The sequence below is a fragment of the Lepidochelys kempii genome, chromosome 7, assembly GCF_965140285.1.
Source record: "Lepidochelys kempii isolate rLepKem1 chromosome 7, rLepKem1.hap1, whole genome shotgun sequence".
NCBI lineage: Eukaryota > Metazoa > Chordata > Testudines > Cheloniidae > Lepidochelys > Lepidochelys kempii.
Window position 1 is genome coordinate 19590261 of NC_136386.1, and position 60948 is coordinate 19651208.

The 60948-nt window shown below is 42.9% G+C and overlaps 2 protein-coding genes across 3 annotated transcripts; both read left to right on the forward strand.

The window, feature by feature from the left end:
* The first annotated feature begins 9037 nt into the window (after nucleotides 1-9037).
* On the forward strand, nucleotides 9038-13635 carry TRH (thyrotropin releasing hormone). The gene is made up of 3 exons (XM_073354819.2): nucleotides 9038-9168; nucleotides 10257-10468; nucleotides 11737-13635. Exons 2-3 carry the CDS (start codon nucleotides 10279-10281, stop codon nucleotides 12324-12326), a joined length of 780 nt encoding a protein of 259 aa, XP_073210920.1. The 5' UTR covers nucleotides 9038-9168; nucleotides 10257-10278; the 3' UTR covers nucleotides 12327-13635.
* Nucleotides 13636-37643: 24008 nt separating this feature from the next.
* On the forward strand, nucleotides 37644-60524 carry RBSN (rabenosyn, RAB effector). Of its 2 annotated transcripts, XM_073351277.2 has the most exons (12): nucleotides 37644-37758; nucleotides 39941-40256; nucleotides 46169-46312; nucleotides 47723-47823; nucleotides 48568-48613; nucleotides 48727-48888; nucleotides 50097-50338; nucleotides 51361-51431; nucleotides 52253-52339; nucleotides 54592-54694; nucleotides 55334-55438; nucleotides 56973-60524. In XM_073351277.2, exons 2-12 carry the CDS (start codon nucleotides 40094-40096, stop codon nucleotides 58119-58121), a joined length of 2373 nt encoding a protein of 790 aa, XP_073207378.2. In that variant the 5' UTR covers nucleotides 37644-37758; nucleotides 39941-40093; the 3' UTR covers nucleotides 58122-60524. The 2 variants fall into 2 exon arrangements, with proteins under 2 accessions (XP_073207378.2, XP_073207379.2); XM_073351278.2 differs by lacking the exons at nucleotides 37644-37758; nucleotides 39941-40256; nucleotides 46169-46312 and having other exon boundaries at nucleotides 47731-47813; nucleotides 48727-48907.
* The last annotated feature ends 424 nt before the right edge of the window (nucleotides 60525-60948 follow it).

Here is a 60948-nt window from a genome sequence, read left to right on the forward strand (position 1 = left end):
ATTAGCTTGTACCTGCCTAGCCAGGGGCACGAGGGAAGGGCTCCTGCTGTCTTCTCCTCAGCGTTCCATTTGTCACGCTGCACACTCTAACCATATGTGGTACATGGGTGCTACACTGTGGTCTGAACACATTAAATCACAGCCCCTCCTTGCTGGGTGTTGTGATGGGAGCTCTGAGAGTGAGCCTGGAACGGCAGCTCACCCGGGGTGGGGGACATCTGACCTGTCAAGGAATCCATGCGCTTGGCCGGGGAGGAGGGGAGCAGTGTTGCCTATGCAGCTATATAGCACTTTCTGCTGGTAACTTTGTAGATTACAGTTAACTTCTGACAGACGGACACAGATCCCATTGCCCGAGCCAGGAGGAAGGGCGACATGATAGATACCATTAGGAAGGTAGGATCACATTAAAACATCAGGGAAATGAAGTCTAGGAATGAAGGGCTGGGCTGTGGCCTAATGCCACAAGTGCTGAAAAAATACAATCAATACATTGTTCAGCAATGTTTATGGTACAAATAAATGTTTACACAGAACTAAAGGCTCCTAGGCCAGGTCCTCAGATGGGGTAAATCATTGTAGCTCCACTGACTTCAACTTGGTGCTTTGTGATTCAGCAGCTAACTACTACTTTGAAATGTTATAATCTAGTTGCTTTTGAAGGCCTTAAAGGACTTGATAACTAGACTAATATGATTGAGAAAAGGTGATGAACTGAAGGGGGGAAAAAAGCTATACCAATGTGAGATTAGGAATCCATTCAGAATTACTGAAGCCTTCAGACACATGACAAAAACGTCCTCATCTTTTTAATTTGGAAGGCATGCTTGGCTTCAATGGCTTATCAGGACAGCATTGCTGGAAGCCAGCAGCTCAGCTGAATTTTTAATAATATGGCTGTTGTGTTTTACTTTTATAAAGGCCTGTATGAAACAAATGCAATTCTTCCTCCCTCTTCCCCTCCAGTCCCCTGTTTAATTTACTAATTAGTAAAATTACTTCTTTAATTCCATGGTGGTATCACAGGACATCTTGTCGCTTTGGCCAGCAAACAAATGGGAGATAGGGTATAAAAACATTAGGGCCCGATTCGCCATTGACCTGCACCTTATGTAGTCATTTACCCCTGTACAAAGTGAGTGTAAGGCATGGCCATTTGCATTTGGTGGTGTTTTACACCCACTGTGCATTCATTTTGTGCTAATGCAAATGACTGTACAAGGAGCATAACAATGGAGAGAATCTGTCCTGTTAATCTTTCCAGGGGCCATCCACTTTTGATTAAAGTTGATGTAGTCTGATACACAGACGAAGGAACCAGAAGTATAGGGGACAGCACTGGATGGAGAGTGGGTGAACAGATCCTCCACAGATTCGACTGTATCAATGCCTTTAGAGCCCTGACAAGGGCTTTCTCCAAGGCCAGAGCTCCTGCTGTAACTAAGCCACAGTTACCTTGCTCATGAATGCAGAGAACACCACATTTCAGACTTGAAAGAGAAGACTGATCTGTCCCAAGAACGGAGCTCTTTTTCCAGCTGACACTTGTAATGTTTCAACACCACATGGAGATGTCTGTAGAAGACACATAGCATAATCCCAGCTGCCTGGCCATTACACCATAACATCAAAATTAAAGCCTTATGTCTTAGCCATCACATCATCTCCAGAGAGCCAAGGGACACACTATGTTGACCTGCCACATGTTAAGTGAACAAATGAGATTCTATTCAGCCCAGAATGAAATACATTCATGTGGAGAACAGATTTTTAATACCAAGTTATTAGTTTTTCCATGAGCTAATTTGGTGTGCATGTGTTCATGGAAGCTGTCTGAACTTCTTGGTTTCAGTAGAATATTGGAGTATCCTTGGCTTGATGAATCTGAAAATATTTCAAATATCCCCTCAAGGGGGAACCCCCTGTGATGCACTCTATATATAGAAAGAAAAGGAGTACTTGTGGCACCTTAGAGACTAACCAATTTATTGGAGCATGAGCTTTCGTGAGCTACAGCTCACTTCATCGGATGCATACCATGGAAACTGCAGTAGACATTATATACACACAGAGACCATGAAACAATACCCCCTTCCCACCCCACTGTCCTGCTGGTAATAGCTTATCTAAAGTGATCATCAAGTTGGGCCATTTCCAGCACAAATCCAGGTTTTCTCACCCTCCGCCCCCACCCCCACACAAACTCACTCTCCTGTTGGTAATAGCCCATCCAAAGTGACCACTCTCTTCACAATGTGTATGATAATCAAGGTGGGCCATTTCCTGCACAAATCCAGGTTCTCTCACCCCCTCACCCCCCTCCAAAAACCACACACACAAACTCAATTTCCTGCTGGTAATAGCTTATCCAAAGTGACCACTCTCCCTACAATGTGCATGATAATCAAGGTGGGCCATTTCCAGCATAAATCCAGGTTTTCTCACCCCCCCACCCCCATACACACACAAACTCACTCTCCTGCTGGTAATAGCTCATCCAAAGTGACCACTCTCCCTACAATGTGCACGGTAATCAAGGTGGGTCATTTCCAGCACAGATCCAGGCTTTCTCACCTCCAGGCTTTCCCATCTGGAAATGACTCACCTTGATTATCATACACATTGTGAAGAGAGTGGTCACTTTGGATGGGCTATTACCAGCAGGAGAGTGAGTTTGTGTGGGGGGGGGGCGGAGGGTGAGAAAACCTGGATTTGTGCTGGAAATGGCCCAACTTGATGATCACTTTAGATAAGCTATTACCAGCAGGACAGTGGGGTGGGAGGGGGTATTGTTTCATGGTCTCTGTGTGTATATAATGTCTACTGCAGTTTCCATGGTATGCATCCGATGAAGTGAGCTGTAGCTCACGAAAGCTCATGCTCAAATAAATTGGTTAGTCTCTAAGGTGCCACAAGTACTCCTTTTCTTTTTGCAAAGACAGACTAACAGGGCTGTTACTCTGAAATCTATATATAGAGTGTGAATATAATGTAACTAAAATATGCTTCATGCAAAAGGTCTCTTGTAAGGTATCATTACAAAGCTTATAATCTACTGAGTGTGGTCATCCTATTTGTATAAATGTATCACTCTTGTATCTGAAACTAGAAATATGAAATATAACTCTGAGGGCCTACTGTAGTTATGCAAAGTGTGGGCCATTAATGGTGGTTTGGAATCTTGATGGTTCCCATCAATCAGGACAATTGACTGTGGATGGCTCTGTTTGCTTTCAGGCCTTCTTGTGAGTCAGGCTGGGAGGAATGAAGGCTTGGGGTCTCACAGGGCATGTGATCATGTCACCTGAACTGGAATCCATCTTTAACCTGGTGCTTTTCCACTGAGAAGGAGGGGTGGGAACCCAGAAGGACAAAGGATTCCTGCCTTATGCAAAAGATATATAAGTGGGTGGAACAGAACAAGGGGAGCAGCCATCCTGAGGAATCCCCTAGCTACCACCTGAGCTGGAACAAGGGCTGTACCAGGGGAAAGGATTGTGCCCAGACTAGGAAGGTGTCCAGCTCCAGTCTGTGAAAGAAACTTATTGAAACATCTCTAAGGGTGAGATTTTAGCTGTATTCAGTTTTTATTACTGTACTAGACTTAGACTGGTGTGTTTTATTTTGTTTTGCTTGGGAATTCACTTTGTTCTGTCTGTTACTACTTGGAACCACTTAAATCCTACTTTCTGTATTTAATAAAATCACTTTTTACTTATTAATTAACCCAGAGTATGTATTAATACTGGGGGGGGGGCAAACAGCTGTGCATATCTCTCTATCAGCATTATAGAGGGTGAACAATTTATGAGTTTACCCTGTATAAGCTTTATACAGGGTAAAACAGATTTATTTAGGTTTTGGACCCCATTGGGAGTTGGGCATCTGAGTGTTAAAGACAGGCAAACTTCTGTAAGCTGACTTCAGTTAAGCCTACAGCTGTTAGGGGACGTGGTTCAGACCTGGGTCTGGGTTTGTAGCAGGCTAGTGGGTCTGGCTCAAACCAGGCAGGGTGCTGGAGTCCTAAGCTGGCAGGGCAGGAAAGCAGGAGCAGAAGTAGTCTTCGTGCATCAGGTGGCAGCTCCCAGGGGGTTTCTGTGATCCAACCCGTCACACCCCCCCAAAGAAAAGTGAGCTACTGTAGACCCAGGCTGTAGCTTTAAGCCACTGCTCACATTGCAAGAGGGGCTACACACTGGCAGCTGTTCCCAGAAGCATTGTGCGTGAGGCAGTTCCAATGCCAGTGGGAGCACTGGGCAAGCATGAACCGGAGCTGTCCTTGCTGCTCCCCTCACCCTTTGCCAGCTCAGCTCTGTCCAGTCCTTTCTCACCCACCTTGCCCTTAGGCAGTCTGGCTGCACTTGGGGTGTGGGGCGGGGCTAGGCACAATCTAAGCCATGGTGCATGGTTGTTAAATGAGGTCGCAGTAGTGGGGATTTGGAGGAAGTAGATGACAGGATGACGAAAGATGGTTATGAAATTTACCACACTGGGCATGGAAATGCTGCACCTCATGTTGAACATGACTGAACTATAAAATCTACACTTGATTCCACAGAGGCTGTTCTATTGATGGCTCCTGTGTTGCTGGGGGCTCACTGTCATCTGCATTGTTATTGGTCATTTGGGTTTCTGACCTTCTCTTTTCTAGAACATTCTTTCTTAATATTATTTTCATGCTTCCTTCCCCACACTTTCCAACTAGTGAATGCAGATTCCCTGCTCCCAGCCCCAGCTCATGGGACAGAAGCCCCCCCAGGTCTCTGCTCCACTGCTTTCCTTCCTTGGGTGCTAAAGCCTAGAGTTTGCTCCCTAGCTCTCTTCCCTGGCTGATTGCAGCAACAGAGAGAAAAAATAGCATAGGGCCATTGTAACTGTAGGTAGTGTTTTTTGTCTTAAAAAACAACCACAAACTTCCCCAGGGCTAAATGTTCTGTCCCAGGTCAGGGCTGCAGATGATGATCTTGAATACAGACGAATCAGTGCTGTTCTGCTGCACGTTGAGGAGCTGGATGCAGAAAAGTTATGATAGGAGCCTCCCTAACCCTGGGAACATGACCGTCTATGGTATCTATAGGGTATCCACCACAGTACCAGCTCAGGGCTGTGCTCACCAGCAGGAACCTCCACCATGGACCTACACACTGGGAGGTTTGGAGTCTGGCCAGTGGATGAATAGCTAAATGGTTCTGTTATCCTGGGCCCATGTGTAGGAGATGCATCATGGTCCACATATGCTATTGCAGCCCCTAGAAAAGGAAAGTCAGGTGCTTTGTGACCAACCTCTGAACTGAGGGAGTGGAAGGAGGAGATTTGAGAGCCAGATCTTCAGCTGGTGCAAACTGGCACAAATGTCATTGACTTCAAGGGAGCTACAACACTTTACATCTCCAACTTGTGTGGTTCCCCTCTGCACAGCTCCTGTGCTCAGGAATGGCCATATCAGATGAGATGGTCTATTTAGTCCAGTATCCTGCCTTCCAACGGTGGTCAATAATGATGCTTCAGAGAATGGTGCAATTATGGGCAATAAACTGCTCATCAGAACAGAGAGTTCTTGGGGCACCCAGGACTGAGAGTTACCTTCTTACCCCCTGCCTCCAGCATGAGGGAGACTTAGTCGTGCTTGGCTGGGTGTCAGCTCCCTACCACCAGTAGCCTTTCCACCACTGACTCAAGCCTCTCCTCGGGGCTATGCCAGCCCAACTTGGCTCTGCAGGTTAATAGGTGCATCCCAGTCCCTGCGTCCTTTTGAATCATTCCCCTGCAATATCTGGCCTCTCGCAGAAATCCCAGATCCTCTGTCCCCACAGGTGCAGTGTACCCCAGTTTACCAGTTCTACCTTAAACTACCACTCCTGTAAACCACACAGCACTTGTGGGCACTTAAATAATCCTCCTTCTGTTTTATGATAAGTCCCAATTTAACTACAAATGGTTACGATACTCGAATGAACCATCACTGAGCCATTAACGCCTTGTGACTAATTTTTATTCCATTATCATCCGTGTGTACATCTCACAATGATTATGAATCTGGACAAGTCACGAGCTTTCTGTAGATCTTTTACTGTTTCTCTTTATGGAGAAATGTCCAGAGAGACTTATTTGGTGTAGTGAGTTTGTCAGGTCTAAGTTGACAGCTGTTTGCAAGGAACAGGGGACCCTTTGCCAAGGGAACTCTGTGTCACAGAGATTGCTTCCTAACTTCACTAGAGTGGATGGTTTATACTCTGAAGCATGAGGATTTACATCCCTTATACAATTTTCACCTGTCTAGCTACCTCAAGGACCAGGATTTGGCCCTCAGTAAAAGTGGCAGAATTTTAAAAGAATCAGATCATTCAAATACATAGAAGAAAACACAACAATGGGAATACAAAGGGCTAGATTTACACCAGCTGAGGATCTATAGTCTAAAGACACGGTTGGAAGTCAGGATACTGACCACAGACTCCCATTGACTTCTATGGGCTTTGGATCAGGCCGGTGGTTGCGTAAACTTACACCTAAGCTATACATTATTAGATGTTTGTTGCTCTTCAACAAGCACCTCTCTGAAATAACTGAAGGCTCTTAAAACCCTAAATCGGCATTCTGCAGACTTCTGAAAAGCTCTAACGCTTTCTGAAAATCACTTGCCCTGTGAATTTAGTCTGTGCTAGAGTCTCTGCTGTTTTTGATGGGGTTTCTTTATTATTTATGATAAGAAGTATAACTGCTCAGTTACAGTAAAGTAGCCTGATGATACTTGAATCTAATTTCTTTGCAATATTGACCCTGTAGATCTTGGGTCATGTTGTTTGTTATACTGCAAACAATGTTGACAGATTCTTAGATTAGAGATGACAGCAGCTTTATAAAGCTGTGAATCTGTTTTGCTTATAAGGCATCTTTTTATTGCTGCTCAGACTTCTTTAAGGAAAAGGATTTTGATCCCAATAAAAAGAAAAATGCTAATTTTAAGAGAAGTTCTTTACAAAAAACTGTTTAAATAGCTTAAATCCAGAGAAACTCCATGGAATGAAGTTACTCCAGATTTATACTTGTGTCTATGAAATGGGATTTGACTCAGATTTTCACTGCTGTAACTAAGATCAGACATGACTGCATATGTTGTATCTCATTCATTCCTGAAGATAACTTTAGATAGTGAGCCGAAATTCAACCGGTGACCGCAATCCCTCATGGAAGAGTCCTTGGATGAAATTCTGGCTCCATTTGAAATTCCTAGAGAATTTAAGAGACAGTTATAATCTCTCTGTAGGTTTTTTGATCTATCATTTAGAGTTGAATAGAAAATTCTGCAAAAAAGCTACAGAAAAGTTAACTTTTTTATTATATTCAATGGGCATTATGGTAATTTCTATAGAAAGCTATTGGCTTCATCCATATTCAATTCTATAGGATTTTTCCATTAGTGATTCACATGCCAAATGCTGCCTTTTCTCTCCCAGATGCAAGGCTCAAAAGACAGTTAAACTGGTACAATTGTGCTACAAAGTCAAGGGCCAGCCCACATACCAGGGATTCCTGATCCCCAATATACACCTCAGATGATGCTCCACGTGGGCTCCATTCACAAATTAGTTGGAGTAGCAACAAATACAATTTTGTAAGGCCAGATCAGGACCAGGAGACCTGTGCACATGTCTGATATGGACTTAAGTCCAGTGTATTGTAAGAATGTCCAAAATACCTTCTGATCCTGGTTTCAGTATAGCACCCTGGAGAACAGTTAAATGCTAGTGGCACATGCAGGAAAGGGGCAACAGCATCCATGCAGATCTGGTGGCTGGTTTCTGTCAGCAACTGCTACAGAAGAAAAACAACTTTATTATTAAACTCTTTGATAACAGTAAAGAAAAGAATATACAAGGCTCAGTCTGTGTTTGTGACAATGTGTTAATAAATGGGAATTCAGAAGAATGTTAATTTCACTTGGTTCCATCCCTTCCTTTGAAAAACTCAAATTAATAACTTGGAGTCAAAGCCTGAAAACCAGTACGCCTGTGAGTAATCCTTACTCATATGAATAACCCCACTGAGGTCAACAGGACCACTACACTCAGGAAAGATTACTCACATGAATAACAATTTTGGAAGACCTAGCCCTTTATTTGCACCCTACTGGGACTTAATTAGCTGTGTGTGTTTTAGAGTCAATTGTTAATCTTCCTGTGTCTATTTGCTGGTGGTAGGGGTCAGACGAAAAACCTTAGAAAAAGATATATTCTCTCCCCCACCGCCAAATTCCTTTCTGTCTTACCTCTTTACAAAGAAGTCAGGTTCTACTAGTGATGCTTTAATTTATATTTTTCTCTGAGACGTCTTTATGTTCTTGTACTTAATTTTTAATACAGTCCATTTTTAACTTTCCAAGTTTGGCTATCTGGTATATATGTTGACTACGTATGTGGAAATAGTTTAAAATAGATTATTTAGAGGGGAATTATTACAAGTTATAAATAAATAAGTTCTTTATGTAGCATTTTGATAGCCATTGCTACGCCTTATAAATTCTAGCATATTGTTTATGAACAGCGTCTCTAAGAAAAGATGGAATTAGAAGTTAAATAGAGTTTTTGTAGCCACTCAGGATATTGTGGCAGATTCTCAGCTGGTATAAATCTAGCCCTGTGTGTTCCTTTCCCACCCCCATGGTTTTGTTTCCTTAGCATGGTAAATTGCCTTTATTCTGCACTGCTTGCTTAATATAAGGCATAGGAGCTTCTCAGGTTAAGGAGGGAAAAAAAAAATAAAAGCAGCTCCTTTCTGTGCTGCATAAGATCCAGTATAATCCCCTTAGGGGATGAAATATAGCAGCATTTGGAGTCCAGGGCTAATATGAGGGGGTTGGCAAACAACTGTCAGTTTTAAAGTGCGTCCAAAACTCAGATCTCTGACATCAATGAAAAAAAAAGAAAAAGCTACCTCAACTAAATTAGCTCAAAGCTATTTGCATAATGGGTCCAGAGGCGGCACAATATAAGTAGGAAGGCGCTAGCCATGCAAAGAGAACTTCACACCCATTCGATTGGATACTGCAAGTGTCTGTAGTAAAGAAGGAAAACTCTGAAGCTCAGATGTGCAAATACTTCTAAAGAAGGAATGAACTGAAGAGCCTCTTGGGAGAAAGATCAATCAAAACCACAAAACACAATCCAGGTAATTTATAAATTTTTAAGCTGCCTACTTTAACTTTTCTTTTTGAGATTGTACTGGCCAGCATAGCATTCCTCAGCATGCTACTGTTAGAGTCACTCTTCAAGGATTTTGTCAGAGGGTAATAGAAGCCTGCCATTAAGAGAGGTAACACCTGTTTTCTGTTTTGAAACGGATGTATTGTCTTGTAAAACTTTTAGTAGAGTGTGTATTCCTTCCACTGAACAAGTCTGCTAGGGATGTTATTTAGCTAAAAGGAACGTGTAGTGACATAGGTTTCAGAAATCAACTTCCCTGCTTGGTAAATAAAGGCTCAGAACGTAGATGAAATGTGCTAGGTGCTTCAGGAATTCCAGAGACCGATCAGAACAAATGTAGATACTATTTTTATGCATGTGGGTTGTAAAATGTGATATTATTCTTTATTACTTGACTTGACCAAAAAGTGGTAGGTGCTATCCACACGCAGACGACAATCCCTGACCTAATAGTGCCCAAATATATTGTATGTATCGCTCTCTCACACACTCACCCTATTTTGAGTGCGTGCTCACGAGAAGCAAACAACTCAGTTGCTTATTTAAAGTTGATTTCTAACTAAAGGTGGAACAGAAACAGTGCTGCAAACCCTGGGATTATTTTAAAGCAGTCCTTTAGTTTCAGAGAGGGAGTTATTTAATGAAAGCAGTCCCTGGGGCAGGTATACATGCATGTGTAAAATACAAAACAACAGGCTAACAGTTTCAAAAGGGAAGACTATTCTAGTCTGATAAAAAAAAATTAAAATGCTAAATTTATATGACATTTAAAACCCAAATAGCTGTTCTGTACAGAACGTAAACTTGCCCTCAACATTACCTACAAAGAATTTACAAATTCTTTGGAGCACTTCAAAACAAAGTGAGAGAGCGGTCAGAAAATTTAAAAAGGGACAGGAAATCATTTCCATGAGAAACTCCAGTCTCTGTGGCAGCACAGAGCGCTTGAGTGCTTTCTACTTTCCCAGGCTGCTTCCTGAGTTACCGGGAACGTTGTAATTGTTGTTGGTTTTGTTCCATTGCCCTCCCTTGTCCTTTACTTTTCCATGAAAGTTGCAGGAACTTCTCTCCCACAATGACATCCGTCCAGCTGCTGCTGCTCTCCCTAACTTTCTCCAGTGTCTGTGTCAGTCTGGGGCAGCCCATTCCAGAAGCAAACGAGAACGGAGATAGAAGCCATTTGGATGACATCCTGCAAAGGGCAGAAAGCATCATCCTTCGGTCTATCCTCAAGACAGCAGAAGAGGGGGAAGAGACTAATAAAGGTAGACGTGACATTGGTGCTTTTAGCATGTTACTTAGATGGAGATCTTTAATTTCATTGTGCTTAATTTCTGGGGTCTGTTTTTCTTTCCTGTAAATAATAAATAAAAGGGGGAAAGAGTTACGCCAGGTGTGACACAAAGAGAAATCAGGAAACGATGTTTTCTTCCCTAGGGAGCTTTACTAGCTTTTACCTGGGAACTGCTGCACCAGATCAGACTAATGCTCCACCTAGTCTGGCATCCTGTAGAAGATGCTTCAGAGGAGGATGGTAGAATCACTATGATGAAATAACCTGCCTGTAGAGAAGGTTCCTGCAGGGGCAGCTCTAAAGTTAAACCAGGGCAAGCGTACTCTCAGCTACTCCCTGTTAGCCTCCTTGCCATCTGGCCGTCAGCTGCTCCTTACCACTCACACTCCCCGTGTCTGACAGCAAGGGGTCAAATTTCCATGCAGTGCCCAGGCTGCCTCTGGCAACATCTCACAAATCCTCTGCTCCCAGCAGCCACAGCAGCCGAAGCTGGCCCTGATGGGGAGCTTGTGCAAGAAAAGGTGCAGGTAGCTGGAGATCTTGCTGCCAGAAGCAAAGGGAGAAGAGAGCTGGCCCTAGAAAGCCCACCCCCACCCTTCCTAGAAACTTACATGTTTTTTTTTTAAATGAAAGATTCTCAGGTAGTCACATGAATCCAGGAGCTGGGGCTTTAAGAAAAGGTACAAATATTGCAAGACATGCAATAAAATCATAAGAACTGGCTGCACTGAGTCCCCGAACTTTCAAGATGTCCTTTACTCCCCTGCCTCTACCTGCCACTCAGCCCTATCACTTTCCCTGGCATGCAGCTCCTGCCCAGTACCCGCCTCTGCTGGCACTGCAACTCAGCTCCTCCCCCATGCACGTATCCTGCAGCCCCTGGCCCGACTCTACAGCTTCCCCTTTCCCCAAACATCTATGGAGCAATGCACTAGAATAGCATACTGGGTCCTATCACTGGATTCCCTTCCAATTCTTTTCCAGACTGGACTTTTTTCCTTCAAACCATCCTTGCTGAAATGATCATACACCAGTCTGCACTTGGCTACCCCATTAGGAGTAACCGCATTCCAGTCTACAGAGTTGCTCTAGGTTTACAGTGGTGTGACGGGGAGTGGAATATAACCCGATGCTCCCTCCAGAGCCATAATAAATATACCCCAGGGAGCTCATAGTTCAGCTTCCAGATGATAACAATAATCACGGAAGTTCATTAACGCTGGTCATTTCCTTGGACAGAAACAAGCGCTCCTCAGCCAGACTGGTTTTCCAAAAGACAACACCCTGGGAAGAGATTCCCCAGTGACCTAGAGAAGAGGCAGCACCCTGGGAAAAGGGAAGATGACGAAGAAGTGTCTTATGGAGAAACTCAGAAGAGACAACATCCAGGGAAAAGGGAGGAAGACGACGACCTTGACAGTGACATGGAGCTGCAGAAGAGGCAGCATCCTGGCAGGAGGTCACTGTGGGACCAGTATGTTGATATCCCTCACACCCAACTGGCCTATCTGAATGAACTATCCAAAAGGCAACACCCGGGCAAGAGGTCTCTGATTTACAACAAGCGTCAGCACCCTGGCAAGAGGAGCTGGGATGACGGGCTGGATCTGGGCAACCAAGACCTGGAGAAACGCCAGCACCCTGGAAGAAGATACATGGATTCTGAAAGCCCAGATTATGATGCCCCCTGTGACCGCCCAGATTCCTTCAACTGTAGCAGCTTCTTGCTCGAGTTACTAGATAATGTCAACAAGGGCAGAGTAGAAGAGAAGCGGCAGCATCCTGGGAGGAGGTTTGCTTGGGAAAGTGAGACGGGGGCAGAGGAGTGAGAAAGGGCGATTGCATTGGCCATCATTTACATTTGATTCAGAGTGATCTGCCAGACTACTTAAAGTTCTGTTCATCCCCCCCACCCCCAGACTCTCTGCTGCTGACCTGCCATACGAGTAACTCCTTAGAAATAAAGCTAAAGTCCTCGAGGATTAAAGCCCTGATTCAGCCAGGTACTTAGGCATGTACATGGTCCCACTGAAGTCAATGCACTACTCACACATTTAAAGTTAAGGATGTGCTTAAATACCTTGCTGACGCAGGGGCAACGGGCCTAATCCTGCCAAGTGCTGAGTGCCTTCAACTCCCACCATCATGGAAATTGGGGGTGCTCAGTATCTTACAGGATCAGGCTCTAAGATGACCCCTTTATGTGCACCCACCAATTGTATCCCCTGAGGACTAGAACGGCCCCATTATATGCGTTCAGGATACTAGATGGTGAAGCAGAATAACTACATGGCTCTTATGTAAGTGAAAACAAGTTAATTTATAGAGAGGGAGAGAAAAAACATATGAAGTGATTTCAAAATGAAATTTAACAGGGTGTTACTTTTAAATGATACATTAGTGAAACATGTACGCTTATGCACTTCAGCCTATTCTGATAATAAACATTAATTCCTGGGCAGAGAGAGGCACTATGCACGAATGTAACAGATTGGCTGTTTAGCTTTACACCTTGCGTTCAAACAATTGACTCAAAACCAAACAATATTTCATTTAGGAAACTACAGAACAAGGACATTTAATGTGTCATAACAATTCAACAAGTTGAGAAGATCCCTGTGTGTGACTACATAGTAGGGTCCCCTAATCAATACAGCTACATTTCAGTCATTTGATTTGAAACCGATGTGTTCTCTTTATTAGATAGCAACATTTTGAATTGCAACAAGCAGGCATTTTCTCGATAGGAGAATTTTTGTTGTTTTCTTCTAATTAAGTTTCTCCCCTTCCCCCTAAAAAATGTTTTCAGTGGTTTACAGATTCTGCAAGGTGTTTATTTGGCATGAACAATTCAATAAATATCAATAGTCAATCCCATCGTAACTTCGGATGTCCTTTATGGTTGTGCAAATGCAATTCAATAACGTGAAAAATATCAAGTCCTCTTGAGTTTAATATGAAAAGTTATTTTTATAGGGAACATCATCTTGTGTCCTGGTGGTTACTACATGTTTGTATATAGAACTATTTTACTATTGAAGTGGAAGCTTGATTTGTACAAAAGATAGTCGAGTCCCTTTTGAAACCTTCTACTTGTGTATTATAATAAACTTATGCACCTGGAATAAACCTACAAGCATCCTTGTTACACAGCTGCACAATGAACTTTGGTTATTTAAGTCTGAGCCTTGTACACAAAAGGATGCTCTAGTCTGAGTCAGACTGGTCCTACATAACGTACAAAAGAAATAAAATTTCTTCTGTACATGTACAAGTTGAACCTTGAAACTTGGGTCAACCTGTGCAGCATGGGTAGGTGTCTATATGTAGATACCCATTCATGCCAGTGACAAGAGATGGAATAATTCACCAGTTCTTTAATGCTTGGACAACACTTAATGCTCTGTGCTTAGTAACCAGTTACACAGGTGTAAGTGAGATTGGAATCTGACCTGGTTACTGCAACTGCATGAACAGATTGTGTATTTGTACACACATGCACACAAATCTCACATTAGATATCTAAGCAGTCATTTGCACATGTAACTACAAACAGTTGTGTGTGTGTTTGTGGTGACCTGCAAATTGGCCTGCAGTACACACCATCCTAGGTTTCTATTGTTAAAAAAAAAAGTCAGACACTGTGCAACTCACCCTACTTCACACAGTGTATCAGCAGCAGAGCCAAGAACAGAAACTAGGAGTGCTGACTCCATATTTCCTGGTCTTACCTCTAGATACACTGATTTTGTTGATCAATCGACATTTATCAAGTGATGTTGATGTCACATCTTCTATGTTAAAAGTAGTAGCACGATTGTCAATATAGCCCATGGTTTAAAAAAAAAATCTGTTTTTTCAAAGCAGCTTTATCCTACTGGATTAATCTGATCAAAACATTTTAATACAAAACTTCCATCCTATAACATACTGTTTCTTTTCATAGGATTCCTAATATATAGCTTTTTTTCCCCTGGAGAACTTCTCTGCTAAGACATGTTGGTGGTGCCATATGGGTTTATTACCCCGGAGAGAAATAATTAATAATCTTAGCAAGTTTCACTGAAGTTAGAGGTTCCCAAGGCGACTCACATGCAATGTGGTCAGTCAAGCAATTTGCTTCTTTGGAGATAATTTGTCCTGTTATATGCCCGTAATGACTGGCAGGCATCAATTACTGGCAATGGCTTTCTAATTAACAACTGGCGAGTAAATCCTCAAAGCAGATAGATGGGTACATCTTGTACATTTCAACATCCATTGGCACACTTTCTGCATAAGATGCCTTTTAAAGCAGGTATTTCTCATTTTGTAACGGAAGAAAGGAATTAGTTTAAAGACATTTCCTTGTACATTATTCCATGCATCATTTCCTATTTATCAGGCTTTTTAAAACAGGGAGAACCCTAACAATATGACATGTGACCACCACCATGTGTCTTAACAGGTGCAAAATAAAGAAATGGGGGTAGAATGGTTTTCATAATTTCAGGAATGGACAAACATTCCGTAACAACAAACACAACGCAACAGAGTCCCACAAGATGGGGACCCTTGTGAATCTACTCCAAAAATGCAGAAGGAAGAACATGCAAGAAGCCAACGTTTGAAAAAAAATAAAAATAGACTGATGTACTTCTGCAGCTGTGTGGGGCCTTAGGGAAACTCTCCATCTGCTGGTCAAAGTTATTCATACGCAGCTACAAGCTAAGGTGCTAAACGCGAATGAAGATACAAGGGCACAGTCAGAAAGTCAGACATCATGAAAAATACATGACCTCTATTACTAACAGCATTGCAGATAATTAAAAAAGGTAAAGAGTTTAAAAATCCAATTTAATCTTCATTCTGGATACCTTTTGGTTTTGCACTTTTCTCTCAGAGGAGAGAATGAAAATCAGCAATTCAGTTTCACTTTTTTCTACGATTGGTTTTTATTTCAGGATTTCAGCACTGTCGGGGGATGTTTATTTGTTTAAAGAAAACCATCACCTCTGTTAGATTTCCTTTTTAAAGGAATTATTTCTGTCAGCATTAGATTTTATGAAAGCTTTTTTTTGGGGGGGGGGGGAGAAATATACATTTTAGGCCAAATCTGAGCTGACAATGTTTTACATAAACTCACGTTTAGCACGTTTTTTTTGTGACTGCAATTTTTTATAATTGGCATGAACTTGGTAATGAAGTGCGGCTAGCATTGAACTAAGCCAGGCAGAGTGTAAGCAGAATGAGATGTTAGGAAATCTTCCCTCAAATAGTTCTGCCAGCACACCTCAAGCGTAAGCCACAACTAGGCCTGGCTGGAAAATCATTCCATTTTGCAAACAGATTTTGAGGTTTCAAAATTTTGTTCTGTTCCATGGTGGCACAAAAAGAAAACCCTTAGAATTTTGTCATGAAAACCTGAGAGACCAAGACATCCCAGAATAGCGGATAGCCTGTTAGTACACTTACTTACAGATGTGGAAGACCCCATCCAAGTCCCTACTCTGCCATGAAATAGCATTTTTCAATAGGAAAAGTTTCAGGTTTTTTTGACCAGCTCTTTCCACAACACTCCAGCTGTTCCAGTGCTGTGCCCCTGAAAAGCTCTGGACCAGCTCCTGAAAAAAAGGACTCTCAAGCAGAGACCAAACCCAGCTGAACCTGCTGGTAAACAGAGGGTGTTTTAACCTGGTAGTCCAGTCAAAATGGGGTGAGTCATGGGATTCCACTCAGAAAAGTGCAGGTGTTGGGCCCGTCACTGGCAAGACGGTTGGGGTGTGTCTACACCAGTGGTTCTCAAACTGTGGGTTGGGACCCCATAGTGAGTCATGACCCAATTTTAATGGGATTGCCAGGGCTGTCTTAGACTTGCTGGGGCTCATGACCAAAGCCCAAGCCCGAGTGCTTCAGCCCTGGGGAGCGGGGCTAAGGTTACAGGCCCCTTGCTGGGGCTGAAGCCCTTGGGCTTTGGCTTTGACTCCCCTGGCCTGGGGCAGCGGGGCTTTGGCTTTGTCCCCCACTACCCGCCAGGGTGGTGGGGCTTGGGTGGGCTCATGCTTCGGTCCCCCTTCCTGGGGTCCTGTAGTAATTTTTGTTGTCAGAAGGGGGTTGCGGTGCAATGAGGTTTGAGAACCCCGATCTACACTTTGAGCTGGAGGTGTGCATTCCAGCTCAGGGAGACATACCCATGTTAGCGCAAGCTAAACAGAGCGTAGCTGTGGCAGCGTGAGGGGCTAGCCTCCCTAGTGTGGTAATGGGTACATATAGGGAAGGCTAGACCTCTGGCTGCTCCACCTTCACTCCATTTTTAGTGCACTAGCTTGATCAGAGCTAGTGTGGGTGGCTCTCCTCTCCGTAGGTTGGAATTCACACCTCCAACTTGAAGGAGAGAGATCACAGCTGTAGTTCACCCTGAACTGGAACGGTAGTACAGTCCCATTTGAAATACTCCTTCCCAATGTCTGATAGCAGCTGTGAAGTGTGCAGGTTGGATGATGAAACATGAGATAATATTAGGGAGGATCAGAGCCCTGGATCTGAAAATCCACAAACTTTGTTGGGAAGGGGGAGGTTTGGAGCCCGATCCAAACTTTGCACGTCAGTATAATTGCTAAATAGCATTTTTCAGTTATGTAGCAACCTTCATCCCATACATATACAAGCATCATTGAACCTATTACTGAACTTCAGCTACCTCTGAGGCGCAGGGTAGCAGCTACTCTGACTCTCAGCTCTTAGTGGGGGAGGAATTTGGCCAGGGCACTGGGGCAGAACCCTATTCTTATGAGATATCTAATCACCACGCACAGCAGACGGACCTAAGTTTATCGTGTCCCACCAGAAAAGACACGGAATGCAGCTTCTCAGCCTTGAAAGGCTGTAAAGCTGACTGCACCCCGATAGTCCCATCGAGTCTATGTATTTCAAATATGATACTGCAGTTAGGTTAGCACTAGGTTAGCCCTCCAGGTGACACTGTTTAATAACGTGAACAATGGAGCACGTAGGACAGGGATGGAAGAGTCAGAGAGTACCAAAGATTGTGGCAAGCCTGAGAAGAGAGCCCAGCAGGCAGAGTTGGGACACTATTAATCTCTTCCATATGCGTTTATATAATTGCAGGGTAGTGGTGAGTCAGTGAGATCTTTAACTGTCAAGCCATTGCACACGCATGATTATTTCTAAAGATGTCAGCCCTGGCTCAGTGAACCTCGTTCCCTTTCTAAAGGCTCAGAAATCCAGTCAGAACTATGGCTTTGGAAAAATAAACCCTGATCTCTAGCATCAGCTTCTCAAGAAGGCAAGAATATATCCTGATATCCACACCAGCTCTTAGTTAGGACCTAAATGTAGTGGTCATATTGGGTACTGAGCACGTCTCAAAATCTGGCGCTTGTTTAGGTGCCTAATTAAGAGCTGAGCTCTTTTGAAAATATAGCCCCAGCCAGTGCAGGGTGCTGAGCCCTTGACAATCTGACCCGGAGACATTCCTCTGCCAGTATTAACCCACTGTGCCATATGAGTACGAAGAGACTCATGGTGTGAGTGTCAGGAAATGTTCTCACCTTCTTGAGTAGTCGAGGCTAGAGATCAGGGTTTATTTTGTCAAAGCCATAGTTGATTGGATTTCTGAGTCTTTTCAAAGGAAAAGAAGTTCACTATGCCATGGCCGACATCATTAGAAATAATCATACAAGTGAAGTAGCTGGACAGTTAGAGCTCACTGACTCACCACTACCCTGCAATCTGGCCCTGAGCTCTTTGAAAAAATCTTACCCTTACTGAGCTCATGCACAGGGCAGCTGGGGGAGAAAAGCAAAAGGTGACTAAGTCACCCTCATACCTTCCTTAACCCTTGTCTGGCTGGGGGAGAAGGGGTGCAAAGCAGCCCCTAGTACAAGTTAGGGCTGCTCTAAGCTGCACCAGTTAGAGTAATCCCTTAAGGATTGTTCTGCCAGCCAGGAATTAGTGGAGCGTACCACACTCTGGTCCTGCTCCCTTCTCATCCTTTGCTTATCTCCTACTCTGGGGTGAGGGAGACAGGAGGGGCTGACATAAAGCCTGCAATGCTGACTTTATTCCCGTCCAGGTTTCTCCCATGCCTGTGAAGCCCCCTTTGGGCTGGTTTCAGGTCCCTTTGCACTACACAAATTTGACCCATACTATTTCTTCTGCTTTCTGCATCACTCAGTTTATGCTACTACCTCTCTTCTCTGCATGCCCTCACACTCTAGGTTAATAGCCACGATGCTGCTTATAACACAGCTATTGCTTATGTTGTCTCACTGTATATCTTATAGAGGCTAGACCATCACCTGTCACTGTGTTTGATAATGAACTTGCTTCAATCACTCACACAGATCTGCTCTCTAGTCTCCAGGAAGCTTGTCTTCTTAATGCCCCTACTCATAAGTTTGGCACTGTTGGCTCAAGAGCCTTTGACTTAAGTGGTATTATTAAACTCTGTAAAGCTGTTCAGAGGATGCAATTTGCATGAAGGGCACTAGGCAAAATAAAGCTATATTTGATTGTTCTGCTTAAATTAAAGCAAGAGGATAATGAAGAGAAATGCACTCAGGATGGTCTTTATCTAGACTATAAAAAGGAACTTAGCAAGGGGTGCAAAGCCACTGGGAAGAGCACAAAGCTAATTAGCTGATGTAAGCAACCCCCATGGAAGGTGGCACCATGGCCAGCAAGGGGATTGAACCTGGTTAGTTATTTGGGATCATGTTCTATATGCATTTCATGTACTAGGACAGGTGTGGGCAAACTTTGTGGCCCGAGGGCCACATCTGGGTGTGGAAATTTTATGGAGGGCCATGAATGCTCACAAAATTGGGGGCTGGGGTGTGGGAGGGGGTGAAGGCTTCGACTGGGGGTGCAGGTTCTGGGGCTTGGTATGAGAGGTTGGGGGTGCAGGAGGGTGCTCCAGATTGGGACCAAGGGTTTTAGAGTGTGGGAGGGGGATCAGGCCTGGGGCAGGGGGTTGGGGCGCAGGAGGGGGTTGGGGGCAGGCTCTGGGTGGCGCTTACCTCAAGCAGCTCCCGGAAGCAGCGGCATGTCCCCACTCCGACTCCTATGCGGAGGTGCGGCCAGGCAGCTCTGTGTGCAGCCCCATCCGCAAGCACCGCCCCTTCAGCTCCCATTGCCCACGGTTGCTGGCCAATGGGTGCTGCGGGGGCAGTGTGTGGAGCCCCCTGGCTACCCCTATGCGTAGGAGGCGGAGGGGGAACATGCCGCTGTTTCCTGGAGCCATGGCACATGCGGAGCAGGGCAAGCCCCTGACCCCACTCCCCAGCTGGAGCTCAAGGATTGGATTAAAACATCTGAAGCGCCGGATGCGGCCCCTGGGCCATAGTTTGCCAACCTCTGCACTAGGATCTGCAGACTCCAGCACTGGGCCAGACTCTAACCCTCCTCTCTCTCAGGGGTTCAGAGCCCAAGCTACAGCCTGAGCTCTAATGTTTACACTGTTACTTTTAGCCCCATATCCCCACAAGCCAGAGTCAAGTGAGCCTGGCTTTGAGACACAGAGTCATGGGTTTTTCTTTGCGGCATAGACATACCCCATGAAACTACAGGTGTTGGGGTACTAATTTGGGTAAGTGTTTGCAAGATCAGGGCTTTCAGTAGTAAGCACCTGTGAGAAATAAAGTGGGGGGGGGCAGCTCCCTTTGATGGACACCCAGCCAGCCAGCTAGCTGTAAAATCCCTCTTGGTAGCTGTTCTCTACTTGCTTTACCTGTAAAGGGTTAAAAAGTCCCCCAGGTAAAGTAGAAAAAGTGGGCACCTGACCAAAGAGCCAATGGGAAGGCTAGAACTTTTTAAAATTGGGAAAGAAACTTTCCCTTTGTCTGTTGTTCTCTCTGGGCTGCAGGGACACGGAGCAGCAATGCTATAAGCAGGAATGCTGTGTAAGGTTGAACCAGGTATGAAAAATTATCTTCCATACTTAGAAGGAATCATTTGGATAGGAAATGTTTAGATAAATGTGATTAGGCTTATTTCTTTATTTTGGCTTGTGGATCTCCTCTGTGCTAACCTCAGATGTTTTTGTTTGCTTTTAACCTTTAAGCTGAACCCCCAAGAAAGCTATTTTGGGTTCTTAATTTTTGGAATTGCTCTTTTAAAATCTAGCAAAAGCCTAAGTTCCAGATGTATTTTTTTCCTTTTTGTTTTTAATAAAAATTACCTTTTTAAGAACAGGATTGGATTTTTGGTGTCCGAAGAGGTTTGTGCATATGCTGTTTGATTAGCTGGTTTCCTTTGTTTTCTTTCTCAGCTCTTCCCCAAAGTGGCGGTGGTGGGGGCAGGGGGGTTAAAAAGGCTTGAGGGTACCCCACAGGGAGGAATTCCCTGGTGCTCCTTTCTGGGTCCAAGGAGGTTTTTTTACATTTGGGTGGTGGCAGCATTTACCAAGCCAAGGTCAGAGAAAAGCTGTAACCTTGGGAGTTTAATACAAGCCTGGAGTGGCAAGTATTAATTTTTAGAATTCTTGTGGGCCCCACCTTCTGCACTCAAAGTGCCAGAGTGGGGATTCAGCCTTAACAGCACCTTAAATCAGTGTCTATGTTTTTTATTTGCATACAAACCAGTGGCACTTTCAGAATAATAGTTATTATAATGCCCACTCCAATGCTCAAAGTCAGTGAGAATTTTTCCATTGCCTTCACCAGGAATTGGATTAGGTCCATGATCAGAATATGTGCACTGACTCTTGGCTGGAACCACAATAATGCAAAGTCATATGTCCAGCTGTAACAGGAATGTTTACAATTCAGAGTTGCAGACCTAAGCAACTCCACTAAAGTTTCACATTCCAGAATCATCACGAACTACTGAAGCATAAAGGAGTTTGATTCCCTAGCAGCATCCCTTACAAACGTCTCCAACATGAGTTTGGGTTTTGGCTGGGGGGAGATGGGGACAAGCTGCGTAATTAATACCTCTCAACACATTTTAAACCGCTCTCATCACTAAAGTCATGCCCCTCCACCCCCCTGAACATGATGCTGTGACAAATGCTCAACCTCCATTTAAAATCATTATAATTAGCATGGGCTGAGCATTTCATAGGAACATGCGGTCCGAACAAAACCCTTTATTATTACTTTTTAAATGGCGCTCAAACTCCTTGAACTGATGAAACAGCATCAAGGAAGCTAGAAGTCATTGCTCACCCAGTGACTCACTCAGCTAACATTACATTGCCAACTGCACTTTTGAAGTAATACTTACCCCAGTGGTCTCCAACATTTTTAAGCACAAGATCACTTTTTGAATTTAAGTGCAACCCAGGATCTACCTCAAAGAAAACTTAGACATAACAGTAGTCACACAAACCCAAATGCCCCCTGCCTTGCCCCTTCTGAAGCTCCACCCCTCTCCCTCCATCACTCGCTCTCCCCCACCCTCGCTCGCTTTCACTGGGCTGGGACAGGAGGTTGGGGTGTGGGCTCTGTGCTGGGGGGTTCGGAGTGTGGGAGGGGCTCTGGGCTGAGCCTGGGGCAGAGATGGGGGGTGGGGGTGTTCAGGTTGCGGGCTCTGGGAGGGTGTTTGGGTGCAGGAGGGGGCTCAGGGCTGGGATCAGGAGTTGGGGTGCAGGAGGGGGTGCAGGGTGCAGGCTCTGGGAGGGAGTTGGGTGCAGGGGGCCTCAGGGCTGGGGGTTAGGGTGCAGGAGGGGGTTCAGGGCTGGGGCAGGGGGTTGGGGTGTGGGAGAGGTGTGGGGTATGGGCTCTGGCCGGGTGCTACTTACTCAGGTGGCTCCCAGGCAGGGGCACAGCGGGGCTAAGGCAGGCTCCCTGCCTGCCCTGGCCCCACGCCCCTCCCAGAAGTGGCTGACATGTCTGGCAGTGGCTCCTGGGGTGGGAGGGGCAGGTGGCTCCGTGCACTGCCCCTGTCCGCAGGCACCACCCCCACAGCTCCCATTGGCCATGGTTCCCATTCCTGGCCAATGGGAGCTGCGGGGGTGGTGTCTGCAGGTAAGGGCAGTGAGCAGAGACACCCCCCCCCAGGAGCTGCTGCCATACATGCCAGCCGCTTCTGGGAGTGGCATGGGGCCACGGCAGGCAGGGAGCCATTGCGCCGCTGGACTGTTAGTGAACGATCTCCCAGTTTGGCTGCAGGAGGGTTGGCAACTGTAGACTGAGACTGACTGTCAGAGGCGCCACGATTGACAAGGTCATTCGCAATCTAATGGCTGGTGACCACTGAGTTAGACCATCCTAGTGAACAACTCACTGCTCCAGAGAAGTCAAATGGAGGCACCACACACCAGAAGTGCTGAAGCTGAATCAAGTTCTCCTATAACCAGTGACAGTGCACAGAGAGGATGCAAAGAGAAAATCAGCTTGTTTTTAAGAAATAGAAATGTGGCTGGCTAGAGGTGGATGGAGTTTACTCTGCATGGGTCAGCAGTGAGTTATGAGGGAGAATTGGAGACTGAAGGCTCCATCAAGCTCTCAAATGGAATACAAGGAACCCCTATGAAAAGGGTTAGAAGGGGAAAGGTCACTGAGAAGGTTGGAGTACTGTACTGTACTCAGGGCTGCACTGTAATTCAGACTGGGGGAGGGTATTTCTGGATTGCATAAAGCCATTCAGGTCTGTTTCTCTTGATAAAACCATTGCTGTCTAAAGATCTAAAGAAAGAAGAAACTTGCTGATGCAATGCCCGTTCGTGGCTGAGCCGGTGGCCCACTCTGGCAGCTCACATGGAACATAAAAGGTCAGAAGAGGTAGAGATGGAAATGTCTTAGAGGACAGATTCTGTCTGCCTGCATAGACTAGACACAGCCCCCTGACATGTCAGATATTAAATGGTTTGATTGCTCCCCATCCTGGTCCTGGGACAGCACAGCTACACTGTATGTGTTATGCCTTACTTGAGCTTGACTGCAAGGTGCCAGTCCAGGCCTCAGTGACTGAAATATGCTCTTGGCCTTCTGATTAAGATCAAACTATGACTTAGTAGAGTTGCTCCTGATTTATGCTGGTGAGATCAGAATTAGGCCCTACATGCCAAAGCACGATTTAGGGGAAATAAAGGAGTCTTTCCTGGTTTTGCATCAGAAGTATGGGAAACTCCTCGCTCAAGGCTTTGATGCCAAACACTATACTAGCCCCATGTTCACTCAGAACTGGGCCCAGGCTTGTGACCCACAGCAGATCTCTTGACAAAACTGAGTTTGTAATTGAACCCCAAACCAACCAAACCCCATGTCTTTGGGGTTTTGCTGGACCTCTGACAAAAAACAAGGGCCTGACCCCCCGGCCCCTTTCCCCTCCACTGACATAAATCAGTGAATTGAGTCAAATGGAGCTATGCTGATTAACACCAGCTGAGGTTCTGGCCCCAAGTTAACAACAACTAAACAAACAGCTCTGTATAACTGTGTTGTTTCTTTCTTCTTCAGGTGTTTTGTTTTGTTTTGTTTTTTGAGGGGGGGAATTCACATTTGTGAACAACATCAACATTGAAGGAGGAAGCAAACACACAGAAGGGAAATCATGTTCCTGCTGGCCAACAAGAGACAAGACTCCCACTTCTCTCACTTGAGCTAAATAGGACCTCTCTATTCAGCAGTCCTATTACCTATTACTGAACAGGGGCCTTAACTGCTAGTTAGATTGTCCAACCTCTTTGTAGGCCCAGCCACTAGAGGGCGACATCCTTCTCCCACACACATACACAAAGCCAAAGTGTCAGAGGGTCAAAACCAAACTGCAAAGTTTCCTGTGTGCAGTGAAGCAATGAAGACTCTCAGGAAAGAGTGGAGATTTGGTCCTAATAGGGGTATGAGATGTCCCTATTTTATAGGAACGGTCCTAATATTCAGCGCTTTGTCTTATAACAAGCACCTATTACCCTCCACCTCCTTTCCCGATTTTTCACACTTGCTATCTGGTCACCCCTCGGTCCTAATAAATGAAGAGTCCTACATTCAGTTTGAGCACTGCTACAAAATGGAGTGGACATAAGCCAGCATCCACCCCCACCACATCAAAAGGAGTTGGTTTATTCTCCTCTGTCTAATGCTGTCCTAACTGTGTGTGTTCAGTTAGCCCAGCACTTGGGGGCTGCAGGGACAATGTGGGATTAGGACTGGAACTGAGATGGAAGCAACTTGATTTTAAGACATTGTCCACAACATAAACAAAACAAAACATAGGACACACCAAGTAACCACTTGACTAACTTATGAAGCTGATGTTGATTTGTGAGATTATTGCCAAAGCTACTGTAAGACGGGAAGATGACGAAAGAGAAAGATCAAAGAGAAATGAAAGTTATAATCATACTTTTATGAAAGCTCTCAAAGTAGACACAGTCAAGGCAAAATGTAAGCACATCACTTGAACAAGCTCTTTGAATGAGGGGATTGTGCTGAAAGTGACAGCAATAATGGTCTGTGAGAAATATAAATTGATCACTGTCAAGCAGGTAGCTCCTTTTGTCTAGCAGTAAGTTGATAACCAACGTGCAATCTGCATATTGTTTTTAGATATGTTGCTTTCAAGATTTGAGTTGGTCGCTGCGCTAATCGGTATGGAAAAGATGACAAGTAGGACTAATGGAGACAGAGCTGAACCAAAAACCCAGGTCCCAAGACTCTCAAATGTAGGTTTGTTTGACATTTGAACAGGGGTCCGGTGCCGGAACTGAATTTTGTTCCATTGTCTCCCCTCTAATTATTACTTTATATTTATCATTATATTTTATCTAGTCAAATGATAACATTTGTGGATTCTGAATCTTCCTCTGCTCCCCTTCTTCACATACATCTCAGCCTCTTTTAAAGTACCAACATTCCACTGCAACATTGGTACATCAGTGAGGGCAGGGAGAGCCAGGGTACATCTACACTGCAATAAAACACCTGTGGCAGGCCCGGGTCAGCTGACTTGGGCTCACAGGGTTCAGAATGTAGGGCTATAAAAATTGCAGGGTCGATATTTGGGCTCAGGCTGAAGCATAAGCTCTGGGACCCTGTGAGTAGGGAGGGTCCCAGAGTCCAGGCTCTAGCCCGAGCCCAAACATCTACATTGCGATTTTATAGCCCTGAAGCCCAATCCCTGTGAGCCAGTCAGCAGACACAGGCCAGTGGCGGGTGTTTTACTGCAGCGTAGACATACCCCCCTCTCCCCCCAATTCTTCTAGCAGCACTGGAAGGGTCAGCTAGCACAAAGATGCAGGCCAGGTAAGTTATGTTAGACAGGAATGTTAGACAACACTGAAGCAGTTAATGGGCAAATGATTCGAACGATGTTTGACAAGTTTTTAGTTGCAGCTCCTACAAACCATCATGCTGTCACTTTTGAGAGATGACTCTTCAAACAACAGAAGAATTATGGAGTCCTTCCCATGCCGAGCGATCAAACAATTTTGCTTTTTATAAAAGTGTTTAGAACAAACAGCTCCAGTTTATTGAGCATGTGTTAAAAGGAACTTGCAAGCTAGACAGATGATCATCAAGGAGCATCTTCAGTTTGTATCTTAACTCTTTTTTAATGGGATTAGATTCTGTGTAATTTAACATCCTAAATGCCTTAGAGAATATTAAAACAAGGCAAATAACATGACTCAACGTAGGTGGGATATATTTCTAGCATGTTTGTGTCACAATTACCAGACTAACTGCACCTCTGACCCCTCAGTCTCAATCCTCTCTAGCAGTCCCCTGTCTCTTAGTAGAATCACATGGTTCTCTGTCTCCCCTGGTGTATCAACTAGGATTATGGATTTATGTGCAGACACTGCTATTCTGTTCCCTCGGAAAGTAATGACAATGATAATTACTGACCAAACAGCCTCCTGGAAGCCCAGTATCAGCTATTTAGAACAAAAGTATTCCAGAGAAAACAGATGATAAACAATAAAACAGCCTATTAGCACACCCGATTGCCAGGTATCTACCCATCTTCCACGCGGGGACAGTGCAATGACTAATGCCCTTTCAGAAAGTTTCTTGTTATGTCAGAGCTGACTGACACCACCTTAGACAGCTCCTGGCAACTCACCCCCATCACAAGAATTTAGACAGCTTATAGCCCCCTGATTGCCAGCTTCTCAGCCTGGCAAAACAAGCTTGCATCAGCCTTGGAGACAGGATGCAAGATCCTGGAGGCTGATACTTGATACTAGAAGAGCAGCGAAGGTGACTGTGGAATACCTGCACTCCAGTGGGAGAAGTAGGACACACCATAACACAGGGTTTTCCACATCTGTAAGCTTTTTTAAAATGTTTTGCTGTTGACCACAGAATATGACATTTCCAGGTGGTGTGTGTAATTTCACACACTTTTCTTTTAATAATGTATAAATTTAGTGCTCTTGGGAAGAAAAAAAAAAGGGGCTTGCAGTCATGGTTGATTATGCTTAGAACAGGAAGAAGTTGGGCAAGATTTCGGCACTCTTGTCACACAACACCTCAGTTTTGACAAGTTGCAGCACCTTCTGCCATGGGCAGCAGGTATCATAGGCTTGGGGAAGCTGTACCCCCGAAAACAGCCAGGTGTGGCCCCACCTATGCTCTGCCCCCATTTGCCCCCACCTTCTGACTTGTCACAGCTCACTGTCTCCCTGTGGGGTCATCCCAGCTTGGGCCATGCCACCCGCCCTCCCATCACTCCGGGGATGGGAGTGGCGGGGGGAGAGGGCTGTGGCCACACCGCCCACCCATCGCTCCAGGGATGTGGGGGGCTGCGGAAACCACAACCAATGGGAGCTGTGGGCGCAGCACTTGCGGGCGTGGAGCCTCCCTGTCCACCAATGTGCCTGGGGCTGCAGGGACTTGGCAGCCACTTCCTGGGAGCTGCGGCAAGTGCCTCCAAGATCCCGAACACCCTGCCACACCCAAACCCCTCATCCCTGGCCCCACCCCAGAGCCTGCACCCCCATCTGGAGCTCTCACCCCCCACACACCTGCCCCAACCCATGCCCGGTAAAAGTGATTGAGGGTGGGGGAGAGTGAGCAACAGAGGGAGCGGGGATGGAGCAAGTGGGGGCAGGGCCTCGGAGAAGGGGTGGGGCAGGGACAGGGCTTTCCAAAAGGGGCAGGGGTGTTCAGTTTTGTGCCATTAGAAAGTTGGCATCCCTACACGCCGCCCGCCCTTATGTCACTCCGGGGCTGGGGGAGTTGGGGGCACTCCAGGGCTGTGGGCAGTAGCTGGGGCAGGTGCTGGTGGCTGTGATGGGAGGGGAGGGGCTCCGACAGGGCGGGGCTCAGGTGGAAGGGGCAACGAGAGAGTGGGTGATGTGGCCACAGGGCCCCCCAGCTGTGGAAGGGCAGATGACACAGCCCCCTGTAGTAGCCTCTGTTATTACAGTTCTGGGCCCTCAGTCTTGCTACTGAAGTTTTGCTCCCACCCCGTACTTGCTGTTAAAGTCCTGGGCTCACACAGTCCTGAGAATGTAGGTTAGTCCTGATCAGCAGGATCCACTGCAATTCCAGAACTCAATTCTAATTCACAGTATTTCCCCATGCTTTGATCCTGATCTGCAGCACTCCCTCCCATTCCAGTTGTGATCATTTTAAAAGGATCCAGTCTGAAGGACTTGAAATCTGGGAAGCTTTCATATTAATGTCACTTGTGACCACTACTCAGATACATGCATTACTCTTACTGAAATACCTGTGGGTCATTTAGCTGCTGAGCTTCTTTGAGAACTAAAGTACAGTACTAGCTGCTGAAAACTGGATTTTTGTTCATTTGTTGTTTTTGGTCTTCAGCCCAATGTATAGTGTTATTGATTTACATTCAGCCTTGAAATAGCTCCATTGATTTCAGTGGCATTATACCAAGGGTGAATTTGGTCCAAAATGTCTTCAAGGACAACATTTCCCATCAGTACCTGCTTGTACTGCAATGTGTGTAAGGTGGTATAACTTAGATTGGTTCAGATATTTGGGGGGGGGCGGGGGCAAATTTTTCAGACTGTGATTTAAATATACAATAAAAAGAACTTAACCAGGCTTTGACCCCACCCCACCCGCAGCACACAGCCTCCAGGAGATGGGAGGACATGGGGAGACTTCCAGAGACCCCCACCATAGCAGGGAGGCAAGGACTGGTGCAGACACCCTCACCCTGAGGTCTCTTGGGTGGCTTTGGGAGAATGGGAAGAGTGAACCCACAGAAAGGGGGAACGCCTCATGCACCTGCCAAGCTTGGTGTGTGTGTGTTTTGTGGTTCCTGCCAACCCCCCGCTGTCACTGCCTGGGACTGTTGGCACAAATCCATTAGCATGGGGACAGGGCTCCTTACACTACCATCTGCCTGAGGGTCAGGCACCTCTAAGGTTACCACCTGGCTAGTATTTGACAAGCCTGGTCAGTTTTGGGGTTTTTTTTAAATGGATTTGCCAGTTGCTAGAAAAATAATGTAATCTGCCTTTTTTATTCCCCTGTGGGTCTTAAGATTTGCAGGATCACCCCAATACACTGGGATATCCAACGTTAACAGTTTGTGTCCAGCTAAAGATGCTGCAGCGTTCCCACCTCCAGGGTTTGAGTGATAATAGAGCAAAACTTGAAAATAGAGCAGATGTCTGCCCACCAATCGACGTGAGTGGGAGAGGATTTGAGTCACACAAAGTGAGGAGACCTGTGAGTTCTCTCTAGATACTGCAGTTGGCTATTTGGGGTGATGGGGGTGGGTTGCAGAGTTGCCGCCAAAGTGCCGCCGAAGATCTGGAGTGAGTGAATGACATGCTGGCGAACTGGCTCCAGCTCCAGCTCACCACTGCCTATGCCTGCAAAACTTAGTCATAGGCATGGTCTGTCCTACACTCTTGGGTCTACCAAAACCCCTGAGTGTTAGGGAGTCTGAACAAGTGCAAGGCAGCTAAATTCTATTCTCATTTACACCAGTCTAAGACCAAACTATCTCCAATGACTAATAGTTTTACGCAAGTGTAAATAGAGCCAGAATTTACACCGGGGGGGGGGGGGGGGGAGTCCAACACTTTACAGATCACAACTGAATTTGGCCTACCAATTTTATACTAGCTATTACACATACAATTCTCAGTATAACCTATCTTTGTAGTTACAGGACCAGTATTAACAGCCAGCCATGTAAAGCACTGGGTTTCAACCTTTCCAGACTAATGTACCCCTTTCAGAAGTTTGATTTGTCTTGCGTAACCTCAAGTTTCATCTCACTTAAAATCTACTTGCTTACAAAATCAGACACAAAAATACAAGTTGCACGGCACACTATTACTGAAAAATTGCTTACTCATTTTTACCATATAATTATAAAATAATTGGAATATAAATTATACTTTCATTTCAGTATATAGAATATAGAGCAGTATGAACAAGTCATTGTCTGCATGAAATTTTAGTTTCTGCTGACTTCGCTAGTGCTTTTTATGTAACCTGTTGTAAAACTAGGCAAATATGTAGATGGGTTGATGTACCCCCTGGAAGATCCCTGCATATTCCCAGAAGTACAAGTACCCCTGATTGAGAACCACTGATGTAAAGGAGTCTGGGTACTTGATGAAAGACTCCAAAATCAAGACAGAAGTTCAACAACATGCACACTAACAGACTTCCATTTTAAAACTACTAGGAAAAGAAAAATTTCTGTCGAGAATGACTGACACATTGTGGCTTTTTATCTCTAATTCAAACAGATTCATTTATTAAGAGGTTCTCTCATAATCTCAGTTATACTGGTGGAAAACTGAAAAACCTGGAGCTTTGCACAGTGATCCCTACATAGTAGAGACCAGTTCTTTGAAAATCTTTGATTTCAGACTGGGAGACATGACATGCTCCTTCCCAGAGGACGGGTTTGGTTTGACTGTTTGTGGTGAATTGGATGCTTGCAGAAGCGGGGAACCGATTACACAGGCTTAAGCTGGGGATAATGCAGACAGCGGTCATGCTCAGCTACCTCTGGGTATGTACTGCAGTTCTGGTCAGCAACAGTCCAGATATTCCACTTCTGGGCTCCGTACGCTGCTTGGTCAATGTGTTCAGTTACTGACCTGTACCATGTCCACCATCAGCCTGTGTAATTAATCCCCGCCCCATTTATAGCAGATTTTAGACAATCCCATGAATAATCAATTACCTTTTTAATCTCTAACCATCCTGGCTACTTTTTACAACAAGCCTTTTAAAGTATTTAACAGTGCCAGCATTTGATTTACCTGTTGGTAAAGTACTGGAGGAGGACAGAGTTAAAGCAAACCATTTGCTGCTCTCTTACTGACTTTCACATCCTCTGGAAAATCTAAGCGTAAAAGGACTAGACTGCAAGGATGATTTTGAGCCTGGTGCTCTAACTAGACAAGCCAAGTTATCTCATGTGCTCCATAAATGTGAGAAATAATGAAAGCTAACGTTAACAGTTAAGTAGAACAACATGCAGTGAAATGATCTCCATGTAGTTGTACACTAAGCATTAGGCTATTTTAGATGTGCCTATTCCGCCATCTGGTGGCATTTACAAATCATATCATAGGCAGTCTCTGCATTTTCATAATCTATTTCCATGCATACACCCACGTTAATTTAAAATTCTACTCCTGATAGGTTTCAGAGTAACAGCCGTGTTAGTCTGTATTCGCAAAAAGAAAAGGAGTACTTGTGGCATCTTAGAGACTAACCAATTTATTTGAGCATAAGCTTTCGTGAGCTACAGCTCACTTCATCGGATGCATACTGTGGAAAATACAGAAGATGTTTTTAATACACACAGACCATGAAAAAATGTGTGTTTATCACTACAAATGGCCCACTTTGATTATCATACACATTGTAAGGAGAGTGATCACTTTAGATAAGCTATTACCAGCAGGAGAGTGGGGTGTGGGGAGAGAATACCTTTTGTAGTGATAAACACCCATTTTTTCATGGTCTGTGTGTATAAAAACATCTTCTGTATTTTCCACAGTATGCATCCGATGAAGTGAGCTGTGGCTCACGAAAGCTTATGCTCAAATAAATTGGTTAGTCTCTAAGGTGCCACAAGTCCTCCTTTTCTTTTTACTCCTGATAGGTTACTTTGACTTTTAATTCCATAGAACACATCCCCAGTTCTGCCCTCCAACATTTTCTCTCTTCTCCCTTCTCTCCCACATTCCCAAGTTCTTTCACTCTTCTGTACTTTTCTCTTCACATCCAAACTTCACTCAAAGGTTGTTCAGATCACAGCTCTTGAGCCATCCTAGAGCTCTTTAAGCCCGTCCAGAAATTCTAGCCTCCCTTGGTCTATTTTGAGCCACCTCTTTGTATGAAAGATGAGTTTTTCACTGGCTCAGCCAGACTTAAAACACAGGCCTGGCCGAGCAAAACAGCGGGGTAACAACAGGGTTATAAATGAGAATCAGCAGTTTGATTCCACCTGAGAGTTCCCAGTGCACCCCTCCACCAGCACAAAGCTGCCTGTCCTAAAGCTAGCTAACCCAGACGAAGGAGGATCCCCCATAGTCAGAACAGGGGGACACTTGGATGGCATAGAGCCACCATTCCCTCCCTGCATCCTGGTGATCCCAAGCTGCCACTACTACTTAGATCAGCCCCCGCATTGCTTTAATTTGTACCTGGGGCCTAGTCCAGGGTAGAACAGCCCAGAATCAGAACATAAAGATAACTTTAAAAAAAAATAATCAACTTTTCACCCCCCCTTTGCCTCCAACTTGTATCAAGCACCCCTGAGTCAAGCTTCAGGATACAGTTCCTAGTATTCTGGAATGTCTATGTTCATACCATAGAATAAATACAGCAAACAAATTAATTCATGGACACCTAGGACTTCAGGATTGCTGTCAAGTTCTGCTCCATCGCTTCTGTGTTATACAGACAGAATTCAGATCCCCCTGTGCCAGAAATATAGGCCCCATACCATTTATACTAAAGCTATTACTATATACCATTAGATTAGCTGTTAGCAATATAGGGTCTATAACATACAACTGAGCAGTTCTGCTGCCATCCAGTAGAGGGTGGCCACACACATACACTACACAGTATTCCAATATGTTTAACACAGCAAATTGACCCTCAATATATTCATAAAAGACATAAGCCATTAAGGAATTTTTTTCCAGACACTGTGAAAAAAAGAAAACAGCTCCACAATTAATATGAAATACCCTGGGGATGGGAGATGAAAAGTCTAAATGATGCCACTGGCATCTGTGAGAATTCAAATTCATTTCAGCATAACTGAGCATCATCTCAGACATAGCTAGCCAGAGTGGAGCCAAAATGGACAGTGAGGGTCAGATGCCCAGCTGGTATAAATCAATGCAGACCACAGTGGACTTATGCTGATTTGTGCCAACTGAGAATCTGGCCCATGATCTCCTGCTATTTAGTGCTCTGCAAGCAATATTCCCCCATGAAAGGCTACCAGCAAAGTACAGGAGAAGAGACAACTTTGAAGTCATTGTGACTACCATCCAGTGATGGTATATTAGCCCCTTGACATTTGTATTAAGGATGTCCCTGCCCACAAAGAACTTGACAATGGCAAATCCAGTCTGAGCATTCAGTTATGAGAACCAATGCGCCAGATCCAAACCCCACCAAACAGCTAATTCCAAAATTGGATCCAAATCCTTGCATCTTGAGCCCATCTCTTGTTCACATTCTTGTTAGCGTATCATGATGACTTTAATGAGAGTGATGCCAACTTAAGTGAGGTCTGTGCCCTGTAGCCATGTTCTGTGGGAACAAACAATTTCTGGTGTAACAATGAAAAAAAAAGGACTGCATTTACACAGACTCATTTTCCTCGCCCAGTGACTCATACTGTCTGCATAAATGCCTTGTGTTGCCTAGTATAAATTTAGATAATACCAAGATCTCTCCCTGGGAGTGTGATAATCAAATCCACTTCATCTACATCACTGGAATGTTTAATATGTAATTAGGAAACTAGGATTTACCTGACTGAGATGCCACTTGTGAGGTTAAATTATCTCTGGCTCAGAGGCACAACACCATTGGCTTATTCCAGTGTGGCACTTGTCTGTGGGAAGGCCATCATTTGACCTCTTATTGGGTTTTCTATTACTATGTGAGTACCCCAAAGTGGGTAAGATGCCTGTCACAGGGTATTCACTCACCACCAGTGGCACCTCTTCCTGGCTGTTCTGGGAATTCTCTCTTTCAGGTCTGACGCATCCACTTGCAGTCTCTTTCCTGTTATCTTCTCTCTCACTCTGAAGTCCCTCTCTCACTCCAGGAGCTGTGGCCAGGTCACTATGTGATTTCCCCTTCTGGAGTATAGAGTCTCACTATACCTGCCGTCCAGACAATACCACTCCACCAGTGGCTAGTAGGAGAACCAGGCATGCCCACCGCTCCAGATTCCAGCCCAGGGACCCTAAGACACAGTCAAAATCTGCTCAGTCCCCAGATTTGCTGCTCTCCCTCTGGGCTGCTTCCTACTTGCTTCCCCTAGGCTTTCTTCTCCACTCTTCTCTCTGTGGGTATGCCTTTCCCTCAGGGCCAGGCTCCCAGGGTCTTACTCTTTCCCTGGATTCCCTCTAATGCATAAAAGGTGGCTACAGACTTTCTTAATGCAATCACCTTTCTGCTCTCAATTTACTGACTTTATACCAGTCCCTCCTGTTCCTCCCCAACTGTACTCCATCTTCAATCAGTCCTTCAGTCCCTGGCTCTTCTCCAGGGACAGCCTATCAGGTTAGTTACCCTAATTTACAAGCTCTGCCCTGTGTGTGGTAGACACCCTCATCACAGTGCTTTACAGAAACAAGTAAAGGCATGCTCCCTGCCCTAGAGAGGTTACAATCTAATGTCTGGACCCTGTAAATTGATCAGTACAGGCTGACCCCTACCAGGTAGATCAAGTCACAGGACTAAGGCCTTAGAGCTCAAATCTGCAAATGCTCAGGCTGATGACTAACATGCCTCATTGTTTGCAGAGAAAGATGCTAACTACAGATGTGAGACAACAAATGAGGTCAGTAAACAACTACCAGGGAAAGGGAGAGGCGTGGAAAAAGGTCAGTAATAAAATCAGATATTTACTCATCTAGGCCTGATCTTGAAACTCGATCAGCAGAGGTAGACTCCCATAGACTTCAATGAGATCGCACAGGTGTAGGGATCCACCAGCACAAAAGCAATTGCAGAACTGGGGATGTAAGGCATGCACACATCTTCATGGTTCTATTAAATTTGTAATTAAAATGTATACATTTATTTACCACTAAGACTCAAAGAAGCTAGAGGGTATTTTGTATAATACAATAGTAGCATGACAAATAAGCTAGTTAAAGAGTTCTCCAGATTGATCCCATTTTCATTCTCGTTCTTTTAATTTTTTCCCTTACATATGGCCCCTAGACACCTGGGTAAAGAGCAGCCTAACACTGCTTAGACAGATAAATAGATAAGCAGCTATACAGGATGAAAAACAGATAAGCAGTGAAGTTGGATGTCCTCCAAATTTGTTATGTTATACTTAATTCAATTGTCATGTCTTGCTTTAGTGCAGCAATTTACTGTCCTATTTCCCTCTTTCCAGTCCATATGGGCTGAGGCTTTTTCTTAAGTTTTAAAATAAAACCAGTAAAATAGTTTTTTTTTTAAACTGTTCAAGTTCTTCAGAATTTTTGATCAGTGTGGCCTCGTAGTATAAAAGAATACACACTTTTAAAAATCAGCTAACAGTTTATTATATATAATAAAATTTTCTAACATGGGGGAGCAGTATCTGACTGGGGGAATTCTTTCTTTCACAGCACCATAAAAATCTCTCCTCTGCTTTTCAGAGCAAATAGGTTTTGAGCCTGCACTTTCCATGCTAAACAGGAAAGTGATCATAACTGGGATTCTGCATTTATTTTCATAGCTGTTTGATTTGCTGTACATAACTGAACCAAGATTGTACTGTTTCAAAGATTGGGGAGTAATGGATACAAGAAAGTGGATGTTTAAAAATTCAATTAGTATGGTTATTTATAAAAAAGCAGTTATTCCTACAGCTAAATCAGATCAGTTCTGTGCCTTTAATTTCCATTTAGGAATTTGTAAGATAGTTGTCCAACAGCAAAATGGGCTAAATTCAGTGACATGAAAGATGCTGCTCTACCATTTGCACTGATTTTGGGGTCCCATGTGGACAACTGAAAATGCCCCTGCACACCACACATCTTTCCTTTTCAAGTTCCTGTGAAACATTCATTAGGGAAGGAGCCAGAGAGTGAGATAGTATTTGCCAGAAGGGCAACACATTCAGCCCCTAAACCTATAAATGACTTGAAATTTGGTGTCACAAGGCATCTGTCACTACCACATGTATCCTACTGCCTGGCCAGTTCCCACAGTCTCATGGTCACAAATACACATCAAATTATCCTTTCACTAAGATACATATTTATTATTTTCTTACAAATTATCTCATTATGATGCAGGCTTACAGCAAGGAGACCCAGCCATCCCATCTTCAGAACTTCACCATCTGAACCTACAGTTGCTTCCTGTTCCTCTGACTTATATCCTTTCATTACCCCACTGATTACCATCCAGGTGCTCACAGTCCCCCAACAGAAAGTGTATAATAGACTCCAGTTGGGCCTGCAGCCTTTTTCAAGCTACAACACTGTCAGTGGTCTGGGTGCTGCTGATAGTGCTCTAGCACACTAGGACACTGACAGAGGCCAGGTCTCTCCTGATCATCCCCACAGCAGGGCCCTCTTTGGAACCATGCTGCTATGTAGTCCCTAAGGGCCACTACCACAATCCATCCTCAGTGAGGGATTCATGTGGTAGAGGGGGATGCTATTCAGTGGCCAACTCCAGCGCCGTAGCTACATCACTGTACTACAGATGCTGACTACAGTAACAAAAGGAGCTTTTCCTTTGCTGTAGTAAATCTACCCTCGCAAGAGGCAGTAGTTGATAGAATAATAATAATCATGTTTATTATTGTAGTGCCTAAAGACCAACCCAGAATGGGGCCCTATTAGACATGGTACTGTACAAACAGAGTAGCAGCCAGTCCCTGCCCTATAGAGTTTACAACTTAAACATACAAGACAGACACAGGTTTACATGATCATGCACTATTTTTCCACACCTGTATTAGCAATTAGAACCCAGGAAACTTCAGATCCACAGCACAGACCTCTTCCACTTGAGATAAGGTGGTAACTGGTATCAGAAAAGGGACATGACACACACTTTGCTGGTGGTTTACACAACTATTTGTGAGGCAGCAGTGAAAATTTAATACTGGGACTCCTGGGTTTTACTACTGGCTCTGGGAGTAAAGTGTGGTCCAGTGGACAGCACAGTCAAGCATTTCGCTTTGACATACTTTCTTTGAATGACAGGGTGGATCAGAGAATGAGACTTGGATCTGTAATGTTAGCAACCTGGGTTATTTCCGGTATGCTCAGTAACAAGACTGTGAATTGCAGAATTAACCACAGTCAGTGGAAGAGGTAAGCCTAGAATTTATGATCTCCTGCCAACTATACCTAGACTATAGGATATTTCAGGTGGGAATCTCTGTCTCACACTCCCATCCTCACCACCATGGCCACCAAAGCTACTCCAAAAGGGGAAGGGGGCTGAGCAAGACACAGTACTGCCAACACTTGCAATTTTATCTCCACTCTTGTAATATGTCCTATTTTGCGTAGTACCCCAGCTCTGGGAGCTATGTGCCAACTCTCGCAATTTTATCATAAGCCTTGCAGCATACGATGTTCTGCTCACGGCCCCAACTTGTGAAGACAATTGATTACAAGAGAATCTCAGCTCTCATTTAAATGAGAACAGTAAGTCCCCAGCCCTCAGGGTTGCAGAGAAAAGCATGAAAATGTGCCGGGAGTGTAGCCTAAAGGTTCGGAAACCAGAAACCAGCCACCCCTGCCCTTCCCCATTGTTCAATCTCATGATTGTTCGGGCTGGCAATGCTGGAGATGGGCTCTGACAATGCCACTTCCACAGGGATCACAGCCCCTAGCCTGCCCATGCTCTAGCCCAGGGTACACCTTGCCCTAGGCCCTGGCCTCCCCGCCCAATCCCTTCCAGCCCTGGCCCTGCTCTGCTGCAAGCCTCCCTGCTCTCCCAGCAGCCCCTCCTACTCGATCCATGACTCGACGCTCGGCAGCGGCGCCTCGGCCGGGCCCCGCCCCTCCCTGCTGTCCCGGATGAACCCGCCTCACTCCCTCATCGCTGGCTCGGCGCTCGTCCTGCCCGGATCCTGGGCCTGAGCCCCGAGCGCCGCCAGACGCGGCTGGGCCACGGCCTCTCGCGCCCGGGAGCCGAGGTGAGACCCGCCCCGGGGTGGGCTCCGAGTTCCCCCTAGCTCCCGCCCGCCGGGCTGGGCTCCCTGTGAGGCGGGGCTGAGCCCCTGCCCGCACCCTGGCTGGGGCGCGCGCCCGCCTCTGCCTTGCGCCGCAGGGCGGGGGGATTCCCCGCTCGCTCACGGGAGTGGGCGGGGCCGAGTAACGGCTGCCGGGCCCCAGAGTATTGTAGTCCCCCCCCACCCGCCCGTTTCAGTGGGGTGAGCTGCGGGTGGGGTGCTGACGTTGCTGCCTGCGCGCGGCTGGGAGCGCCCCGGTGCCGGGGAGTCAGGGCTGAACCCAGGGCGGGGGCTGCAGGTCTCGCAGGCGGGTCACCTGGTCCTGGCAGAGTTTCACGACTGCCAGGCTGTCCCGGTTTGGGCCGCGGCCGGGTCACTTTACATGCCCATCACGCACCCAGTCGGGTGTGGCATTCCTCGCTTCCTTTCACAAACTGGGGCAGTGTTGCTCTGCGCTGTTGGCCGCGCCACCCTAGAGGTGGCTGCATGTCAAGCGTGTTGTGGAGTTCGGATGTGTACATTGTTCTGGGAATAAAAAGTGTTATGTACAAGTGAGATGATAGTTTTCAAAGCAGCTTTCTCATGTATCGAGATGTGAATATTCGAGATAAGAGGTGATGAGAGCATTAGGAAGGAATTCCAACAGCTGGGAGCCAACTAATGGCATAACAATATCTGGGACAAAGCAATGTAATGTACAGGCAGGGACATAAACAGAAACTAAATTACAGAGTAGGAAGGAGTTAGAATCAGATAAAGAATAATAGATTAAGCCCTTTCTTGAATACAGTGGAGCAGGTCAGGAAGTTATACTACAAACACATGTTGGACCAGATCTACCTCCTTCCTCGAAGCAGACCCTCAACCAGGCTGCCTCCCTTTTAGGTGTGCCTACCTTCCTGACCTACTCTTCTCCGCAATAAAGATCCTTCACTGTCCTATTCAACTGTTTAGTACATTGGCTTGGCATCAGTTCAGGGCAACAGCACCCGTATTTCCCCTCATTGATCCAGCAAAAGCACCCCACGCTCAGGCTTCAAACCCCTGGCTGACACCTCTTTTGGGTGGAGACGCATGTCTCTGTCCCTTCCCAGGGAGTATTTCTACGCTGAACAGCCTCCCAAGTACCACCTGGGAAACCCACTTCACCTCCATTGTCCCAAACGGTTCTTTGAAGTTCCTAATATTTCCCCAAGGTTTACATTAGTCAGTCTCCTAGAAAATTTACATACAATCATACAGTAACAACACACAAACAATTACATTTTTATACAATGGATCCCAAAGATATTAAACTTAATTAAGGTTTAACTTAATTCATTACAGTGTATCCAGGAAATTGTCCTCTGTCACATTTGGTACTGCTAAAAATATTTACCAGAATGCTTCCAGTATTCCAAGCATTCTGGGTCAGACACACAATTTTATTTCCTTTAGCATTCCTTGTCATTCTTCATAGAAGTTTTCTTCCCAAGTGAAGGAGCTTATGAGAAACTTGTGTGTTACGCCAAAGTATTGCCTGAAGGAAGGGTCCACTTTTTCCACCCACAAAATATTTGAGGGTCCTGTGCACCATGTGATATGAAGAGGTGAAGTAGTGATTTAGTCCAGTGGTTCTCAACCAGAAGTATATGTACCTCTGGGGGTACGCAGAGGTCTTCCAGGTGGTACACCAACTCATTTAGATATTTACTAGTTTTACAACAAGCTACATAAAAAGCATTAGTGAAGTCAGTACAAACTAAAATTTCATATAGACAATGACTTGTTCATACTGCTCTATATACTATACATTGAAATGTACGTACAATATTTATATTCCAATTGATTTATTTTATAATTATATGGTACATGAGAAAGTCAGCAATTTTTCATTAATAGTGTGTTGTGACACTTTTGTATTTTTATGTCTGAGTTTGTAAGCAAGTAGTTTTTAAGCAAGGTGAAACTTGGGGTTATGCAGGACAAATCAGAGTCCTGAAAGGGGTACAGTAGTCTGGAAAGGTTGAGAGCCCTTCAGTCCTCTGTGGAGCAGTGTTCTAGGCTGTAACTGGATTATTAAAAGTATCAGTATTAAAAGATCAGAGAGAATTACTGAGTTAAAACTGTTCATCCTGTTTAAAACTGCTCTGTGGATCTCTTTCAGAGTGCTGTTTTGCACAAGCTACAAGGGACGATGGCACTTTCTTTTCATTAGCTCAGTTGCTTCATCTGACATAATGCTCATAAACAGCATATTGCTGTTCCACTGCTGCTAAGACTTGGGGGACAGCAGTATCCCACGAGTGAACAAAACACCATGGCATCAAGCTACCCTCCTCCATTTGATGACCCTGTAGAAGTGAGAGAGGGTTTTCTGTGTCCACTGTGCCTGAAGGATCTGCAGTCTTTCTATCAGCTTCAGTCTCACTATGAAGAAGAACACTCAAGCGAGGACAGAGATGTCAAAGGACAGCTCAGAAGTAAGAGTCATGACAGCAGCTTTAACTTCTGCTCTGTAAAATTCCATACAGTGAAAAATCTTTAAGTTGTACTACAGATTCCTAAAAGCATCTCACCTATAAATTTCACTTCACTAAAATATTGATTAAAATGAGTTAGGAGTAGGGTTGGTTTATGTGTAAATGGATTTAGGCCAAAGAATAATTACTGTACAGTTTCCAACAGAAAGCTTCAAAAATGTTTTCTACCTTGCTTGCCTAAAGTTAGGCACCTAAATAAGTGGCTTGATTTTCAGATGCCTAATTTTATGCATCCAAGTTAGAAAATGCTGGCTTTTCACTTTTGTGAAAGTTGTCAGTACATGGATGATTTATAGTGTTAGAATTAATAGCAGTTTTCCTTGTAACTTCCCTGGGCATAATGTCAAAAATTGACTGGATTTGTCAGCTGACTACAATGTGGATGCCTTGAACTTGTCAATTAAACCGCTTAATTGTTGGGTGCCTTGAGTATATTTATATTGGATTTCTTTTCTGTTTAGATAATCATACTTTTCCATTTTTGTGATGATAAAAGATTGTTCGTAGCTTTTTGTTCATATACACTTTCATTTTATGTGTAGAGTAAAATGTGCAGAAACAGTCTTTTGAGTGTTTTTCTGGAAAGTTGCTTAATTGTTTTTCCTTAATTTTGAATTTTTATCATTTGTAACTATAATTGACACTGCCGCTTAAAAGGACACAGATTAAAAGCCATATATTCAAACAATCTTTTTTATTTAAAAGCATAGCTTTTGTTACTCTTAGCCCCTGTTAGATTATTAAAATTCAGTTTTATAAATCTGATTTACTTTTCACCACTTCAGCGGCTCATTTGCTTTTAGCCATTCACTCAGTTTGGACAATTAAAGTAGACTAGTCAGTTTCGCTCTTGGGGTTCTTGTGCACTCGCACAATGCTGTAGTATTGGAATTGCAAGCACCGCTCTGGAATATTTAAACCAAAACAACAATATTCTTTTCATTGGTTTAAGAAAAAGAGACCTTGTGTTAGGTTTTGTTAGCTCTCCTGACTGTTTTTTTGCTTTTAAACAAAAAACACCTAAATTTTGGGTTCTGCTATCTCAGTAGTGTCCTTTTAATTGAAAATATAATAGTCACACTTTTTCAGATTTTTCTTTAATTTGCATTTTTAAGGATGTTGTTTTTATCTGCCTACTTTGTCATAGTTATTCATGTCAAGCCATATCCAGTAAAACTCACCCTAGCGTAGAAAACAACAAAATTGCTTTTATATTAAGTGGGGGAGTAGTATTCAAACTACACATCAGAAATATTTCTAAGTGATTTCTTGCTGAGTTCAAAGTGTCCTAAATGTGGATGGATAAGACAATCATTTATATATGCTTTTTACATGGGCCTGTGTTAATGTACTATGTTTTTTTTAAATTTAAACTTTTTATTTGTTTTTATTGTGGGGGGAGATGAAGTGGATGTGAAAGAACCTTTTGTCTCTGATAGTCATGAGGAACCCATACTTTTTCTTGTTTTTGTCCAACCTTCAAAGTCCCCAGGGTACCCCGCAGCTCCCAGCCGACGTGGGAGGCAGGGGACCCTGCAGCTCCCAGCTGTCGCGGGCTGAAGTCATGGAGGTCTCAGGAAGTCACAGGCTTCCGTGACCTCTGTGAGAAAAAATTTGCCTTATCTATGAGATCAGGAATGAGATGGGAGATGGTTTGCACAGTAGGAAATGGATGGAGGAGATGGGTCTATGCCATTATGACTGAAAGGAGAAGTGGTCCACAAGAAAAAATCTCTAAACCAGATTATATCTTCACTTGTGTCGAGTAGTACCTTACTCCTCAGGTAGCCCTTTTGACTGTAAATTTTAACTGAGATGTGCTGGGTAACTGATAACAATGAGGAAAAGTACAGCAGGTTTCCAATTTGCATGTATCCCATGACGCATTAATATATGTGTTAAACTTTTTATGACAAATGATAGTACCATGCAATCACATAACTTTTCTATCTTTAGTAGATACTGTATGACAACTATTGAAGTGCATTATAATGTTACTATTCACTTTTCACTTGTTATATATTATTTGTGTGACGGATTTCTATCCTACAATATTCGTTAGAAACTGCCAGATAGTAGCTTGATAGTAAATAGATATTTCTAAACAAGGACTTTACTGGAAATTCACAGCTCAAGAGACTGGAAAGCCTTAAACAAGGCTTTGTTAAACAAGTGTAACAAAGGCTATTTATGTAAGTTGGTGTAAATCAAGGCTGTTTGTGTAGGGTGGTGTAAATCAGTTATGCCAGTGGTGAAGATACTAAACCTATAACCTGAAGGTTAAATCTGGCCAAAGAGAAACCAAGTTTCCCTCCCTTCACAGACAAAGAAATAAATAGTGGCCATTGAGGAGCTGCTGGTGGTGCTAACTCAGGCCCCTGTCTACAATCATATTGAAACTGTTTAATATATATGCTAGCAAAAAGCATTCAGGAACCAACAGTGTTGAATTATCATATTCTAACCCCTTGACTCCAGTTCCTTGAACAAAATAATCTTCACAGATTTCCCTCCTCACTGTTTGCATATGCAGATTTGGGTTGTCTCTCTATGAAGATATCAGAGTAGCAAAGACTAAGATGCTAATGTGGTTGTACAGCACCTATCATGATGTTGTCCAAGTCCATGACTAGGGTTCCTAAGGCTTTGGTAATATAAATAATTTAATATCCACTTTAGTGGTACTGACCTGATAAAGAGCTGTGATTCACTAAGGCAGGGGTTCTCAAACTTCATTGCACTGTGACCCCCTTATTACAACAAAAATTACTACATGAACCCAGGTGGGCCTGAGCCCACCCAAGCACCATTGCTTGGGATGCAGGAAGGCGGAAAGCTTGAGCCCCACCACCCCGGGCCGGGGGGTCAAAGCCCAAAAGCTTCAGGCCCAGGCAAGGGACCTGTAACCTGAGCCTTGCCACCCAAGGCTGAAGCCATGAGGCTTCAGCTTCTGCCCTGTGTGGTGGGACTCAGGCTTCAGCCCCAGGCCGCAGCAAGTCTAAGCCAGCCCTAGTTACCCCATTAACTCGGGACTTCTTATAGAGCCTTTCACCTGAGGGTTTCAAAGGTCTTTATAAACAGAATTAATAAACATTAATATTAGCCACACGTTGGCTCTGGCTGTTGCTTAAATTATTCCGGATGACTTCATCAAGGGAAATAATTTTTATTTTGTATACTTTTTAAATGTCAAAAGTGCCTGTCTCTGGGATGTGGTATTGCAGATGTATGGTGTGTAGTTTGGAGTGGCTGTGGGCTACTCCCTGTGTCCTGCAAACAAAACAAAAACCAAAACTGCTAAAAACAAAACAAAAAAACCCTGGAGGCTGAAATTCAAAACTGTAATTTCTTAGTTTTCTCTTTACCTGTATAGTTATCAAGTATTCTATCCAGAAAATGTTCTAGAAAAGTTCGTTTTGTTTTTTGAACAGTAATTGTGATAAACTGGAGACTGTCTCATCATTAAAATGTGAAACAGGGATTTTAGTCCTAATTTTAAGTGAAAGTATCAACGTAACCTTAATTATAGGATTGCTACTAATGCTCATCTGTAATATGCTAATAGTAATTGTTTTCTTATTTAATTGGTTGGACTAGTGACTGTAGCTCCTCCTACAGCATAGGCAGTGGTTGGAAAGTTAAGGTTGGCTCCTGTCTATAAAAACAGTATAAACCCCTAGCAGCCCCCCTGATCTGTGGCACACCCTCTTAGTTATTGCCAACAGCCAGGGGATAGATTTGGTGACACACTTCAGTAATATTAGAAATGAAGTATGTCTAGAGGAAAGTCTTGGTTGTCAGGACTTCTCGGCTGTATTCCTAACTCTGCAACTGACTCTGAACCTATGTGAAACTAATCCTCTGTGCCTCAAATTAACCATCTGTCAAATGGGGCTAATCATACCTGTGACCTCAACCCACAGCTGTTATGAGTCTTAATATTTGTATAAAGTGCTTTGAGATCCTTGGAAGCAAGGTGCTTTAGAAGGACAAAATGTAATTATTGCTAGCTGGTGGATAAATGTGACACTTGTTCTGTTTAAAATACTATATGTGGGAGGGTCTGCAGGCAATTCACTGCAGTGAACAGTAACTTCCACATAATAGGCTGCTTACCTACACTCTAATAGCTGCTAAGTGAATCAGACTTGTGTGTTCTCATATCTAGTACTTTGTCCAGTGTTTTAATTTCACAGATTGCTTGAAAAATAAGTCTTTGTCAGGGTACACTGTATTCCTGTGAGCTGCTGGTAATTGGGAAGATGGTTTAACTGGCACATTAATATTCACACCAGGTTGAGCCAAATAAGAGAATTTGACCAATATTATCATAGTACTTACAGTGCTTTTCAACTTCAGAGCTCTTTGCATTCAGCTGATTAATTCTCATAACATCCCCATGTGTCAGTAGCTAAGTATTCCCATATCTCTACAGAGGGGGAAGCCGAAACAGAATACTAAAATGCCTTGGCCAATATCTCAGGGGCAAGTGTGGCAATACAGATGAAGACTCAGGAATTTCAGACTCCCAGTCCTTTGCTTGGTCCACTGGACCAGGGGAGGGCAAACTTTTTGGCCTGAGGGCCACATTGGGGTTGCGCAACTGTATGGAGGGCTGGGTAGGGAAGGTTGTGCCTCCCCAGACAGCCTGGCCCTCGCTCCCTAACCACCCCCCTCAGAACCTCTGACCCATCCAACCCCCCCTGCTCCTTGACCCCTGACTGCCATGACCCCATCCACACCCCTACCTCTAACCGCCCCCCCCCCCCGGGACCCCACCCTCTATCCAACTCCCCCGCTCCCTGTCCCCTGACTGCCCTCCTGCAACCTCCTCCCCATCCAACTGCTCCCTGTCCCCTGACTCCCATCATCCAACCTCCCCGCCCCCTTACCATGCTGGAGCCAGCTGCACTGCCTGACAGGAGCGGCGGGCCAGAGTGCTGGCAGCACTGCGAGGTGAGGCTGAAGAGGAGGGGGGACAGCAGGGCGGGGCTGGGGGCTCAGAGGCTGGGCAGGGTAGGACGATCCCTCAGGCTGGAGTTTGCCCACCTCTGCACTAGACCATGCCCCCCTCTCAGTAATATTCATCTCATGTGAAGTAGTCTGGTAGAATTCATTAATATTTAAAATATGTTCACTATTACAATATTGCTAAATGTCATCTTTTTACTTGTGGGTTTTTTGTGTGAATTTACAAAGAATGTAACTAAGTACTGCAAAGCAATGCCATTTATAAGCAGAATATTCGAAAACAAAGGTACTGCACTAAAGATAGTGGTATGTTTAAGTAGCTGCCTTTATAATGTTTAATGAAGATAATAAGGCATTTGCTGATCATTATTTTGTAGCTTTCCTTAGGGTTGGGTTAGTAAGTTGACTTTGGACAGGGTTCTCTCCCTTGAAGTTCAATCCTGTGAAGTGCTGAGTAACCTCATCTTCCAGAGAAATTACTGGGAATTGAGAGGTCCTCAACACTTGCAAAGTGTGCACCACTTGCAGGATTGGACCCCTGCAATGATGTTTTAGTCAACAGTTCACTATTTAGATTAATTTCTTTGCATAATTTTCTGTCATCAAACACTGATGCTAGTGCTGAGCACCTGTAACTCCAGTTTATCAACAGGAGCTGTGAATGCCAAGCATCTCCTTATGTCCAGCCTCACCGCTGTCTGACATAAGTATGGGGATGCTTTCTGGTTCTGTACACCAGGCCAGCTTATTTTTATGAAGGAGGAAAACTATTATTGTTTTAAAGGAAATTGAATTATGCTAAATGAGCAGATGAAGTTTATAGTGGCTTCAAATGACAAATGTTCAGGGACTGATTGCTTAGTGTTCGATCTGTTTTTCAGATCTAGTCCAAAAGGCCAAAAAAGCAAAGAAGAAGCTATTGAAACGAGATGGAGATGACCGAACTGATACTGGAGCTCAGGAGCGATACGAGTCTTTCAGTTATGGTGGAGTAGATCCATACATGTGGGAGCCCCAAGAACTGGGTAAGAAAACAGGAAAGCCATGTGTAGTAGGACAGGTTTTCTGTTAATTTACACTCAGTACAATCCAATTGATTTCATTGGAGTTGCACAGATTGTAAGTCTACATAGAATTTGGTCCACTGTGTAGAGAGCTGATGCCTTGTGTATTGTTTTATTAAACTGTACTCAGGCTCTTGAGTAACATTTTAAAAAACAGATGTGTTACTTTGTCCCTGAGCTACTAAGTATGGATTCAGGTTCAGATTTTCTCAATGTTTCTGTATTGCTTGGGTTTGAGTTTGTGGGGGAGGTCCGGGGGCCCGGCACTGTTAGAGACAGGCCTGCTTGGTAAAGCTCAGGTCCATATCAAAGACTTATTTAAAGTTCAAGGGTATCTTGTTTGGACCTCGAACTACTTCTAATATCATTATTGGAGACTGCCTCTTATGCTGTATTCTGTTGTTATGCTTACTGTTTTATGGGGCATTTTTGCTGTTGGGTCGTGGGATGAAATCCCACAGGACTGATGGCAGACCTACACCTCTGGAACTCAGTCCCTTTGGTCTGCCAGAGCCTAAGTTTGGTGAGCTTCATGGTGTATTGTACTGTTCAGTTAGGCTTTGAATGTTTTATTCTTTCAGCAGCAAGGCATAAGGAATTTTTGTCTTCAGAGAGACCCATATTTTGTATGTGATGATTGGCTTGCACTAGTATGAGGAGGTGAAGCGACAGATGCTGTTTTATATTTATGAACAAATATTTGTAGTGTAACCTCAGCATTGATTTCTTGCTCCATCAACAGTGTTACAGGAAAAAAGTAATTACTTCATGATTTGTCCGCATATCTGAGAATATAATATGAACCAGGAGAAACATCTTGAGCTGTGTTGAATTGCACTTTTCTTGAAGTGATTATGCAGTTTTGATTTTTCTTATGTATTTGGCAGTCAGATTTTAAAATCCTTGAAGATTAAAAAAGGGAAGTTAGAAATCTGAAAGAGGAATTGCAGTTGCATACATTTTTAATATCTGTTTGACAGCTTTATTCCCAATTCCAGTGGTAGTCAGCAAATGAAAAGGAAGTAACTCTTACATTTAGTAAGCTGTTGTTGACTGGTAATTGAGGGATCAAGAGAGTAATAGCAAGAGGTTTTTTGGTTGCTTTTGCTGTCTTTAAAGTAATGCTAGTAATTTTAGTGGTAGAAGTAGAGTGCTCCGTTTATCACTAAAGCCAGTTTGCAGATAAGAGGTTTAATCTACAATTCTATTCAAAGCAGTGCTGTTAAAAAACAGGATTCCAATCTGTCTTTAAAATTCCATTTGAACCTCAGTAGCAAACAGTGAAAAGAGATTAACGTTTCTTTTAAACTGACATTTACAAGATTATGTGACTGAATCTGGGGACTTTCTTAATCTGTCTTTTCTGACCAGGTGCCATGAGGAGTCATCTTTCTGATTTCAAGAAACACCGAGCAGCTAGAATTGATCATTATGTTGTTGAAGTCAATAAATTAATAATCAGGTTAGAAAAGGTAAATTTGTTACTTCTTGTTTATTCCTGTGAATGTATAGAAGACCTGATGTAAAACCTTGTTTGAATCTGTAATGTGCACAATTTGTGTAATGCCCAAATTGTTTCAGAAATGTTGAAGGTTTAATCATAAATATTTTGTCTCCCATACATTCTCCTTTTTGGCTCTCATTTTCTTGTGTGTCCTGTACTAAGAGCTCCATTTTCAATTTGAGTTAATGCCCCTATTCCATGTTGTCCATTATACTTTTAAGAACTTCTTCTTCTCAATGGGCCAAGTGCCATCCCTTTACTATTTTCTTCTAGTTTTGCAGTGCTAAGCTCCTCCCCCATACTGTCTGCTTCATATTTTTGCACCAAATCTTTTATTATTCATATTCTGTTATGGACCCTGTCTCGTAGCTCTAGTTTACTTGTATCTTTTCATAGGTACAGTGATGATGGGTGCTGTAGGAAGAATATACAAGAGCAATCTGTTGTATTCATCGAAGTTAGTGAGAGTCCTCAGGTCAGGCACCTGGCTTACGTGTGTCATGTGCTGTTTACACCAGTGTTGCTGTAGAAATAGTGGGGAAAGTACAGGGAGGTTGCTGTAAATGACGGATTACCTTTTTAGTACATAAGAGAATGCTGTCAAGACTGAGCAGTCCAAGCTGTTAAAAATGCCATTCTTGAGGTGTGTAAATATTGTCTTATGAGAAGCATGCAGTTGACCTGATTAACTCCTCTGTGTGTCCTTTGCCAGCTTACGTCATTTGACAGAACAAATACAGAGTCAGCTAAAATAAGAGGTTGGTACACGCTTACATCAAACTAACTTTCCTGATGTTTCACACCAGCTGATAAATGGATTTCATGGTGGTTCTAAGGTGGAGTGTTTTTGTGTCCGTTTCCCCATGAACAGCTATAGAGAAGTCTGTTGTGCCTTGGGTCAATGATCAGGATGTTCCGTTCTGCCCAGACTGTGGTAATAAGTTCAGCATTCGGAACAGACGTCATCACTGCCGCCTTTGTGGGTCTATCATGTGCAAGAAGTGTATGGAGCTTGTCAGCCTTCCGTTGGCGAGTGAGTACAGTGGGCAGATGTGAGTTACTCCTGTCGTCCTCTCTTTGAGAACACCAACTAAAGGGGTTCAGCTTTTTCCATCTGAGCTGCTTATGTCTGTTTTCATCAAAGGTTCCTATCTATGATTCTCCATTTGGTATTCCCAGTTCCCAAGATTTCCCAGTGTGGTGCAGTTGAATTTCTTTAATATTGTAATTTTTCATTTTCTGTAGCATCTTTCCAAGGAGCTCAAAGTGCTTTATAAACATTAATGAATTAAGCCTTACTGCAGGCTAGATAAGTATTAGACCCAGGTAAACAGAACTAGAATCCAGATCTCTTGGTTCCTAGTGATGTGCTCTGACAGCTACACCATGTCTTCTCCTAGCAGCTGTAGCACCTGGTAGCTTTGACTAAACAAGACAAATTGTTGCTGCAGCCCTTATATTCTGGTCTGCTAGAACTAATGACTATTTAAGAGAGCAGTGGGAAGAAGACAGGTGGATAGTGTTCTGCGGTGGTCAGCTATCAAGTCTGTAATGAACCCACTGACACTACTGTGACAAAAATACTATCCTCCCTTTTATGAGTTAAATGTGGATTAGTTCACAAAATCACTTGATTAACATTGGTCTTGATCATACAGTCATTTTAATTTAATTCTCCTTTGTGTCTTCAGGCCCGTCCTATAGTTCCAGAGAGGAGCTGTGATAACTCTGGCTAATTATTAATATATAAATAATCTTGGTAATTATTATTGGATATGAGAGTCTTACAACATAAGGTCCTCATCTATCTGATTAGCGGCTTGCTAATCTGATAAACTGCTTACTTACAAAGGGATGTAGGATGTCCCAATAGCTAGTTCCTCCTCCCTAGCAAGGTGGTTTCCTCTCCGACATGTGTAGAACATGTGTATCAATTTGGTTCCAATGAGAAACTGGAAATATTCATTCCCTTCTGCAGTGGTTCTCAAACTTGTACTGGTGACCCCTTTCACACAGCAAGCCTCTGAGTGCAACCCCCCCCTTATACATTAAAAACTTTTTTTTTAATATTTAATGCTGTTATAAATGCTGGAGGTGAAGCATGGTGTGGGGTGGAGGCTGACAGCTTGTGACCCCCCACATAATAACCTCGTGACTCCCTGAGGGGTCATGACCCCCAGTTTGAGAACCCCTGGCCTTTTGGGTATTACAGAATCATTTGTTTGTGTGTGTGGTTTTCAGGCAAACTCACCAGTGCCAGCAAAGAGGCCCTGGCCTCTCATACTAGTCCAAACTCCTCACCTAACAGTATCCATAGCTCCCGCCGTGGCAGCATTAGCAGTGTAAGCAGTGTGAGCTCAGTTCTGGATGAGAAGGACGATGACAGAATCCGCTGCTGTAGGCACTGTAAAGACACCCTACTCAAAAGAGAGCAACAGATTGATGAGAAAGAATACACACCGGATATTGTGAAACTCTATGAGGTAAAATAAAACCTATTACCTGCTCAGGGTGGGTGTGGGAGATGGCATAGAACTATAGGTGGTTCCTGCCTTATTCTCCCTCATCTGACTTCCCTTATCCGTGGACCATTCATTGTTCACCACTCTAGGAGAATGGAATACAGGATGGTGTTCTGTCCACTCGCTGGGATCTAAATGTACGTAGGGCTGTGTAATAATTGGTTCCTTCTCCCTAGCCTGATGAAGAAGCATCTCACTTTGTGACCTGTTTTATTTCTAATCATCTAGAGACAGTAGTTTTGAGGTGACCCCTAAATTCTGGTCTTCCTCAGCTGGGTTGCTCATAAAATGCATTTTAAAAGAAATGTGTATGTGCGTATTTGTGTGTCTGCACTACATTAATGGATTGTACAGAATCTATGCCTTTTGCTTTTAACTGTTTCTTGTATGGGGGCTGGAGGGCAGGTGAACAGGATGGCTCAGGAAATTAGTAATAGGCTATGACAGGAGCCTTTTGGTTCTAGGTTATGGGTTCAAATACAGTCCAAGTCATTAGTGACTAAAAGTCATAATCTGATGGCTCTTTGGTGATGTCTCTGAAATGGATTGACGGGTTTTAGTTCCGTTCGTAGTGGCTAGATGTCAATATCACATATCAGAACATCATAGTTAGCGCTAATTGGTCCTCTTGTCAGCAATCTCAGCAGAGAGGCCAAGGACTGAAGAAGTCATGATGACAGATATACACCGTCAGCCCTAGAAATGGTCTCTGAACTTGGTTCAGTGGTGGGGCAGTGTAGGGAAGCTTGCTGTGCTACTGCGCATTCTGCGTTTGTTGTGTGGATAATAAATAGAGGACCTCATTGTCCCAGGTAGTCAATTTGAGAGCATTCATCAGCGCTAAACTCTCACATGCACATGCCCCAGATGAAAGGTTTATGCCATACAAATGTCTGTTTTTTTTTATGTGAGGAGAGTATGTGTATAGCTAATATTGGAGAGCTGCATTTTAATCTCTTGATTTTATTGATTGATTAAACAAGAAACTCCGGCTTTGCATGGAGAAGGTTGACCAGAAGGCTCCGGAATACATAAAGATGGCAGAATCATTAAAGTAAGCCTGTGTGATTTTCTTGCATGTGTTTTTCCCCCTAAAAATCTGTTTTTAATACAAAGTCTACAGTAATTAAAACTGGCAACCTATTCTCTATTGAAATTTGAGGACAGCCAAATATTAGACACTGAGATTTCATTATAGCCAAATATTAGACACAGCTCAGTGGCTGAAGCTAAGCTAGTAAATGTGAATGACCTAAATTATTAAAGCATATCTTAGAGTTGACAGGTTTCATCTTTAGCTTAATTCTGGTGAGATTTCAGATGACAGTCTAAAATGTCTGAAGCTAAATATAAATATCTCATCTAGGTGGCCTGGAGAGATACTTTGTACATCGGTGTGATGTACCAGTGATGTTACATGTTTGTGAAAATGAGGGGAGGGTGTTAGGTAGAGGGTTTGAATCAGTGAATGTTTATTATGCAGTATGAGTGAAATTCTGGCCCTATTTAAGTCAGTGGTCAGAATTTCATCTGAGAAGTCTGCATAATACTTTACAGACAAGTACAATAGATGCTATCCCAAAGGGCTTTGACTTTAGGCTAGCTGTGGCAAAATCATACAGTAAACCTCTTCTGTGAAACATTAGAATTCACAAATTAACCATTGTCTTCATTTTTGCAAATAAGAAATTTTTCACTTATGAGTTTAACATAGAACATTCACCCTGAAATCTTATTAGCTGCAGTAGTCCTTTTATCTGACAGAAGAGATAAGTAATATTAAAAGGCCTCCTGTTAATTCTTACTATTGTATAGATTGCTTGGAAGACATAACTTAGTGTAAATGAGGATGTGTTTTCTTTCTTTCTTTCCTAGTGCTGGGGAGATGACCTACAATCTTGAACATGCTAATGACCTGAGGGTGGAGGTGCAGAAAGTGTATGAATTAATAGATGCTTTAAGGTAAGGAACAAACTGTTGAGAGAGATTTCTATAACTATTTAGTGGATGGGTTAAACTAGAGACACAATGTTTGAAATTGAAATGTACTGTACTTAATTTAATCAAACACAGAAAAAGAAAAATCACCTCTTCTAATAGAGTTTGTGAGAATATGAAAAAACAAACCAAAAAACCAATCATGCTAGGTCATGAATCTGCTATGCGCACAGCACCTCTGTCTACTTAAAGGGACACATTCAGCTTCATTTTCAGTTTTAAAAACAAGTTTAAATAGTATTCTTGTCCACCCTATCCATATTTTGTAGTTTTACAGGTTCACTTGCTAATTTGTAAGAATATTTGTTTCCCCTCTTACTGTGTGACCTCCACTCACGTGGGAGATTAACTATAGTGAAAGTGACTATACATAAAGTGCTGCCAAAGGCACGAATTAACCAATTGAACAATATTTTTCTGTAAACTTTTTCAGTAATCTTAGGTATTAGTTGAAGTAATTAGGGCTGTCGATTAATCACAGTTAACTCACGCGACTAACTAAACTTTATTTTAATCATGATTCATTTTTTATTACAATTTTAATCACCCTGTTAAACATTAGAATACCAACTGAAATTTATTAAATATTTTTTTGTTTTTCTACATTTTCAAATATATTGATTTCAATTACAACACAGAATACAAAGTGTACAGTGCTCACTTAATATTATTTTTATTACAAATATTTGCACTGTAAAAATGATAAACAAAAGAAATAGTATTTTTCAATTCAGATGATACAATACCGTAATGCAATCTCTTTACTGTGAAAGTGCAACTTACAAACGTAGATTTTTTTTTTTTTGTTACGTGACTGCACTCAAAAACAAAACAATGGTAAAACTTTAGAGCCTACAAGTTTCACTCAGTCCTACTTCTTGTTCAGCCAATCACTAAGACGCACAAGTTTGTTTACATTTATGGGAGATAATGCTGCTGGCTTTGTATATGCAACGTCACCTGAAAGTGAGAACAGGCGATCGTATGGCACTTTTGTAGCCAGCATTGCAAGGTATTTACGTGCCAGATATGCTAAACATTTGTATGCCCCTTCATGCTTTGGCCACCATTCCAGAGGACATGCTTCCATGCTGATGACACATGTTAAAAAAATAATTTGTTAATTAAATTTATGACTGAACTCCTGGGGGAAGAATAGTATGTCTCCTGCTGTTTTACCTCCATTCTGCTGTATATTTCATGTTATAGCAGTCTCAGATGACCCAGCACATGTTGTTTGCTTTAAGAACACTTTCACTGCAGATTTGACAAAACGCAAAGAAGGTACCAATGTGAGATTTCTAAAGATAGCCACAGCACTTGACCCAAGGTTTACGAATCTGAAGTGCCTTCAAAAATCTGAGAGGGATGAGGTGTGGAGCATGCTTTCAGAAGTCTTAAAAGAGAAATACTTTGATGGGGAAACTACAGAACCCAAACCACCAAAAAAGAAAATCAACCTTCTGCTGGTGGCATCTGCCTCAGATGATGAAAGTGAACGTGTGTCAGTCTGCACTGCTTTGGATCGTTATCGAGCAGAACCCCTCATTAGCATGGATGCATGTCCTCTAGAATGGTGGTTGAAGCATGAAGGGAAATATGAATCTTTAGCACATCTGGCCTGTAAATATCTTGCGACACCAGCAACAACAGTGCCATGCGAACACCTGTTCTCACTTTCAGGTGACACTGTAAACAAGAAGCATGTAGCATTATCTCCTACAAATGTAGGCAAACTTGTTTGTCTGAGTGATTGAACAAGAAGTAGGACTGAGTGGACTTGTAGGCTCTAAAGTTTTACATTGTTTTATTTTTTGATGCAGTTTTTTTTGTACATAATTCTACATTTGTAAGTTCAACTTTCATGATAAAGAGATTGTACTACAGTTCTTGTATGAGGTGAATTTAAAAATACAATTTTTTTGTTTTTTATGGCACAAATATTTGTAATAAAAATAAATATGAAGTGAGTACTGTGAAATTTGAAAATGTGGAAAACATCCTAAAATATTTAAATAAGTGCTATTCTATTATTGTTTAACAGTGCAATTAATTTTTTTAACTGCTTGACAGCCCTAGTACTAATATATTAAGAAAAATCATGCTTCTGTCTGAATGTAGGTTGACAGTGTGTCTCTAACACCTGGATCTTTGAATTTTTCTTACTCCTGGCCCTTATTTTTGTACTTATTCACTGTATGCGTATTCTGATTCAGTAAGAAGATTTTGAGTCTAGGCTTGAATGAAGAGCCTCAACCTCATCCCAAAACTCTACAACTTCAGAGAATGATTAGATACTCAGCTACCCTTTTTGTACAGGTAAACAAAGCATAGGTTGCACATATGTGATTCTTCTGCTGCTTTCTCTTCATAAGCAAAAATTGGAACCATGACTAGACTTAAATTACGTATTGGAGAAGAATAACTTTTCAGGCTATTTAAATGGTGAATATCCTGCAGTCTGACCTGATGAGCCTTTTAAGGCTTTCCCTTGGCATGAAGATAACTTGTGTTGGAAACCTAATACTGTACACTTGTGCAACATGTTTAATTGCTCTTCTTGAAATGACAGCATACTTTACACATCTAGTTTCACCAATTTTTGCTTATTAATATTTTAAGTACCAATATATAGAAAACTCATTTATTTTTTTTATTTTGTAAGCTAAACTTTTCAGACTTTCATTAATTCTGAGGAGATATTAGACTAAAATGTGTGCTCCAGAAACCGATTATTTCAGAATAGTGTATATTCGTACCAAGATGTGCTTTCATTATTTTCCTGAGCATTAAGTTGCTGCAGGGAAACTTTTTTCTGTTGAGCATTGGTTTGTGGTATAGAAAAGTTGAGAAACACTGCACTAGATCACCTTACTCTTTAAATAGAGTTTCTGTTTTTGAGTAGGCTAAAAACCTGCAGTTTATCAGTAGTATTTTACTATTTATACTCTTCTCTAGGAAAAATTGTTGGGTCTGATGTCCCTGCCAACCAAAGACAAGTATGAAGAACTGAAAGAGAGAAGAAAACAGGAGATTGATAGAAAACTGCACATGGAAAAACAGGTGAGGATGTGGATCTAGCTTTAGCTGTGTTAGGACCTATTCCTGCAGTCACACACCTGTATTAGTTACTCATTTAGTACTCCATTGTGCCTCAGTGTACGTGAGTAACTGTTCGCAGCACTGGATTTTGTGTCTCATTTAGTCTTTCAGGAACTGGCCCATTTCTCTATGGATCCCTGTGGAATGAGGTTTTGGTATTCCCTGGAGGGAGAAAGGGCATGTCTTGTGAGGAGAAAGGAGTCAATAGCAAAGAGCAGGCTGCGTATGTCTTGGGGTAAGAGTAGAGAGAGGAATGAGAATCTTTTTCTTCAATTCAGTGCATTTCCCTGAGGGAGAACACATTTGCCCTCTGGTCTAAGATTTAATGTATATGATTTCTGTAGGTTTCATTATATTTATGACTCCTTTAAATTAATACTGTGTGATATTCCATTACAAGAGCATCTGTTAGAGACAGGCTTGGTCAGTTTAATACCCAAATCAAATTAGGATTGCTCTTTGCAGTCTCATCAGGCACGTTTTTCAGTAAGTGCACACAACCTTCAGTGAAGAGGATGACAGTTATATACTTTATATATAAACACTACTACTAGTGTAGAGCAGGAGAGGGTTTATGTAGGCAGCTGTGGTGGGATTTGAGTTGATTTGTGAAACTCCTAATCAACTCAAGGAAAAAACCATCTAGTTATTGTTAGGAACTCCAGCATCTTCTGAAGTGTGATAATTGCTTCTCTCTGGGATGTGCTCATGTTGTGAGTTTGGATGGGCACATCATTGTATGATCCAGAAGTATCTCCATGTAATTGGCCTTCTGAACTCATTGCAAATACTAGGATGGGAAAAGGTATTTTAACCCCCACTACTAACAGGCTGTTACTGTTTGAGGAACAGTATATTCTGCATAATACAAATACTGCCCCAGGCATAACTGCAGGTCAGAAGGTCTGTAGCAACCTGATCTTAGTTTTTGGGTGGAAATTACTGAGTGTAGATTTTAAATTGTGGCTCTGAGTTTTGTCTTGTTTGATCAACACAGAACACAAGGGTGACACCAAGACAAGCCTCTTAACATTAATATCTTATTTGAGCCCTGTACATTCCTCCAATTGTAGTAGAAATGGGTAAAAATCTGTTACGTTGCTCCTATAATCTAAATAATGAGTCACAGAACAAAGTAGTGCAGTAATCCTCCCTTTTTGAGAGACTTGTGCATATTGCCCAGTTCTGAAATGGACACTGTCAACTTTTTAAAATTACTTTAAAAAATATTTCATTTTTGATGGAACAACCTTCAAATAGTGCACACTGAATTTTTTAAAATAGGGTTTTCTTGGTCCTTTGATGTTTGAGTTTTTTCAGCAAAGGGGAAACTGACCTGATACAAATGCTGTCAACTGCACAAAATAACTCAAAAAGTGACTAACACTTTTCAGTTACAATAATCTCAGGTGTTGGAACCATATAGGCACAGAAATTTCAGGCAAAAATGGGAGTTTACGTTCATAGGTCTCCTTTTAAATCTTGTCTCTGCTAGGCAACACTTGAAACACAGAGAAGACTGGAGGAAAAGCAGAAAGATTTGGCTTCCAGATCCACAGCTGCACCCAATGGTGAGGTACCTTATCCAAAAAGAGGCACAGTAAAGAAATCTGAAGGTTGGTTACCTACATCTAGCTTACCTCGCCAAAGGGAAATAGCTGACCCACTTCTTCAGCAGATTGACAATATTACATCTTTTATTAAGCAAGCAAAGGCAGCTAATCGGTTAGATGAGGTCCGTATGTTGCAAGAGAACCTGCGACAGCTTCAAGATGAATATGATCAGCAGCAAACTCTGAAAGCTATTGAGCTTTCTAAAAGGCAGGCAGAGGAGGAAGAGATGCAGAGGGAGCAGCTTCAGGTCCTTCGTGAGAAGGAGTGGGAAAGGGAACAACACAAAGCAATGTCTCAACACTCAAGGACACGTTCTCTAGACTTCAGAGAAGTGAAGCAGCACCAGCATGAATCTGGAAAAGAAAACCTGAACCAGATAGCACATGCTTTGGACTTAGATACCACTCAGATCAAAAGCAGCCTAAGTTCTAAAACTCCGTCTCCAGATGCTGTCCAGAAACAGGTAACTAAAGAGAACTCAGTCTTCCCAACAAAACCCAGAGATGCCCTACAGTACATCAGAGAGACCGACCAAAATCAGACAGTGTTCCTAAACCCTTTTGAAGATGAGGCAGATACTAGTCCAGTAGAAGAAGACCCTGCTAACACATTGGCTGGTGGCAGTTCTCAGGTGGTTTCTTTGCCCACCAAAGCCCTGCACAGTGATAAAAAAGAATATAATCCATTTGAAGATGAGGAGGAAGATCAGCAAAAAAATGAGGCAACTGTTTGTGCTCCAAATCCTTTTGAAGATAATGGAAATCCATTTCAAAAGTCTGTGAATGCTCAGAGTTCTGGTAATCCATTTGAAGGGTTGTCTTCTACCAATCCTTTTGAAGTTGATGATGATGAAATCTCAGGAGAGGACATTATAGAAGAAGAACTCCTTCTCCAACAGATTGATAATATCAAGGCTTATATTTTTGATGCCAAACACAGCGGACGGATGGATGAGGTGGAGGTACTGACAGAGAACTTAAAGGAACTGAAGCGCACATTAGCAAAGCAGAAAGAGAAATCCAATTGCTGAAGCAATAATATGACCACATAAAAATAACTTTATAGTCCACTGTTAATGCTGGAGGATGAAGCAGACTGAATTTAAAAATAAGGAGCACAGGTTACAAGAGGGAAGGATGAGAAGAATCTTGAATTTTGTGCAATGCACTTTCATTTAGGTCTTTCCACTACTATTTGGATTGGGAGAATAAAACTGAATATTCTAATACTATTATATTATTCTCAAACATGTTTAATAATACAAACTTTAAATATGATGAACTTTGTCACAACATTTTTTTAAATTGTTGATTATCATCACATGCTTATTTCTGGGCAAAATGGGAAAGTGCTAATAGGGAAATAGATGATTCAAAAAAATCTGACAATGCAGACATCAGTCTGCCATCTTTCCTTCTTCCTTTGGTTTTGTTGCAATATTATAGGTCAGCCTTTAAAACTGGACTTCCATTAATAAGTGACCAACATTATTTTCTAAAATTTTTGTGCATCAGATGTTTCCCGTGGAAATGACACCGTGCAAGTTGTTACAGCTAGTTCAACTGCCTTATTGTGCTACAAGAAAGTGCTGTTAAAAAGCAGGCTGCTATGATTCTTTGAGCTGCAGAATATAAAAGCTACAGATCAATTTGTGCAATGCAAATATGTAAAGGGATTTTTAGGGATTTAAAAACAAATTTGATAACTGATCTCATAGGTGGTGTATTTGAGATTTTTTTTTAAATATAAAAGCCTTCTATACTGCCATTTCATTTTCCCATTTTTTTTTTTTTAAAGCTGCTGCCATTGCACTGGCCATAAATTGCAGAATAAAAGTAGAGGGGTCTGAGCTGTGTTCAGAGGTGAATAGTTTTTATAAAAATAAACATCTAACTCCCTCTTTTCAGGAAGAAAGCGCAGTACCACTGCAAAATAAAACATTAGGGAAAACCATCCAATTTCTAATTCCTTTTTTGGAACCTGCACATTCCTTTGTAAACTCTGGGTGACAGAATGATCATGTGTGTGTTTTGTGAGACTGGAACCCTGTTTACATAGCACTTAGGGAACAGAAATCTTGTTTGCAATAGAAAAGCCACTAAACTGAAATTTTGTGAAAAAGTTGAAGGACAAAGTTTGTGGCTGTATAATGCCCTTCAGTACTTCAGTTTACTACTTGATTCACTTCCTTTAAAAGAGTGTGAATCTACATCAGTGAATCAAACTTGATTGCCTTATGTAAAATAAGGTTGGATGTGTTTTAAGCGCCAGGTATGAGCCTTTGTTAGGATCCACATGAATGAAGGTCATCACTTTTGAAGTGTGAGTGCCCAAAGTTGGTCACCTAAATCTTGATTTGGGTACCAGAATTTGCTTCAATGGAAGATGCACGTGCCTGCATCTCTAAAAAATTAAGTCACTCTTGTTTTCTAAATCTAGGTTTAGGTGCTTAGCTTTAGGAACATGTGTTTGAAAGTTTTGGCCTAACTGTGTGTGTATAATTTTAGATGAAATAGAGCAAATGGTTAAAACAGACCATGCTAACACTAGCATGCAAATTTTATTGATCACTGAATATGAAAATGCAAACTCTTATGTGACAGAACAATGTTTGTAGTTGTGCCTAAATAAGTTATGTATGCCTTTTTAAAATCTCAACAGGCATAAGTAATGTTACTGCCTGAAAGTCAAAAGTAGGCTCTTTAAGCTTTGTTTCAGTCTGAGTAAAAGCACAGAGTAATGCATACCTTCCCGTAAATGTATAAAATTTCCTTTAGTGACTTTAAATAGTAACTGATTGTGGGGAGGTGTTTCATGGCATGTCTTGAAAAATGCACATCTGGTGCTAGCACCGGATTAATTAAAGCAGGTTAGATGCATGTCCCTGTAGCTTTGAGATTAGTCAAGGCATGGAATTGTTTACATTTTAAAAGCATAACAATTTAGCAGTTATTCTTTTAAGGCAAAATTGTTTCCTGTACCAAACCAGAACTGGCTCCTCGGCTGCAATCCAAAATTTATTTTGCTCTCAATTTAAGAATAAAAAATGGTTCCGTGGCTTCAGTTTTTTACATTGGGAGGTGAGGGGAGAAAGCGTGTTCCTTTGCTGCAAATATCCTGCATTGTTTGTGTTTTACAGTCTAATACACTAAAGTATATGTATTGTACATGTAACAATGTATTTTTACAAGCAGGTAAGATGCTAGTGTACCTCACGAGCTCAATCAATGTTAAATGTGATAGACTAGAACTCTTAACTGTAAAGGTGATCTCCAAAGTGAAAACCTTATCTGTATATGGACTGCTGTGGAGATTACACTATAAAGCAAAACGAAGACATCCTATTGTCAAATAACTAGCATTTGTTAATAAACTTGCATGCACTACTCTATACTGAAAATTTGTAAAGAAATAAAATAACATGTTTATTTTGGTGTGTGTGTGCAGTAGATGGAAAATGCTTTTAAATGTGGGTCTGGATCCCAATAGGATCTGATAGGGGCCAACGTTAAGTGTGCAATAGCAGGGGAACTTCAATATAGTGCCATTACAGTAATTTTCTTTTGGGGACATATCAAACTGCTTTAAATTAAGATGTGCAGCTACACAGTTATCCCTCCTCCCTTTCCTCGCATGTCCTGAGTAGTCAAAACTTTAATTTTATGTGGAGTGATTCTTCCACTTCACAGCACATTCAAACCAAAATAAGTTACTGCTTGTGGTGTATGCTGTCATCTAGCAACATTCAGCAGGACCTGGGTGTTGATACAAGTTTGGTGAAAACGGATTGGTTGAGTCTACATAGCTCAATCTTTTAGTTTGAAGTAGGAGACCGTTTAGGGAATAGGTTTAATCTT

Coding starts and splice junctions, on each gene's coding strand:
- TRH (XM_073354819.2), top strand. CDS start 10,279: ATGACATCCGTCCAGCTGCTGCTGCTCTCCCTAACTTTCTCCAGTGTC. Junction 10,469..11,736: donor GGGGGAAGAGACTAATAAAG/GTAGACGTGACA, acceptor TTCCTTGGACAG/AAACAAGCGCTCCTCAGCCA.
- RBSN (XM_073351277.2), top strand. CDS start 40,094: ATGGCATCAAGCTACCCTCCTCCATTTGATGACCCTGTAGAAGTGAGA. Junction 48,614..48,726: donor AGAGTCAGCTAAAATAAGAG/GTTGGTACACGC, acceptor CCCCATGAACAG/CTATAGAGAAGTCTGTTGTG. Junction 51,432..52,252: donor AAGATGGCAGAATCATTAAA/GTAAGCCTGTGT, acceptor TTTCTTTCCTAG/TGCTGGGGAGATGACCTACA.